This window comes from Chenopodium quinoa, unplaced genomic scaffold (assembly GCF_001683475.1).
Source record: "Chenopodium quinoa cultivar QQ74 unplaced genomic scaffold, ASM168347v1, whole genome shotgun sequence".
Taxonomy (NCBI): domain Eukaryota; kingdom Viridiplantae; phylum Streptophyta; class Magnoliopsida; order Caryophyllales; family Amaranthaceae; genus Chenopodium; species Chenopodium quinoa.
Window position 1 is genome coordinate 5141410 of NW_018742205.1, and position 72089 is coordinate 5213498.

The window sequence follows — 72089 nt, forward strand, 5'->3', positions numbered from 1 at the left end:
AGAGCCCCTAACATCAGCCCCATTCGATTAGTCATACTACTTCCTGAAGAGTCACACCAAGCCTGTTTTACAGCATTTTCTCATGAAGGTTCAAGCAGCCATGCGGTTTCAAACTTGAAACGATTTCTTCCCTCTTCTACGCTTCTTCTTTGCTCTTCGTTGCCGGACAATGATAGGAGAATGATCTGATTTAATTCTCACCAAATGTTCAACAAAAGTGTTAGGGAATAAAGAGAACCATACACTATTACCACAAAATCTATCAAGTCGTTCACGATTTATGGTCGAGACTGAAAGTCCCTTCTCCCAAGTATGCCATTGCCGTTTGTAGCCTAAATCACGCAGATCACAACTATCCAAAACCTCACGGAACCCACTGATAGAATGGCGTTCAGTACCTACTCCCCCTTCTTTCTCCTCCATGCTTAGTATTTCATTAAAATCACCCCTATTGGAAGCGGCCCATCAAGAGTCGAGCACAGGGAATGAATAAGGTGCCACGTCTTGTGTTTATCTGAACTATCCGGCCACCCATAAATACCAATAAAATACCAAGAGACATCTCCTTGAGATACTTTGCCACAAATATGATTCGCAGAATAAGAAACAAGATCAAAATCAATATTATTACTGTTCCAATAAAAACATAGGCCTCCAGACTTTCCAACACTACTAACACCAAAAGCACAATTAAAACCTAGAGAATTCTTTATAGACTCGGATCTAGAATTATTAGTTTTAGTTTCTGACAAAAAAACAAGAACAGGAGCAAAAGAAGCACACCATTTCCAGAGTGCGTGAACTGTTCGAGGGTTGCCAATTCCTCGACAGTTCCAACATAATACATTCATTGTTGTTCGAGGGGTTGGCTGAGACCAACACCCTCTACTCAATTTACCCCATCTCCGGCAAAATTTTTTAATAACACCAGGATCATTGAAGCTTTTACGCTTGACAAGTGACGGACTTTTAAGGCTATCCATCCACTTCCTCTCTTTTTCCCTTTCAGACAGCTTGACCTTGGCTTTTTTTTTCTAGGAGTAGCACGCAGCCAAGGTCCATATTGAAATACAGTAAGTTCTTCTGCTTCTTGATCTTGCTCCTTGAAATTGCAATCTCGGTCAGTGTGATCAAGTCTGCCACAGTAGAAGCAAAAGTCCGCGAGACGTTCATACTTCATATCAATCCATTTGGAAGAAGATGGTCCTGTAGCAAGGAGAACACCTCTCCGCAGAGGTTTTCTGATGTCAACCCAAATTTTCATTCGAACAAATTCTGTCCACCCTAGGGGATCATCATCATCAAATTCTAAAAAGCGACCCAAATACTCTCCGACATCATACATAATTGATACATTGCTAGTCGCTACCAATTATCGCAACCTCCTCCTCTGTTAGCTTCAACTTCTCCAAATCTTTCACCAAATCGTGTTTCATGGTCAATTAGAGACAAAAAATTGATTCGTTGGGTTCAATTCGATCGAAAGAGAAATCAATCGATAAAACTGACTGAAAAAACTAACTATTAAACCCTAGTGAAAGGACTTTCCCCAGACCCTAGAGCGAGGGACTTGTAGCCTTGTTGAAGGTGGTAAAAAAATGAAAATAATCAGAATAGTTTTACTTGTATATCTGAATTTGATGGTTATAATATGTGATTTTGTTATAAAAACAATAGTCATTTTATGCATGTCGTGTGACGTGTGCGCGTGAATTTCAAATATAATGTAAGTCAACATTAAAAAATCAATGTCACATAACTTTAAAAAAAATTAATATTATCATGTTTAAAGCAACTACTTTGTTCGTGACTGAAATTATTTTAGAAATAATTAAATCAGATCAAATCTTATTTTTTTTTATTTGCTTTTATTTATAATTCTTTATTTTTCGTAAATTAAACAATAATGAAATTGTCATATTTGGAAAAAGTATATTAGTACAAATTTAATGACATCTTATTTGAATTTTTTTGTATAGCAAATTCATGCAAAAATAAGGTCAAAATTTAGTCAAATTTGAAAACCAAATCTGATTTTTGGATCATTTGCTTTTATTTATAATATTAGATCTGAAATTTTTGGATCATATTATGTCAAATTAGATTGGATCAGGCCTTTCCTCAAAAAAAAAAAAAGATTGGATCAGGCCATATCAATTAGTAAAATCAAATTTTAAGGAAAAAACAAAAAAAAAAACACTTAATTACCATGATTCTTATGGGTGTTAGATCAAGAACGATTACAATAACCAATTTATACTTCGGATTATCTTTTACTTCTAATCTTATTATCTTTTACTTGAATGAGGTAAGCATATTCGGAGTTATATAGACTAATGCGTGGAGTATTTACAGTGTGTATACTAAAAATAAATTAATTTGTATTGCCCTTTTGGCTTATCCGCACTAAATTAAAAAAATATTGCTTAACCAGCGTTCAACTCTCAAGATTAGCATGCCAAAATTATTATGTAGTAGATGTGATAGTGTAACTCGGCCCAACTAACGGATACTCTAGTCCAACATGACCCGGCCGTTGATTATCAATCCTTTAGACTTGAGATCATTTTTTTTTTTTAAACAACTTGAGATCAAATTTTACTAAGCAGTACATCTCATAAATACTCCGTATCAAAGAAATATAATTGATTCTTTCTTCTATTGCTCGATAAGTTTTGCTTAAAATTTCTTCTTTATTAAGGCTTATTATATCATGCCCTTGGTAGAGAACTCCAATTCAAATTATTTAGTCAACTAAGTATGAACTTTATACTTAAATAATAAACATAAATTATATTGATTATTTGACTTAATGCCAAGGCAATGTATCGAATTGAATGGCAGCCAAGGCTAAGTCTTGGTAGAATAGTAGAAGATACCTGGAAATATCATATATATACTAGTAGTAAAAAACTAAATATAATATATTATGCTTCACATTGAAGGAAATTTCAACATCACTAATATAATAAGCAACCGTGTGAATATGTCTTGTAATTTCATGATTAGGTTGAGTAGTTCCATGTAAACTCGTAACATGAAGGAATATATCTACCAAATTAACTCCACATAAACTCGTCTAGAAAGTATTCACGTAATTAAATACACCGTTTACTAAATTAACAAGATGATTATTAAGGAAAGTATGTATACAATGGAAAAACAATAAATCGCATTCATCACCTTTCTGACTAACTAGTCCTTATTGATTGAGTCTCTAAATTTAGCAACGGAAAATAATCCGTTTCTAATTTTGCAACGGAAAAAAATCCGTTTCTAATTTAGAAATGGATTTTCAATTCCGTTTCAAATTTAGAGACGGATTTTTTAATTCCGTCTCTAATTTAGAAACGGATTTTTTAATTCCGTTTCTAAATTAATTTAGAGACGGATTTTTTAATTCCGTCTCTAATTTAGAAACGGATTGAATTCCGTCGCTAGAATTCCGTTTCTATATGGACAGTTTTTTGTAGTGAGTTTTAATCAGTAAAACTAATATTGGTTTGGTAAAAATACTTTCGGTTCAGTAAAAATAATTTAAGTTTAATAACATTAATAATTTCAAGTCAATAATAACATAGATATTTATTTACAAACAAAACTACAAAAAGTACACTATTATATGATATCGTATGTCTAAATATCTTACATTATCAAAAGGGATTATATGTCCATATTTAACATTCAAGCCAAAAGTTTATCCTAAAATTTTATCAACAATCTGGTTCGGCCAGACATTCTAATTTTTCTCCAAGTGTCACTCCATGTAGGTGACAAATAGGTATTATTGTGACACATATGATGCTAAGTGAGTGAAGTTTAGATAGATTTTTAAAGAAAAAAATGTTGTATAGAGTTTTATTATCAATATAATTCTGACATTTCATATATACAAAATAATCATAACTTTTAATAAATATCTTATTACTCGGTACTATTTCTATCATAAAGTTCGTTTTAAAAAGTTCTTCAGAATAAGATCATTTTATAATATTTTAATTTATGTACAAAAATAATAGAGAATCACTGAAAATAAGTTTATGTCTAAATATCCCGCATTATTAAAAGGAATTATATGACCATATTTAACATCCAATCCAAAAAATTTATCTTAAACTTTTATCAACCATCTGGGCATCGTCCGGGCACAAAACTAGTAACTAATATATAAAGCCGGTCTCGCAGCCAAGCCACGAGACATCGACACTTGACATTTCAGTTTTTTGCCAAGTGTCGCCCCACATATATGTATTATTGTGACACATATGATGCTAGGTAAGCGAATTTTGGATAGATTGTTTAAGATAAAAATGTTGTATAGAGTTTTAATATCGATATACTTCTAATAACTCATATATACAAAATTAATCATAACTTTTAATAAATATATATCTTATAACTCAGTTTTATTTCCTTCATAAAATTCGTTTTAAAAAGTTCTTTAAAATAAGATCCATTTATAATATATTTAAATTATTTTAAAAATAATAGAGAATTAGTAAAAAATAACTTTTAATCAGTAAAAATAATGGTAAAAATACTTTTAATTAAGTAAAAATAATTTACATTCAATAAAAATAATTTCAAGTCAAAATAACATATATATCAATTTACAAAAAGTACACTATTATATAAATAAACGATATGATATCGTATATATGTCTAAATATCCTGCATAAGGGTTTATATGACCATATTTAACATTCAAGCCAAAAAGCTTTTCCTAAAATTTTATTAACAATTTGGGCATCGCTCGGGCACAAAACTAGTCACTAATAAATAAAGCTGGTCTCGCAGCCAGGCCACGAGACAGCGACACTTGGCATTCTAGTTTTTCGCCAAGTGTCGCGCCACGTAGGCGACAAATAGATGTAATTGTGACACATATGATGCTAAGTAAGCGAATTTTGGATAGATTTTTTAAGATAAAAATGTTGTATAGAGTTTTTTTTATCGATTTACTTCAATTCTAATATTTCATATACACAAAATTAATCATAACTTTTAATAAATATCCTATAACACGATTCTAATTCCATCATAAAATTCGCTTTAAAAAATTCTTTAAAATAAGATCCATTTATAAAATATTTAATTTATTTAAAAAATAATAAAAAATCAGAAAAAATAGTTTTAGTTTGGTAAAAATACTTTCAGTTCAGTAAAAAAAATGTAAGGTCAATAAAAATAATTTCAAGTCAATAATAACATAGATATCTATTTACAAGCAAAACTACATAAAGTACACTATTATATAAATAAGAAATATGATATCTTATGTCTAAATATCTTGGATTATCAAAAGGAATAATATGATCATATATAACATTCAAGTCAAAAGGTTTATCCTAAAATTTTATTAATCATCTGTGCATCACCTGGGCACAAAAAATTAAATAGTAGCACACTAATAAATAACCTCCTACATTGAAATACGTATATTAGGCGACGTCAAACAAATACTATATCATAATTTTGATGAAAATCTAAATTTTAAAATTACAAATATTTTTGTATAAGGTGCATAATTCTTATTTATATTCATGTCTAATACTCTAATAACCATTTTTTTTAATGTAAAAATTATAAAAATAGGTTTTATATAAACCGTGCATCGCACGGGTTCTAACCTAGTCACTAATAAATATAGCCGGTCTCGCAGCCAGGCCACGAGACAGCGACACTTGGCATTCCAGTTTTTCGCCAAGTGTCACGCCACGTAGGCGACAAATATGTATTATTGTGACACAAATGTTGCTAAGTAAGCGATTCTTGGATAAATTTTTTTAAGATAAAAAATGTTGTATAGAGTTTTATTATCACTATACTTCTAATATTCATATATACAAAATTAATCATAACTTTTAATAAATATCGTATAACTCAGTTTTATTTCCATCATAAAATTCCTTTCAAAAAGTTGTTTAAAACAAGATCTATTTATAATATATTTAATTTAGTTAAAAAAATAATAGAAAATCAGTAAAAAAAATAAGTTTTAATAAAAAAAAACAATTTTGGTTTGGTAAAAATACTTTCAGTTCAGTAAAAATAATTTAAGTTCAATAACAATAATTTCAAGTTAATAATAACATTACAAACAAAGCTACAAAAATTAAACTATTATATAATATTGTATGTCTAAATATCTTGCATTTTCAAAAGGGATTATATGCCCATATTTAACATTTAAGCCAAAAGTTTATCCTAAAATTTTATCAACAATCAGGGCATCACCCCGGCACAAAACTAGTCACTAATAAATAAAGCCGGTCTCACAGCCAGGCCTCGAGACATCAACACTTAGCATTCAAGTTTTCCGCCAAGTGTCGCGCCACGTAGGCGATAAATAGATATTATTGTGGCACATTTGATGCTAAGTAAGCGAATTTTGGATAATTTTTTAAGATAAAAATGTTGTATAGAGTTTTATTATCGATATATATATATATATATATATATATATATATATATATATATATATATAATTAGGGAATGGATCATGTAAAAACAAGTCTAAAGGTGAAAACTAAAAACAGATAATCTAGACCATTGAATTTTAATCGACGGATGAGATTATATCTGCGTGATATCTGATAATCTTAAGCTGGGTTTTGTTTCTTGATATTTGATAATCCTTTCTCTCTCCTCTATTATTTACTCTATTTTTTTCTCTCTCCTCCTTCTCACGTTCTCCATCTCACTCTTTCTTTCTCCTTCTCCCAAAAAAGTGAATTACAAAACACAGAAGAATTTGCTTCAATTTCATCAAAATCGCCATTAGAATTTGTTTCAATCTTCATCAATTTCGTCGTTAGCTTCAAAAAAGTGAGTTTTTAGTTTATGATTTTGTTTAATTTGGTATATTCTATTGTTTTTTTTTTTGGAAATCAAACTGATTTTTCGATTAGATTTTCTTGAGTTTTGATTTGAACCAGTTTTGTGGTGTAGTTGTGAGCTGCATTTGTGTGATTTTGCTTGATTTTAGTAGATTAGGTTTTTTTGTGTAATTTTTGGTCGATTTTCTTTTGTCACGAATTCAATTGTGAGTTGTATGTAGCAGTAATTACGCTTTATTTGAGCTTTTTCATGCTTATTCGCGTTTCATAAGAGTGTAATTATGTCAAAATTTGACTTAATTTCTTTATATGGCATTCTTTGATCTACATTTGTGTATATTTTTGTATCTTAGAATTTGTACGAATCTGATGATTTTGTTGAAGAACGCTGATACGAGCTTGTAAAATATGTTTTTTAGAGCATTTTTCTCTCTTGCTTTCGTAAACTGCAGTTAATTATTGTTACTTTGATTTTCGCTCACTTAGGGTTTTGATTTTTAGCTTGATTTGCATCTTTGATTTAAGAACTTGGATAATTGCTGGTTTTTAAAATTCTAATCGATTTAAGATAATATTTATCAGGTTTTAGTTGTTAACCGCTTATGTTACTCGATTTTATTCTGATTCCGAATTCAAGTGCGAGTGTTAATCTGATTTTCTCTCTCATATGATTATGTTTCTAGCTTGTTTTGAATTGATATCATGTTTATAATTGGATTTATCTTTTGTATCAAAGTGTTTGTGAACACTAGTATTTTGCATATGGTTTTGTGTTCTGTTGAGTATAGGAGGAGGAGAGAGATTAGCAGGCCTAGGTTTGGGAAATTATGTTCAAATTCAACTTAATTTTTTTGTATGGTATTATTTGAGATTCATTTGTATATTTTTTTTCTTAATTTGTGTAAATTGGGTTTTTATGTGTGATTTTAGCTTGATTTTTGTTTGATTTTAGCTTGATTTGAGTAAAATTGGATAGTATTATTAATTAGTGATATTAGAGCACCAAAAATTCCTCGAAATCTTTATATTGCATAGAGTATAGGAGGAGAGAGATTAACAGACCTAGGTTTGGTAGATTATGTACTGTTAAAACATAGCTATTATGATGCCCTGTTACTTTAGGCAGTAATGAATAGACAAACTAAGCCTATAATTATTTTTGTGTGGGTTGACTAATTTTACTGATGAGATTAGTTGCTAGATATTGTATTACTGATTATATGAGGAAACTAAGAACAACTAATGTGTTGAAGTCCAATGTTGTCATAATACTCTTTCAAAGTTTTATTCAATGATGCTTGGTATACAATTGATGCTCAAACTACAAAATTGATCAGCTGGATCATTGCTAGACGGCAAAATAAATTGGTAGAGTTGTGTAAAATAGTTATTGTTTTACGTAGGACATCAAAATAAGTTATTGAAAAATTATAGCTTTCCTTGCATTAAAATTTGTATATCATTGTTGGTATGTAGTGCTAACACTTAATTTGCATTAAAATAGTTATAATTTTGCTATTTATGCATTAGATTTGATTTCTTGGTTTTGCAATTGATATTCTTTTGCTATTTGTTGCTACGATTGATGGTGTTTGCTTAGGCGGCTGCTCGTGGTGTGGTTCAGGAGTTGCATCTGCTCGAATTGGTGTTTGGTGAGCGGTGCTGCGGACGAGATTTGGTACGGTGGCGAGCTGCTGGTTATAGGGTGGTCCGACAGTAGCTGGTTGTGCGGCTGGAGGTGGAGCTACTTGAGTGATAGGCATACATATAAATGTGGTCAATGTTGTCAAAATTGATATAATTACCTTATTTTTATATATAGTGACTTTCGTTATTTTTATATATAGTGACCTTTGTATAAATGTGGTCAAAATTGATATAGTTACCTTATTTTTGTATATAGTGACCTTTATGTAAATGTGGTCAAAATTGATATAATTACCCTATTTTTGTATATAGTGACCTCTAACTAAATATTGTAAAAATTGATATAATTACCTTATTTCTATATATAGTGATCTCGATGTAAATGTCATCAAAATTATTATAAATTGATATAATTACCTTATTTTTGTATATAGTCACCTCTGGGTTGTTTCACACCATCAGATTATCTAGTGAACATTCAATGGCTAAGATTGCTTGTTTTTAGTTTTCACCATAAGCTCTGTTTTTAGCGGAACCTCCCCGTATATAATTAATCCTAACTTTTCATAAATATCCAATAACTGGGTCTATTTCCATCATAAAATTTATTTTAAAAAGTTTTTTAATACAAGATCCATTTATAATATATTTAATTTATTTAAAAAAATAATAGAGAATTAGTAAAAATAAGTCTTAATTAGAAAAAATTATTTAAGTTCAATAAATGTAACTTAAGTTCGGTAAAAACAATTTCAAGTCAATAATAAAATATGTATCTATTTACAAACAAAACTACAAAATGTAAACTATTATATAAATAAGCGATATGATAGCGTATGTCTAAATATTCTACGTTATAAAATAGATTATGTGATCGTATTTAACATTCAAGCAAAAAAAAATTTAAATTTATTTATCAACAATTCGGGCATCGCCCGGGCACAAAACTAGTTTCTTATATCAAATTATATTCTCTCTGTCTTTATTATTTTCATACATGGACTATTTTTATATTTTTAAACAATTTATCCAATAGAAACAACAATGATCAATATAGTATTGACTCATTTGGTAAGATATACCTCACATCTTAGAGATCTACCATATGAAGGTATTTAAGGTAAGAATTTTCTTACCATACCTTAGGGTTGAGATCTGGTTAAGATCTTTATTGTTTAATAATAATTAAAAAAAAAAAAACCAAATAATGCAATCATATACTTGTATCAGTTGTATGAGATTTTATTATCAATCACTATGGATTTAGATAGGGTCAACTTTTTACATCTCATTCTATGAATTTTATCAAACTTAAAGCGGATCAACTTTATGAGCCATACCTATCAAATTGAGATAATTTTTTCTTTCTTTCTTAATTTTTTTTTTTTTTTTTTTTTGGGCTCTAATAATAATAGTTAACAATAAAAAAAAAACGCTCGTAACTTTCCATGAAGTAAGTGGGCCGACCCATAACGGTCCTGCAAAACTAAAACGACAACAACGCGTAAAACCATTATAATCACGAATTCACGCCTCCGTTACTCGTATTTGTTTACCGTGTTAACCTAAACACTTCCAATTTTCTTCACTTTCCCTTTAATTTCAAACTATCCACTCTATTTGACGGCTCAACGTCCACCCATTCCACTCCCTCAAACTCCCCTATAAATACACACCCCCTCTCTCATCACCACACCACCCAATTCATTTAATTCCCATCAACACCCCCAAAAAACACACATAAATCAAGTTCGATAGCAATACTAGTGTATACCCGTGCTAATAAACAATGTCGTACCAAAAACAACCCGAACTAAACGGGGCATACTACGGCCCCTCAATTCCACCCCCGCCTCGCTCCTACAATCGACCAGGTAAGCGAGGCGGCCGAAGCTGCGGAGGCTGCTGCTGTCTCTTCGACTGCCTCTGCGGCTGCGTCATGAGTTGCATCTGGTCCATCATCTGCACCATCCTCGTCATCGTCGGAATCCTAATCTTCCTCTTCTGGCTCATTGTCCGCCCTCACGAAGTCAAATTCCACGCCTCAGATGCCAAACTAACCACCTTCAACTTTACCAGCAACGACAATCTCAATTACAATCTCGCTGTCAATTTCAGTGTTCGAAACCCAAATCGCCGAATCGGTGTTTACTACGACACCATTGAAGCCAATGCTATTTACGCTGGACAAAGATTCAGCACTGTTAATGGTCCAGTTTTTTACCAGGGTCATAAGAATACTACTGATCTTGGGCCTTTGAATTTTAAGGGGCAGCATATTGTTGTTCTTGGAAGTGGTGATAAATCTGATTATAATAAACAGAGCAATGAAGGGGTTTATGAAATTCAATTGAAGATGCATTTAAGGGTCAGATTTAAAGTTGGATTGTTTAAAACTGGTACTTGGAAGCCCAAGATTAAGTGTGATTTGAAGGTTCCTATTGAAGGTAAATCTGGGCAATTTGAGAGGACTAAATGCAGCTATGATCTTTGATTTCTATTTTTAACTTTGTTGATTTTGTGTTCTTAGATCTTGATTTTGGGATTATTTGATTTGTTTTAGGGATATTATGAATAAAAAAAATATAGTACTCCGTATATTTTATGGATATATAAACTTGATTTTCATGTATATAAAGTCGTAATTTTAATTACTGGTTTGATTAATTTTCTTGGGTGTTGAAATTTTGTTGCTTTAATTCATTGATGTTTTTAATTTTTTAATTATTATATCGTGAGTAACGGTCGGAATTCTTGTTCATAATTCATTAATTTCATGGTTTTGCTTTTTAGTGGGGCTAATTTGTCAGCTTTATTACGAAATTATGATTAGTGTTCAACAACCCGAGTAAATTTTTTAAATAAAGAGAGAATTAAGGGAGTAATTTAATCAAATTAAATTCTTTAAACAAAGAATTACGAGGAATAAACTATGTACTTTAATGGGTATCTTAATAATCAAGCAGAGGATATTGGTGATCTATATAGTTGACTTAATCAAAACGATGACTTAACCTTGAGAGAATGAATGGGACTAGGAAGTTTCTGTCTAGATTTATGAATTTTTAAATTAATCTTTTATTTTTATTTATTATTTTAATATAATTGCTTAATTTATGCTGTGTTTTTAATATGTGACAAATATCTTTGAATCATTCAATTTACTCAACCTTGGAGTAATCTTGTTTGGTTACGGCAACAGCGAGACAATTTCTCACTTAATGCTATATCATTGAGTCATTGGGTTAATGTTCAACCCACCCCCCCAAAATAAAACAAATAAATCTCCTAAATTTAGTAAATTGTGTTTCACACTAGAGTGATTGTTTTCTTAATTAGATCGATTCATACGTTCACACATGTAAACAATAAAGCGTGCGACGGTCGCTTGATGGTGAGATACTAAATGTTGAGGTTCAACCGTTCAAGAGCTCTCAAGCTATTGGAATCATGGAGACTGGAGAGTACCAAGCAAGGCTTGGCTTTTGAGTTTTATCAAGTGATGGGGTTTAAGATACCCATTAAAGGTTGATATCTTGTTAGGATTAGTAATGGAGTCATGGGGAGCTCTACAGGTCTAAAACTAATCTTGTTCTTGTGCTTAAATTAGCTCATCTAACTCGTGTGTATATATAGACTGCCACAGGCCCACAAGTCCACAACCCACATGTGTATAATTATTATACCTAGTACAAAATGTTCAAATACATTAATAAGTGGGCAATATGTCATATACGAAGTGCAAATAATGTTCAGCTAGGTTACATGGACACTTCATCCAAATGCCGTATTTGTATCGGACACCGTGTCAGACACCGACAATTGTGGGACACACGACGATACGTCTCGGACCGTATCCTACTATTATATGAGTTGTTCAACTTTTTGTAATAAGAAAATTTAAGTAAGGTAAGATAAATAAGGTAATTGTTAAATAAAATGAGTATCTTTCATATATAGTACGAGTATAAGAGGACGGAATGACAAATACATGGTTAAATTCTTTCTTTAAAATATATGATATGAATTTTAACATTCCGTACTCGTGTCCCTTATTTTGAGATAGACGTTTTCTCGTATCCTAATCATACCCGTATCCGTGTCAATACCCATTTAATAAGTAAGAAAAAATAAAAAAACATTACGACACCCTTCTTCATGTGGGGAATTTCTAATGTGCTACTCGATTATACGAATTCCTAAAGAGGTGAGAATTATACTTTATGCTACTCGAGATGTCTCTTAGTAGAGAAGATGAATGCTCTAACATTCAAAAGTTTGAGAAGATTATGAATGTATGCATCTAAATTGATGACTAAGAGGTTGTCGCCTTCAATCTGGATGTTCATGCCCACAATGCTCCAATGTTCTTTAAGATAACTCTGTTCATCTGAACCACCACCCCCCCTCCCCCCTTTACTAGATAACTCTGGTCGTTCCTAAAATTGGAGTACCAAATTATTATGAGAGTTATACTCCAATTTTAGGAATGACCTATTGACCACATAGAATTCTTAGAGCTATGTATAAGGAGTATTAAAATATTACTCGTAATATTAAGTTAAATTATACTTCGTATATGTTATACTGCGGATAGATAAAAAAAAAAAAAAAATTGTTTACATAATGCATAATTTCATAGTCAATGAAGATTTTGAAAAATTCAATAAACGTTAGGAAGGCCAAAAGACAATTGTCCATCTACTCCGTTATAGAGTAGAGCAAGGGAGCAAAACTTTCAAAAAATAATCTCGGGACTTAAGTAAATTTTTTCAACTCATCAGCTTTGGAAACTGTTAAGAATTAGAGAAGCACTTTAATGCGATGGCTTTTGAGTAACTATCTAATATCTACGCTTACTAGTACAAAGCGTTCATTTAAGCTTAAGTTTAGTTAGATTTCACAATTGATATCATAAAAATTTGGAGTATATTTATAACTTCTATTATAAGGTACACTCTCTCTGATCTTATTCTTCGTTGAATACTGGTACGTTGTTTGATTTTGATTTTCTATAATCTGTATATCTCTCTTATTATTCCGTCATATATATGTAACAAATAAGGAATTATTTGATGTGCTTTACGTTGTTCGATATGAACTTAAGGACTATAGAAGAAATTTTTAAGGTTACTTGTTGATATAATGATATATGAAATTCGGAGTGTTTGTTTGGTTGAGCTAGATACATAATTAAGTTGGATCTTCCGAGTATGAAATTCGGATCTATCTGTTATAGTGTGCCTTAATGTTTTACATTCTTCCTCGAGTATTCGAGTAATAATATATAGTGGTAGTATTGTAACAGGACAGTGGTAATTTTGCAAAATGTTACTTGATTTTGTAGCACTGCAAAAAAATCTCATTTACCTTATTAGATCTACTGTCTATGGTCGAATTTTAGTCACCCTGCAACAATTATTAGTACAAATGTACAATAATAATTTGCCTTATTAATTCTTTGTGCTTAATATGACTCCTTGTTGATTTAGCCAATTTCTTGTTGACATTTAGTCTTTCCATGAAAGTTGTTATTGTAAACAATCAAAAAACTCTATTGAAGGTTATATTTGATTCTTTCTACATTATGCTGTATTTTTCTTTTCTTGTTGGCTTGATTTCAGTATCAGGAAGAGTACTGCCAAGTGATGAGTCATCGAAGCACAGACTGTCGTAAACTTGTAATTAAATCGTATGATCAAGAAAAGACATTGGATAGAATTAGTGGCTTACCTGATGAAGTACTCAGTCACATCCTTTCATTTCTTCCTACAAAGTGTGCAGTTGGTACGAGCATATTATCAACTTGATGGAAGTATATTTTTTGGTCAACCACCAATCTTTATTTTGAAGACTCGTCTGCAATAGCTAGTAATGCAATAACTGAAGAGGAACGAAAAGCTCGAAAAGAAAGCTTTAAGAGGTTTGTATACCTTGTCTTGGCATTGCACCAAAAATCACCTATAGAAAAATTCAGTTTGAAGTGTCATCAGAACACCTATGAAAGTTCAGACCTCGATGTATGGATCAGTGCTGCAATACTGAAGGAAGTTCAACATTTCTATCTTAACCTTGGTCATGTACACTTTAAAAGAACGAGTTTTCAATATATCTTCTTCAAATCTAGAACATTGGTGGTATTGGAAATTAGTGGTATTTTCGAACTTGAAGTTCCAAACTCAGTATGGTCGCCTTGCCTCAAAGTTCTTCATCTCAATCGTATTAAATTTCCTAATGGAGATACTGTTGAAAGGTTTTTTTCCGGTTGCTCATCGCTATAAGTAGTAACACTCAATGGCTGTGTTTTTCAAGGAGGCGACGCTTGCATTTATTCTGCCACACTCCAAGACTTGACTATAATGCATATATATTCCGGTGAAAGGATCCTAATTGATGCTCCTTGTTTGACGAAAGTGTCATTTCATTACTTAGGTGTCTCTTTCTTTTGGAACAACTATCAGCCATGTCGTGTTAATATGATTGGATAGCTCAATTTTTGTTATACTTTGTATATACATTGCTTTAAGTTTAATACTAGCGTGTGGTCCAGGCATGTCCGAAATGTTGATTTAAGTATTTACTTTTTACGTAATATATAAAGAGTTCGAATTTCATAAAATAGACCTAAAAGTTTATAACCCGCAAAGTGAATATTTTTGCTGGTTGTATATGACTATTTTTTTTTATTTATTTTAATAAACTAGGGCAATTAATGTGCGCATTTACGATTTTACCTAGAGGGAGTTTTTTTGTTTTTTGTTTTTGTTTTTTTTTTTTTTTTTTTTTGTTACGCCCAGTTCACCCTTTGGGCTAATCCGGGTTTAGAGCTCAATTATTATGGGTGATTAGGTTTCATTCCCTCCCAATTGTTGTTACAGAGGATCGAACACACGATCCACCACTACTAGAAATAGGCAGATTTCTGACAGACAGTTTCCGACGGACACGTATTTATGTCGGAAAAATCAGAAATTCTGACGGATTTTTATTCCGTAGGAAATCCGTCGGAAAATTCCGTCGAAATATATGCGTTTTTAGACGGAATATTCCGTCGGAAAAGGTCATTTCCGACGGAAAAATATTATGTAGGAATTTTCCAACGGAAAATTCCGTCGAAATCTTATTTAAAAAAAAAAAAAAAAAAAACCCTAAAAAAACCCAACCCCCCCTCATTTCCGCCACTCTCTTTCCCCTTTCTCCTTCTCTTTCTCTCTCCTCTCCTCTTCTCTTCTCTTTCCTCTTCATCTTCTGGATTTCTCCTTCACTCCTCCTCCGATCTTCTTCTCCTTCATTCTCCCTCCTCTTTCTCTTTTCTTCTTTCTCGATCTTCTCTCTCTCCATCCTCCTCTTCTCTTTCTCCGTCCTCCTTTCCATCAACAACAACAACGACACTACATCGATCAACCACCACCGCCAATTCCAACAACCACCAACATCAACAACCAACAACAACGGCGCAACAACAACGGCGAGCCCCCCACTGAAGGTTTTTGTTTTGTAGATCTAGTTTTAATTTAGGTTAGATTGTATATATAGTTAATTTTTTATGTAATTGTAATGTTAATTTATAAATTTTATTAGATAATTGTATACTTATATATTTCCTTTAATTTTTGTTGTTTAATAATCGTTTTTTTTTATTTTTTTTAATTTTGAATGAAATTCTGATTAAATATGTAGATGTACTGGTTTTGATTTTTTTTTTTGTGGTATTTTTCGATTTTGGTGTGTTAATTTTCTTATTTTTGGGCTAATATTTGTTTTTTGGGGTTAATTTTCGGTTTTTTGAGTTTTTGGTGTGGTGGTGTCGGTGGTGGTGTGTGAAGGTGGGATAGGGGTTTAGGGTTGGTGTTGGTGGTGGTTTGGGAAGTGGGGGTTAATTAATTTTTGGTGGTATCGGTGGTGGGAAGTTGGGGTTATGGGTTTTAATTTGGTGGTGGATCTAGGTGGGTTACGGGGTCTTGGTGGTGGATCTGGGTGGGTTACGGGGTTTTGGTGGTGGTTCTGGCCAGGTCTGGGTGGGTTACGGGACTGGTGTGGTGGATCTGGGTGGGGTACGGTTTAGGGGTGGGGCTTTTTTTTTTTATTTTTTTTCAGCATTTACCGACAAACTTTTCAGGTGCCAGAAAACCGCTTCCGACGAAAAAATTTCATCGGATGTGCCGTCGGAAAAACTGTTCCGAAGGAAATTCCGCCGAAAAAGGTCGTTTTTCCGACAACACGTCTTCCGACAACCAGTTCTGACGGAATTTTTCCGTCGAAAATGAGCTGTTTTCTTGTAGTGCACCCTAATAACTTAACAAGTGCAACCCCAATCACCACTGTACCAATAGCCAATTGGTGGGAATTGAATATTGTCCTTTGCCTTTGCCAGATTACTTGGTACCCCATAGTTCGTAACAACAATAGTGGATATAGTCATATAGTTTTAAATTCCGGCCCAATGAGCTCAGGATCATGATATCACCAGCCCAGCTTCGAAGATATCAAATCCCAACTACGACATTTAGCATTGACTTGGAGAACAAAACATTCCTATAGAATTACAACTTAAAACCACTATAAATGTACATTTAGGATCTTTACGGAAAAAAAAAAAAATAAAAAAAAAAAAGAAAAAAAAATAAATAACAACAAACTTGACTTAGCACTATCATATATAAAAAAAGAACAAAAATAAGAAAATAAAACCTGGACTTGGACTTTTTTTCTTTTTTGGACAATCAAGGAAACAGGAAAAGAATTACATGCCCTTTCTTGCTGCAACTGCAAGTTTATGGGCTTCAAAGACTCTACTTCTACTTACTTTCCTGATTACAAAACTTTTGAAGGAAACAGCACATTGTTTTATTTCCTCCACAATTTGCTTGATCTCCCTTCTAGCTCTGTTGCTATCCGAGACTGCTTGGGCTTGAAACTTGATATACTTCACAAATTTGTAAATTGTAAGTTGCTAATTAATTAATGGAAAATTTGTCTGGAAAGGACATGTATGTAGGGATGAGCATAGGACGGGTACCCGTACCATTAACACTATTGGTTCGGGTACCCAATAACCAATAACACTAAAAATGATATTCATTACCCGAACCAATAAGTTCGGGTACCCGAACTTCGGGTACCCGGATTTTCAGTTCGGTTATCGGGTACCCAATATGATATCCAATAATAAAAATTTAGACTTTATAATATAGTTATTATGATATCATTCAACACTAATCAACAATAATACCCCGTGATCATGACCAAATTACTAATAATTACTAATCATTTAAATTATGAAGTGATTATGAAGTAAAGTAAGAGTTTAGATTTTGGATAAATATATTTAAATAGGAAAAAAAAGAAAAAATTGCTTATCGGAACGGATTGGGTAACCGTTAATTTTAATATGATACCCAATAACCGTACCCGATAACAAATTATCGGATCGGGTAACCGAACCGTTGTTGTTATCGAAACGGATACCCTAATTTTCGGTTCGGTTACGGTTCGGATTTTCGGATAATTTTGCTCAGCCCTACATGTATGTTCACTATTTTGTCTGAAAGGACCTTATATGTTTAAAGTGGTCTAAAAGAACCTTATAATTTTATTTTGTTGTTTGGGGGACCTTGAGGTCGGATTTTGGCAATAATTGACTTTTTTCTCCTACGTTGACCTCTCACGTGACCATAAAAAATGACCCTTTTTTTTTTTCCACGATTTCCCTCAAATTCCCTTATTTTGATTTGTGTCATTTGGGGAATTGGAGGTAAATCGTGGAAAAAAAAGAAAAGGGGTTCATTTTTTAAGGTCACGTGAGAGGTTAACCCTGGAGTATATAGTCAATTATTGCCGGATTTCGACCTCAAGGTCCCCCTAAACAACAAAATAAACTTATAAGGTCCTTCCAAACAAAATAGTGAACATATATGTCCCTTCTAGACAAATTTTCTTTAATTAATTAGTAATTGCCAATTGTTAGATTATGGACCACCCAAATGATGGGCAACTAACGAATAACTAGGCATAGTATAAGTGATTAATCCAACGCTTAATTTTGTTTGGACCTTCACATTATTCTCCTACTAACCTTATATTATAATTATACAATTATATAAAAATCAAAGAACCTTCCAATAATTATACATAATCCTGCCAATTCTGAAATACAATCGAGATCATATACAGTACATTATTTTGTTAATTAAGTTAGTATACAAGTAAACGCTAACCATATGAAAGCTATACTAAACCACATGGCTTCTATTGCGGGGTCCACCTTGGAAATTTCATAGTGAAAATATTCACCCTTTCTTCTCCATTACTCCCTCTTAATATGTATGGATGTGAATTTTTTTTTTTTTTTTCGTCCAAAAATCTGAATATATGAATGAAAATTGAAAGTGCATATTCTTTGAATTCCATTGTTTACGGGTCACTTCATAATCATTTTTATATTATATGTGACGTTTTGTGATCTACGTAAAGGTTAAATATATTACATAAAGTAAGGAGTTTTTAATGAATTAATATTTTTTTTTGAATGGTTTAATGAATTAATAATATGTTGCTTAATTTTCAAATATATATAAATATATATATATATATATATATATATATATATATATATATATATATATATATATATATATATATATATATATATATATATATATATATTTTATTGTATCTATTGCGTGATTTATTTTGATCAATTCATCAGATAGCAAATTAAAACTAACTTTATTACTTGTGTCTTACATAGTACGTCGTACAGTATTATTTGTAGGTGTTCAACAGAGCACTTAATTGATTGATACCCAAACCGATAAAGTGTACATAAACAAACTAATTTAAATAAATAGAATGGATAAAAAAAAAAGAGTTTAATTAGTTTGATTTAGCATCTTTTTTTTTTTTTTTTTTTTTTATGAAAGATTTTGCACCTTTCCTCTATATTTATCATTATGAGATTTTATCAAGAAAACTAAAATTAGGTGGAATTAAATTATTGTACCTCAAAATACTTACACGCACCGACTTTCTTTTTTCAATATATAACTCCTTTATCAATTACACTGTACTAGCTAGTAGCAATTTAACCAAAAGTCGATTTGTCTATCCTACTTGTACAAATTATCTCATGCTCTAGAAGAACTATTTCGAGCAATACTCATATTCCTAGTACATCTCTCAAATACACAATATTCGTGGTATACTAACATTACATGAGACCCTACCTTCCTTGGCATTGTAATGAACGTTTATCTCATCTCATTTTCTAATTTTGTCTTCAATTCCTCTACCATTTGTTTAGAGGTGGTGGATAGACGGTAAGCCATTAGTTTCCACTCGCTTTCATCATTCTTCTTTTTTCATTAATACAATTCAACATAACATTATATGCTAGTGCAATAATTCAAAAAGGCCAACATTAATATTTGAAATTAATGATACAAAACGTAACCAATTTGACTACTTTTTAATTTTGAAATAAGTTATTATTATTATCCCCCAAAAACAACCTAACACCTCCACTAAATTCCATGCACTACGTACTTTTTCTCTTTTTCACTCTTAGCCCTTTGATAAAAAATATTTATCCACTAATTATATATGAATAAGAAAAATAATACATTTTTTATAACTTCCATAATTTCCCATTTAATTGCAAATCAATCTAACTTTTTTTTTTTTTTTTTAACCTTATTCATGGTAAATAACAAAAATTTACAATTTTATGAGAGAAAATAAATAAAAAGAGAGAATATAATAATAACTAATAACAAGGAGAAATAATAATACTTCATGTGATGAATATAATAATTGTTCACACACTAACGCTACAACCTTGGATAAGCTGGTATTTGATGGCGGTACGCCCTACCATAATTCCGGTACCGGGATTATTCATCGGAATAACCGCCGGGCAGTTGACGTGGATGCGATAGGATCCACTAATGAAAGACCCAACTCTAAATCTTACCCGTCCATCCAATTTGATAATGAGTTGAACACTTCCCATTTCAAGCTCGTTATTGATTTGAGCTCCTATGTAGGGAGCAATTGGTACGGACTGACCTTGTAGAAAAGGTGACCATATATTCATCCCTCTTGTATCTTGATACGTAGACGGAATCGATGTTGGTAGACTGATTTGTTGATCATGGTACGTGGCGTAGGAGATCAACTTGTCGTAGTAGATTCCAATATTGTCATTCGGGTTTTTGGATTGTACGGTCACCTGAAAGATGGATGTGAGCTGTGCCGGGCTTGTTAGGTTAAAGTTGTAAAGGGTTGCATCTTGGAGGATAAAACTTGGCTTAGAGGGCTTAAGGACGGCCCATATGATAAGGACTATGAGGAGGACTACAAAGACGAAGATTAAAACTCCGGCGAATATTCGCTTTAGGAGGATCTTCTTCTTGTCCTTGTGGTGGCCGCAGTTTTTAACTGACATTGCGGTGGCTTAGCTTGATTGTTAGTGTATCGAACGTATCGATAGTTACGTTGTGGTGGACTAGTGGTGATGGTAAGGGAGGAGAGTTTTTCTAAGAAGCTAAGCAAAGTGATGAATACTATTTATTTTGTTAGGGAAAAAATAAAGTTCACATCAAAGCATAAATATAGATAGAGAGAGGTTTGGAGTTGATAATGAAGGCGAGTACGTACGTTGACGCATATAAATGCCGTGTAATGGCTGTTTTAATGACCCGAAGAAAACTTTATTTTACTATAACTAGTGTTAAATGGTGGACTTTCGTTTACTTCTTAATTATTAACTAATGATAATAATGGTAGGTAGGAACATGGGTAATATTATTTCATGTCACCATTAACATTTAGGATTGGTGTCATATTAGTAGGTTGCAACTATTGTACCATTATATATACGTAGTACTTGTACTATTTCTTAATTAATACTAATAATTTAAGGTGCTAATTGCATAAGATAAATCAATAATTTGAGTATATATCCTTTTTTTTTTTTGAAATATGCATCTACTACATATTTGATTATTTCCATGCATATATCTCAATGATTTTAACTTTTTTTCATTTGTTTTGATCTTTATATAAAAGTTTGAACACTTTGCTTCATGTTATTTTTGACAGATAGAGTTATCCATCTACTCTCTTAGCTTACATTACAATAATTACACTTTTCATATACTTTCCTCTAATTTATCTACATTATTCTTACTCCCCTCACATTTTCGTGCTATTTTTGGCAAATACAGTTTATCCTTTTATTCTCTTACATTATAATAATTACACATTTTAAGAGTGAGGATAGCTCAAGTGGTTAGAGCTTCCCTCCCGATTCCAGGAGATATTGGAATCGATTCTCACCCCCCACCCTTGTGGCTCTCTTAACTTTCACCATTTTTTTTCACCCAGTCAATAATATCTAGTCTCTTCCATATTCTAAATTTTGTCAAAATAGTAATCTCTATTTCTTTTTAATTTTCCATTCAACTTGAAATCTTAGCACTACTCATCATAAGATGAAAGAACATTCTAAGTTGATTTCAGTATATAAAACACAACATAATTATATTAGGTCTTTTTGCATTGACTTATTACAATTCAATGAGTAGTTTATCACGGTGTATGTACTCCGTTATATTCAACTCTTACATTTTTTTTAACTAATTATATATATACATGCAATCTAAAAATAATTATGATCAAAGTAATGCGTTGACAAACGTGTATCACCAAAATGGGCGGGTTGAACTATAAGATCAAAGGAAGCAAGAGTTAAGATCCAATGAGGATGGATGTAATATGTTTATTTAAGGAAAGAAGTGACAAAAAATGTGGTGTCAAAAATAATTTTCTTTGTCATGGGTTGGTAAAATAGTACTATAGTTATTTGGATCCGGGGAATATAAAACAAAGAATGTTACGAAATCAAGGTATTGTATGATTTGTATCTTCCATTTTGAATTATCTTTTTCAATGATTGATGGTTAACAAGTAACAACCGGCTTATGATAAGCAATAATAGTAGGTACCATTGTACCAATTTGTCACGTTCCACATACATAGCTCATGCTTAGTAATTGTACATAAAATGATTCTTAACTAAAGAAAATTAACATTAAAAAATTATATAGAGCAATCTTTGAATCCGAACTTCACTTTCTATACAAACTTACAAAGGCATAAAAATACTTATACAAAAATAACTGTAATAGTAATGATCAAATGAAGTTACGCATTGAAAAGTATAAGAGAATAAGTTATTGCGATTATTAAATAATGAATTCTCATAGGGGATTGGCTAAGGAGCCCTGGTGAAAAAGAAAATTACAAAAGTTTCCATTGGCTGGAAGAAGACGTTGACTCACAATCATATGAAAACAAATGTAGATAGCTAAGAAACATCATATCCACCACAATATGCCAATATGGAACCAACTTGCAAGACAAAGAAGGTTCCAACTTGAAAAGACCGACCTTGGTTATAGTTTTTCTACTCTTAGAATATGCTCTATACCAACTCTACCCCACAATTAAACTACTACCACATTTTATAGAGCTAAATCAATGCTAAATGATTGTTAATTTGTTGTACTGTAAAACAAGCTTTTTAAAATAAATACTACGTATAACGATTTTCTCAATTTCTAGATCACGATCGATCTTCAGATTCTTCACACACCTAAACACAAAAATAATTTATCGCCCTTTTTGAATTTTGGGTTGTCTATTAGTTCTTGACTTCTTGTTGTTTGATGTGGTAATTGGTACATATGGTTATCTTTCAAATTTTTTATAAATTTTGTTAGCTTATTTTAAGTGAAAATTCTACTAAACTATAAAAATTCAACCTTGCAATATATAAATAAATAGGCAACAGAATATACGAAAACAATATTTTTATTGATAATTTGTGGGTTATAACTCTATTGTTGGCTTATTCCATACTATATAAGGAGGAGATGAGGTCTTTGAGACTTATTCCATCCAAGCCTGGTTAAACCCTTAAAACGACCCAGTGTCGCAGAGTAGTAAACAAGATAGTTATAAATATTCTACGAGATTCTGAAAATAATATCTTATATTTTTATGATATTATCTCCTTATTTACGTACTTTATTTATCTCCTAACAATTAACAAAACTTTGGTGTCAAAAAGTAATCTTATACTTAATTTTCATTGGCCGATTTTTTATTTATTTTGTTGTTGGTAAAACTTATTAAAAATAAATTTTCCTTTCTACAACTTCATTATTTTTTCGAAATTTGATTTTCTAAATTTTTGAAAATCTCTTTTATATTCATAATTAATTATTCCACTATGTGGTGTTGCTATGCTGCAAAATTGTTTTGATCTTCAAATTTGAGGCTGACCCTCCGCATCTTTGATGGCTAACATTCCGAGTTTCTATAATTTTAGGTTCGTTATTTTATTGTATAATAACGATATTATTAGTGATTTTGCATTAAAATAAATACTTGGAGAAATGTTTTGTCTGAGCATTAAGTATTGTATAAAATTTGGATTTTTTTTTTATGCGTTTACTTGTTTGTAGAGAGGATTAAGGGGCCGTTTGGTTGGGGGTATTTAACAAAGGGAATGGGAATCAACGGGAATCATTCCATTTGTTGTTGTTTGTTAGGCCACTTTTCCATTCCCCTTTACCCCCTTTATTCCCCCAAATCCCTCTAAATTCATTCCCCACCCCCCTAGCCTTTTCCATTCCCTTTCCTTAGCCAGCATTACACCACCATGCCTACACCATCCACCACCCTTCTACCTACCCCCACCGCACAACCACCACCCAGCCACCTCACCGCTTTTCCCCCGGCCATCGCTGTGGTGGTGTTGGTGGTGGTGTTGTGGTGGGGTGATTCCCTTTATATTTTTAAAACAAACCACACACTACATGGAATGGATTTTCATTCCATTCTCTTTCATTCCCTTTGTTCATTCCATTCCGATTCCCCTGCGCGAACCAAACGGCCCCTAAGTATTTTATACTCGGATGCCACCTTACTAACCGGAATCGTTAGAAGATCTCGTGCCAATATTGCAAGCTCTGGAAATCTCACTACATTTTGTTGCCAATACTCTAGAATATCTAGCTCCATGTTCAAATCAAGTTCCGATTCCTCCAAATATGGCTCAAGTTGAGACTTTTTTGTTTGAGTCCTTGTAATTCTTGAACTACAGCTTTGATAATCATCAAAGAAGTTTTCATCTTCAATCCTACTACTTGTAGTAGAGGTCGCAACAATTGGGGAAGTTGAAAATGTTGACTTATATTCATTATACAAAGATCTTAACGTGTTCAACACTTTTTCAACTTTATACATAGCCTCATCTGAACTATATATCTTGTCAAAACAATACTCTACAAACTTTAACTTAAACCTTGAGTCAAGAATTGCTGCACAAGCTAGATATATGTTAAACTCGGACTAATATTTGTCAATTTTTTCCAACATAGGTAACACCATTTGAGCTAAAAATTCATGTGGACCTTTAGATGTCTCAAGTAAACGACGATGCACCATACATGCTCCCTTAAAATTAGGGATGTCAATGGGGCGGGGCGGGGCGGATGTTGGCCTACCCATCCCCATCCCCATCTAAAATTATCATCCCCATCCTCATCCCTATCCCCGCGGCGGGTCTAAAATTCATCCCCATCCCCGCCCCGGCAGGTACAATCCAAAACCATCCCCGCCCCAACCCCCACTTGGATATCCACCCCCACCTAATCCCCACCTAAGACCTGCCTCCCAAATACACCTAATCCTCAGGTTGTTTTTTTTGTTTATAATATAAGTGTATTACAAAGTATTATATTTACTATTTTATTTTACATAATTTTTTTTTATAAAATAGTATAAAAGTATATAATTTTGTTTTAAGAAAAATATGGATGTAGGGATGGGGCGGGTACGAAGTGGGGTAGGTGGGGATGAGGCGGGTACGAAGTGGGGCGGGTACAACCTAAAATCCACCCCGCCCCATCATCCATGGCAGGTATGGTTTTTATCCCCATCCCCGCCCCATCACCCGCCAAACCAAGACCCATCTCCGCCTCGTTGAGGCAGGGATGGGGCGGGTCTCCTATTTGATCCGCCCCACTGACATCCCTACTTAAAATACATGTTAGAATTTGGAGACTCATTGGCCGAGAACATACATGTAACATCATAAAAGAGTTTAAAAAACTTGTGAACAACACTCAATTTATCTCATTTATCCTCCAAAGGCACATTACTCTTGAAAGATGTATGTAATGACCCCAAATGAATAAACACATCTTTATAGTAAAGCACATTATCAAGCATCATATATGTAGAGTTCCAACGAACTTGCATGTCCATACGAAGTTTCCTCTTAGCCTCTAAATAAAAATGCTTTTGAGCGGTATCATAAAAATCCTTGCTTCTAGAAGATGATCTTATAACAAATTTTACCAAGTTTCTAATCCTATCTAATATGTTCTCAATACAAGATAGACCGGATTGGACAATAAGATTGATGATATGAGTACAACATCTAATATGAAAAAAACAACCACCACTAACCAACATTCCCCTTGATGTAAGACGATTTTTCATGTGCTTAACCATCACATCATTGTAACTTGAATTGTCAACCGTTAAGCTAAGCACTTTGTCATCTAAATGCCATTGATTAAGAAACATAAAAATCTCTTCGGAGATGCTTTGTCCATCAAAAGGGGGTGACAATGATGTGAACTTAATGATCCTTTTATGAAGTTTCCAATCATGATCAATAAAATGGGCGGTTATGCAAATGTAATGTTGCCAAGTGTGTGATGATTTCCAATTATCAGTTGTCAAACATATTCGTCCGGGTGCACTCCTCAATTTTTTTTTTTAATTTCTCTCTATAAGAGGCATACAAAGAAAAAAGGTCTCTAGTTAAAGTTGTTCGACTAAATGGTTTAAATTTAGAATTAAACTTTAACATCATCCGCCTAAAACCTTTTTCTTCCACGGTCGAAAAAGAATGAGAACCTTCAACAACATATAATAAAATCTCCTTTCTTAATTCACTCATATCAAAAACAAATTCTTCCTCATCATCAAACAAGTCCATTAGTTCGTTTTTTACACAATTCAAGCAAGTGACGTATTAAATGAGACGTGCCACTATTTTTGTGGGCAATTAACTCCACTTTACAATGCTTACAAATAACAATTCGCTCACCTTTAGCATTCTTTCTTCCGTCATTTCTTGCCAAAGTTTAGATTTCCTACTCCTTTTACGCTTACGAGCGGCATTAGATTCATCAACCTCATCATCTACCGGCATTGATGTTGTAGTTGCTTCACTTTCCATGGTTAAAAAAAAACCCGCAAAAGTAGGTAAATAATAAGGATTAGAATATCCCCCTGATGTTTAGTACTTATAATATCTAGGGCTGTTGTCAGAACAGATTCAATTACAGTTTCTTCATTTACTACAGGTCATATCAGTAGCAAAGACAATAACCAAAACCAAAGAAAATAGAAGCAAAACAACATAAATAAATTATATAGAAATAATTCATAAATTAACAAATTACATGAAATGACGAATCTAGCATTTTTTTATAGGTGGGTTCAAACAACATAAATAAATTATATAGAAATAATTCATAAATTAACAAATTACATGAAACTATATATAATAATGAAGTGTATTGATACGGAGTAGATTTTAGATTACTCATAATTTTTATATTATCTTTCTCAAATTAAATCAATCATCTTTTAAATATTTTAACAAATTGAGCCCTTGCGGACATAGCGATTGGGGTGAAATGCAAAGCTGTACAGAGAGTGTGATGTATCGAAGTATACGGTAGAAAAAGACATATTATGTGATTTTGATTGATTAGACTCAAAAATTAAATATGTTGTGGATAAAAGCTTAATTCCCAGGTTTGATTCATACTTAAACATTTTACAGCTTTTTTTTTCCTCTAATTTTTCTTGTTTTTGAACTTTATTTATTTTTTTTCATTTTTATTTATTGTTTGGAACAAAATCTCAAATTTTAGTTTTAGGATATACATTGTAATAATTTCATTAGTCTAATAAGGTTGTGTTTATAAGCAGAAATTAATCATATAATTTGCAAAAGAATACAATTAGAATGTAATGTCTTTTTAAATCCGTTGTAATGGATAATTGCAGTACATTGCAATTTGACAAAAGCTGACGAACGCTCCGAAAGCGTCGGATAAGCTAATTAAAAATAGAAATATTAAATTAATATGAACATTAATTACACCGATCAACGCGTAATTTTGACATACATTCCAAAATTAATACTTCTTTAGGAAATAATTTAAATGCTTATTTAATGCCCTAGGGGCATTTGTTAGCAAGATCCTTACAAGTTTTATGTTAGGTAATGAAGATTACGAAAAGTATTTAAATTTAGTATAACTGATAGGCCGTCGTCGAGCCTACCAAAGATAATAAATCCTATCTTGGTCTCACTAACTAATAGCAAGGGTAAGAAAGGGTCGAACCCAAGAGAGGCATTGAATCAACCACCAAGTACTACCGTTTAAATAAGTTAAATGAAGTCGAAATTGGGTTGGTTTTGAGTAACTTCTACTAATTCAATTCAACTAAAACTAAGAGGAGATTAACAATATTTAGAAGAATATAGGGCTCGGGTTATACCACTCAAATTCATCACAAATCACGATTAGCATGCAACAATCAAGGTAAGTTAAGGGGATAAATTAGGGGAAGTCATCTAAGGCACCCAACTACTCTCTCAAGCTAGAGGGATTACTTGAATCAAGAATACAACCTACTCTCGTGGTTACAAAGCATAAAACAAGTGTTAAAGCATAATCACGATGATATAAACATTCCCTTGACTGGAAATTCCTATTCTCATGGCATTTCAAGTCAATTAAGCATAAGGGAGCTAACTCAAGTTTATCTCTCGATCCTTCGTTGAGAAAGCTTGGATAAATAGTTCTAGCAATGGTCATATATAAGAACTAAGCAATTAAACCACTTAAGCTCAACTAATTAACATCCCACAACAACCAAATTAGCACATGCAACTATTTATTAGTGACTACATTGATGGTTTTACCCAAACCCTAGAAATTAGACTACTCACAATCCATGGAGATTAAAGCAATTAAAGATTTCAAGCAATTTATGAACAAGTTCAAACTAAGGATTAAGCTAATTAACAATCTAAACATGCAAGAACTAGCAAATAATTAACAACAAAGTAGAGAGAAATGGAAAAGATGAGTAAGAAATGGTTACTATGAAGCTTCAACGTGAGCAACAATGGTGGACTTTGTCTTCTACAATGATTGAAGTTGAATATTTCCAAGCTACAATTAAGAACTAACTAATGATTTTGAGAGTTTTGATGTTCTAAAATTGCTAAACTAAGATAAAGCGCTAAAAACCTTCATAGCCCGTACAAATGAGCTCAAGGGTGGTATTTATAAGACCTCCAAATAAAAAGGACGGAAAAAACGAGGAAAGAGTTCGACTGTAGGTCTGCACGGACGTGCGAGATTAAATTTGGCACGGGCGTGCAGAAGGGCCAAAAAGAGGGCAGTAGCTACTGCCAAGGTCTGCACGGACGTGCAGATTTTGGCACGGACGTGCCATCATCTTGTACGTCCGTGCAGAATGCTCTGCCTAGACAACTTAACTTTGGGAAGCTGTAACTTCTTCGTTTCTTGCCGGAAATGGACTTGTGACCAGTCGTTGGAAAGCTCTTGAGACGAACTTTAATCTCCAATTTGAATTACTTCAAAAGATTGAGTAGATCAAAAGTTATGGTCGGTTGAAGTTGACGCTTACGCAAATGACCTTTCAAGGTTCTCCAAAAACTTTTCATTTCCCTTTAAGGCATTCCTCCTTCTTCCTCCATGGCTCTATCAACCAAGCTTGCTCTTATCCTTGATCACTCATGCTTGATCACATCCATAGTGCTAATAATAGCTACATTACATCAAAAATACAAACAACCCGTGAAGCATGGATTGTACAATATTTGCATAAAAATAGGATAAAAAATGAACTTTGATGTCGATTAATAACAAAAACAAGGCTCAAAAGTACCCCAAAATCATGCCAAATAACAAGTTATCAATAACAAGTGTCAATTTTATAGCAGTTTGCAAATTTAAGAGTCAGGAGTACAATGCAATAATGACTTATGAATTACATGTATTTCAAAGTACCAAAAAGACACATCTTGAGTAAATATATGATCATAACAGTAAACACTACTCACAAGACAAATTGCTTGAGCAACTGACTTCAATGATATTAGTTTAAAGTCTTCACATTGGAAATCATGTTTTTTACCATCTAGATTCTAATGAGACTATCATTATTCGAAAATGAAGATCTAATCAAAGCTATAATAGGATGCAAGGAATCCAAAATAAATAAGAGGACCTTTCGCACATACACAAAGACACATTCTCATCACAAAACTTGACATGCTGCCGAGATACACTCAATTTCTAGTGTCCATGTCAAATCTAACATCAGTCCAGTCACAGACCCTCTCCAGTAATGACCCAACTCCTCGTCCTTTTGCTTGCAATAGACTTTTCTTCTTTCCTCTTCACCATAACGTTCAAAACTACTCCATTTACTTCTAGCGTCAAAGCGGTGGTGTGTTATCCTGAAAAACTCCATTACGACATCAAACAGAAACTCAGTCTTTTATCAATCATAAACCATTCATCATTCATCAACACACGTAGAATATATATCTTGATTCCTCATCCAAACACACACCAAGATTAGATGTTTTTCAGGTAACTTATTGAGCTGTCGATTCTTGCTTCTATTTGTGCCTATTATTTTTGGGATTGTTATACACCTCTCTCCAAGACCCTGATAAAACAGACTCTACATAGTGGAGGTGAAGCACACTCTCCTTAGAGAACCCATACTTTAATTAATAGGTAAGTTAAAAACCCAGTAAGCAATTTGGTTAGAGGAAATCTTGCTCTAAACACTTGTACAGGTCAAGAACAGGACCTATATTTGCTAGGACCAAACTTAGTCTTCTAAATAGAACATATAATTATACAAAGGGATGAGCAATGCTGTGATATAAAATGGGACTGTTATTTATAGTACGATAAGCACTATTAATATTAACTGCTTAACCACATAAATGGTGCAACTATCCTACTATAATGAGAACACTAAAGATAAACCATAGGGCACAAAATATTAAGCCGCCCAATAGATTTGTAGTAAAAAGTCAGTATCAGTTTGTCATATATTGTATCATGTGAGTTTCCATAAGTCTAACAAAATGTACGATGATAATATCAGTGCAGAAGACATATCACATCTTGGAAAAATTAAGACCATAACTTAATAACTTATTGCATTGTTTACCCCCTTAAACTTACAAAAACGAACATGATATACACCAATAGAAAACATCTTACCTCAGAAGTTACTTCCACAGAGGAGAAAGTTCAAAAGTTGCTTCAATGGAGGATTCAGAGTTTGTGCTTCAATGGAGAGAGAGAGAGAGAGAGAGGTGCATCATAAAAGGCCAACTTTAGGAGGATGAGGATGCATGGTGCAGAGGAAAACCCAGGGTGGTGCCACCTCTAGGTCAGAGTCATCTGCATCAAATTGCTGCAGCTGGAAAACCAAATAGCTTTTCCAAATTTCCTACCCCATGTGATCACACAATGGGCTTAGTGTGAGTGTGTGACTGCTTGGAACCCCAGGAGCTTTGCTAAAGTGAATAACACCCCCTCTGGCATACTTTGGCCCTATGAGAAGAATCTGCAAGCAAAACTAAACATTCACAAGTCATTCAAAACCCATTCAAGTGCCCACTCTATATTCAATAGCCATATAAGATAACACCACTCAACCCATATCAATTCAGCAATGTAAGTGTAGTAATAATGCAGGAGCCATTGCACTGCTTTAACCAACATGAAAAACTTAGATCACCAAAACTACAAAAATTCATAAGGGTTGACACTTACGCACTACTGAACTTAATTCTTGCAAGAGCTGGAGTACCAACATATTTGGGACAGCAAACAAGCTAGCAGTCTTGTGCTATTATAGCATGACTTGATATGGGGATAGTAATTTGACAAATTGGAGCATAATAAATGCTATGAAACTATGCTTCTTCTCACAACTATAAACTGATTTGATCTGCCTCACTATCATCAGAAATTCAGAACCAGAAATACATCAATTCCTTGCTTCCCTCAAAATCCCATACCTACTTCCTCTGTTTTTTTAAGTGTTACACTTTCCAAATACAACCGTGTTTTTTTTTTAAGTGTTACACTTCTTTTTTTTGGCAAAAAGCTATATTTTAATTTTATATATCTCTCTCCTCTAATGGTCCCCACCCAAACCCACTACTACTTTTTTATTATTATTTCTTTCCTCTCACATTCATTACTTTCCAATAAAATATAAACCCAACAATCTTTCTTTTACAATTTTTAATACTCCAACTACCCCACTTACCTCTTATTTAATTCAAGTCGATTAAATTGCCTAAACTATGTGCCGGTGAAAGTGTAACACTTACAAACACACGAAAAGTGTAACACTTACAAACACACGAAGAGAGTATAAAATTAGCTTCCCACTCCAAAACTTAAAATAAACTCAACATTATAGTCCAAATTAAGCTATAATTACGAAGTTAGGTCGTTTTCCTTCTCTTTTGTAAACTATTAGACAAGTGAAAGGTCATAGATAGTGATTTAAATATTCTCCTAATCTCATATCAAAGCATGCATGAGGGTTTCATGAGCTCATGTACATATCTTCCATGTATGAGACTTAGTTGGCAAGAGACAAGGCTAAGTTTTTTTTTTCTTTTCTGTTATGATCTGTAATAAGTAAAAATAAGGTGAACTAAACATTAGCCTAAGACCTTTTAAGACCCAAAATTAAGCGGAAAGTTTCTATAGACCTAATTTAGTGCTTTTCTTTTCAAGTATAATTAGATTTAAATAAGTAATATATTTAAGATCATGAAAAATATAGGTTACGTGCAGAAGTATGAAACAATATGCATTGCCTTAGCTATTTAATAATTGCATACCTTAGGAAGCATTTGTGGGGTTTCCAATTAATGTTCGTGCATGCACCAAACATTATTTAAATCCCATATGGAGCTCAATTTCTATAGGAAATCAAAGTCTTCCTTGATTAACAATCTTTAATTACCAGGCAGAGAGATGGCGTTTCCATATTAGTCTAGAAGACCGTGGCATACTTGTGGTCATGAAATCTGAAGTAGTACTGTTTTGGGGTATTGAGCTTTGCCACCTGTACACAACAAAAGGAAAGGTCAAGAACTAAGGAACTGATGGTAATTAGATCATTGCAACTATGTCAAATCAAATTATTATCTGCATGTGTACTTTAAATTTCAAGGCTTAATAAAACACATGATTTTTCATATTATCTACAAAATGAGGGGTGGAGCAAGCAGTATATGCACATTGAAAATAAGATCTACCTTACTTCTCCCCAACCCCCACCCACCTCCTTCCATCCTTTTTCCTACCTCAGTACCTCCTCTACATCCTTCTCCCACTTGTCTATGATTACTTATACTATGTTTGGATAGAGAGAAATGGAGGGAAAAGAAGAGAAAAAAAAAAAAAAAGAAAGGATGCATCATCCTTTGTTTGGATACCTAATGCAAGGAGAAAAGGGGAGGGAATTGGAAGGATCCATTTCCCTTCCCCTTTAATAAACCAAATCCCTCCATTTTTGGAGAGATTTGGAAGATCTTTTCCCTCCCTCAACTACCTTTCCCCTCCCTCTTTTTCATTTCCCTCCCTTTCCCTTCACTGTTATCCAAACATAGTGTTAAAGTCTTCATGCTTGTGTTTCTTACAAAAAATAGCTACTTAAAATTTCTCCTCTCCTATTTCATGCTCTTGCAAATTTTATTAAGTCAATTCCTATTCACATTTACCTCGATCTCTTTCCCCCTCTTCAACATTTTTCACAATAAGGCTCTCTCTCTCTCTCTCTCTCTCTCTCATTTTTCACCTTTGCATTCTTTCTAACTTGCTGTCTTTTCTCCATTCTTTCTAACTTGCTGCCTTTTCTCCATCCCATCCACTCTTCTCCTCCTCTTACCCCCTCTTTCTCATTCCTTTTTCTTTCATGGCTTTGATAATTTTTAAAAGGCCTTCTACTTGCTCCCTCCCCCCTCTGCCCTTTTGCCCCTTAATTTACCTCTCCTCTTGTCATTTATAATTATATGAAGTTAATGTCTCCCATTTTTTAATTGATCGTCTTAAGCCTTAAGAAGGTCCCTTAAAACAATTGCAGCATACAAACGCTTATGTACTTGGTGCTACTTCTAGAACACCTGCAAGTACATACAAACAGTAGAAACATTACGTAACTCCCTCACCTATGCTACTGTCTTCACTTGCACACATCATGCACATCGCTTACAGCACCTAACGAAGCACCTAGAGTAATTAAATGTTGTTATCCAGCAGGCTACATAACTTCTCAACAGGCCAACAGTATATGTCACTACTCACACCAGAGGACCTTTGTACAAACTGCACAAAACACCAAACACCCTCTCATTCACACAACCTAATACATACTCCCACGGATTACAAAACACCCTAGCACACATGCAGCCTCACATACACTCTCACACACTTGATGCATACAGTTTCATTTACGCCTAATATGCATAAGTCCTTATATAAATCAGCATTCTCTAACACAATATCACATCCACAATACACTTTCAGACACAAGTACAAATACTCATGCATAACTCATAGCAACCTGTACAGACCTATAAACATACACACCTACATAGCATAATTCCATCCATACAAATACACACTTTCTCCAACATACAATACCACCTCACACATGAAAGCACACATTAATCTCTTTCTACGCAAATAACTACAACAAAGTCACCAAAACCACCAATATTGCAATAAGAACGCCTCATTTAATAGGCCTATGAAAGTTGTAATCTTGTTGAATAGTAGTGGTCTTTCATACGATTAGTATTAATTTACATTTGCTACTTGTAGTTGTAGACATATCATGACGTCCTAGAACTAACAGTGGCAATAGCTGTAGTAGTATCACACAAGATTTGAAAGACTGCATCATTGCCTTAGTGACTCTTTGAAAGCCTATAATATCATACTAAGCAAGATGAGTGCCAACTACCAACTGCCCATCACAACCTAAATAAGGCCATTATCTGAAACTTTGATTTGATTGTATGTCTTCATTTGTACTCATAGTTCATATAAAAATGCATCTAACAAGATAACAAAATTTCAGTGGACTTTACTTCTCTAAATTTATCTATTGTACACTTTGCTCTAATATATGATTGAAATCATCTCAAAGGTAGTCAAGAAAGTATAATTTAACCATGTCTAAGGTACATACAAAGAAAAGGAGATGTGAACAAATCCCAGGATCTTCGACATAAGACAAGTAAACTATAATTCAAATTTCAAAGAGGCCAAGGATATGCATTTTGTAAAAATGTAATTAAAATTATAGGGATCTGCAAGCTTTTCCAGAACGCATTGACAGTAATGATAATCAAGCAAAAGAAGAATATTGGTAAATAGTCAACATACCCTCACTTGTTTCACATAAGGAACTGGAACTTTAAATTCGCCAACATCCATATCTCCAAGAAATCGAGATAGACAAAGGCCACCAGGCCAACACCTCAAAGGACCAATCTTTATAAGCATTGAATAACATGCTCCAATTAGTAACAAAATAGAAAGAAAAAAAAAGAAGTGAAGCTGAGGGAAAAATAATTAAAAATTATGCATAATGCATAAGATAAAATCTGGTGCACATTATGCTCCAGATTTTAGTACTTCATCCACTTCACTGGAATTTACTCTAAAGAAGAGGCATCCGGATAGGGGCCAATAAGCCCTAGGCATACATTCAGCATATATTAACTGCAAAGTCCAGCCAAAATGATTGAAACCAATGGGGTAGACCAAAAAATTGAATGTGCATTTTTTAAGGTCAGTTATAAAATGATGTCGCCCATCCATTTAATCATTTTGTCTTCCCAAGCTATACAGGATTATGAGCAGATGATATCCAGCACTTGTATCCCTTTATTACTGCAGATTTACATTAACTTTTTCATCTTTTCATTCAACAACCACAATTTAAAATGTAGATAAACAGTTTACAGGTAAAAGAAATAATTAAGTGGGTACCTAAGCACATTGATTCACAACTCAAGTTCAGAAGTATCCCTACCCTTCATTTTTTCCATAGAAACCTATTTTGGACAAAACCTAGACACTAACATCTTATATAATAAGAAATCCTGGACACTAACATCTTATATTCTAAGAGAGGAATATGTTTTCACCAAATCTCTCCAAAATTTTAATGGTATATAAGTATCAATCTATCTAAAACACTTCATATCATACTTTTCAAAATCTAAAATAACTATAGCAAAAAAAAAAAAAAAAAAAAAAAAAAAAAAAAAAAAAAGGGACAATGGCTCTGCCAAATTATTTTTTATGTTTATTTGGATTGTCATTATACCAACTACAAAGTGCATTAACACAAGCATACCCAAACAAACAAATAGAAAACTATTAATCTCAAATACATACATCAGAAATTTCAAAATAAGTCTTGAGTTTTTGACATATAAGGCCACAAGATGGATTACAGTGAGTAAAGATTCATTTACAAAACTATATCAATCCAAGCAAAAAGATGCAGTGAATAACGTGCAAAATCAAAAGAGAGAGAAGAATAGGTTTCCAAGAAAAAGAAAAAGAAAAAAAAAGTTACCTCTGTTCCACCACTAGTATTAAGCCGACCAACTTCACCTCCACAGGCTGTAACACGATCTCTCCTTATTAATAGTTAATTAAAATGTTAACCTCAACAGTAGCACACAATTAAGGTGACTAATAGAACTATGTTGTGCCTACAACTTACTCTTCCTCATTGCTCTCAAGCCTGTGATCAGCAGATAAACAAATTATCTCACCCTTACCAGATTCAAGTATACAACGTAGCAACAAACAGCTCCTGCTCCATAATATATTCCAATAACAAAGAGAATGCACCAATAAATTTGAAACTCTCTGTGCATCCCATATCTAGGTAAACAAAAGCCTCATGAAGGTGTTCTGATATCTACATATATTTCAACAAAAACCATCTGATGACTACTTAGCTAGCTAGCAATAGAAGGGAATAGTAATTTATAATTAAATTAATAAAACATTGACAATCCATTTGTCCCTGAAAAAAGGCCATAATGGCCCTCGATCTGTTTGGATTGTGCCAAAAATAACAATTCATCTCAATCTGTTCAACATTTGAAAATTCTTGTAAGATAAAACCCTAACAAATAATTTCAAGGAAGACTGCCCAGTGGCATAGAAGAGAAAAAACAAAAAATTTTATGGCATTTTGTTTTTGAAGAAAAATTTTAAGCAAAATTATGGTACTAATAATTTTAAGCAGTGTTATGCCACATGATTGGAAGAAAAGCACGTTAAAACCAATTTGTAAGAACAAAGGTTATGCTCAAGATGGCTCAAACTATCGAGGAATAAAGCTCATGAGTCACACCATGAAACTATGGGAGAGAGTGATAGACTTTAAATTGAGGACATGTACAAGGATCTCACATAACCAAAATGGGTTTATGACGGGGCGGTCTACCATGGAAGTTGTACATTTGATAAGGCAAATAATGGAGTATTATAGGGCGAGGGAAAAAGGTTCACATGATTATCATTAACTTGGAGAAGGCTTATAACAAGGTGCCAAGAGAAGTGCTTGGGTGGCCTGGTGGGCAATGACTAAGAAGGGTATTCCTCGAATAAATTCCAGGTTCCAAATTAATATATTATGCAGCAGTAAGTAGTTGTCTAACGAGTATTAAACCCCAATGCACATAATCAACTTGCAAAGACACCAAACCTTGTGAACAACCAATAATCAAACTATAATGTTAAGCCCCAAAACCTCTACAAACTGAATTTCCAAGCAACAACCTCAAATTATAATCAACACCCAAGAAGAGCATAACAAATAGAATATAAGCTGAAGGTCACAATGCACTAAACATTAAATAACTATGTAAACACATTATTGTACAATGTTAGGATTGCTGAGTTCTGATATACAAGCCATTCAAGTTCAGTTAAAAGCTGAAATCTGGTAAATCAATTTGTACAGGGTATTAGCTTGTGAAATAAACCAAAAACAAACATTTGATTAATCAAACAAGATAATGGTAAACTAATTGCAAATCCCAGATGCTCAAATCTGTAAAATTCTGTTGTTAGATTATATAAATATAAAACATAAATATTGGAGAAAAAAGTTATAGAGTAGGAAAATTTGACACTAGAGTAAGAATAATCACAAAAATGAATGAAACCTAGAAATAACCAGAAAAAAGAAGAAGATGGATAAATTGAGCTTGGTTACATCCAATAATTCATGTTTTTGTTGTCCCTCATCACTCTCCCTACTTAAAGTTTCAGGAAATCTCTTGCAACTTTAATCCCAAATCCAGATTTTCATAATTTCTCTCTTTCTTCAATTTGAGCCCCAAATTGAAGAAACGCCCAAACTTCAAATTCACCCACCTTTATTTTTCTTATACTTCACAAGAATGATGTACATGGAAATTATATACTGAACAAGAGGATTGAAAAGGTGGGACTGTTGTTCTCTTGCAAAACTTCCATTTCTAAATTATATATTTACAATTAAATAGATTAATTAATTATTAAACATCCTTCAATTTCACACTTTCATCAATTCAGATTGTGACATTGTTGTTCCCTTGCATGTGCCCCTCAAATTAATTTTTCCACCTTCCCTTACAATTATTTTGGACACTTTTAAATATTCTGTAAAGTTTCCAGCATTAATAATAACTGTAAAAGAAGCTGATTAAGTAATTGTACTATTCGAAGTCGAATAATGTCGTATAAACTAAAATTCGGTGCTGCAAACTTCTGGAAAATTTGTACAGAAATTACATAAAAAATAGATAAATAACTAAATAAAATAAAAAATAAAAACATACCCACACCATGACCCTCCGTCTCTTGTCGCTGACAACAGTCGCTTACCCGAGGCAGAGCAACCAAACGAATTGCCCATCAATTCAACATCATACCCACATCATACTTTAATGTAGCTTCTGCACTTTCGATTGTGACTTTGTCATTGGTGGCATCACGATTTGGGAGACCGAGATTAAAGTACTTCATATCAAGCTCCAAAAAAGGATATATAAGCTGCACAACATCGAAAAAAATTGTAATTAAACATCATTAAAAAGAAAAAAAAAAAAAAAAAAATCTATTCAATTAAAGTATCACTGAGGCACATTGTTTTGTGCCTACTTGATGTCTCAAAAAATTAAAAAAAAAAATATATAAATAAAATAAAACTATTCAATTACAGAGGAGTTCGTTCGTTATGGAGCATCCCTGAAATCTAGCGAATGGAATAACAATCTCTAACCTGGTCAGCGGATAAGATGATGAGTCAGCGCTCCAAGGAATATTTTCATTTTGTTTGACAAGCATATTATATACAAGTATAATTCACGACAAACATAAATAAAACATTCTAATTAGAATAGCGAAGCTTAATAACTACAAGTAGTATATAGTAAATCATCTCCTCTAAACACGCCCTAAACAAAAATTATGACAATGACAGAGCAAGGGCAGCTAACACATCTAAGCAGAACAGAGCCAGGTGATAGGCTTCCTAAATCCACTTCTAGCCTTCAATCACAGTAGGGAGATACTTGAGAAGAAAATCAACAGTATCAAGATGAACCACCAAGATCATCAACTTCCTATCAATCATCCTCCTCACCTCCGCAACCCTCTCTGGGGACTTGTTCACAAAATTTGCATTAAAAAATAGTTCTTTTGCAGCAGCTAAATCATCCTCATCCATGGAACTCAAGCTTCTTGAGATCCTCAGGTTCTAAAGCATTATCAGCAACGTCTAAATGGATCCGCCTGAGCCCCAACCATTTAATGTCAAGATCAACGCAAGCTAACTCCAATGGCATCTTCTCACTAGTCCATTTCACGTACAAGGATAGAAGCTTCAAAGACATGGGATCATAATCCACCAGTGCAAGGATTGGAATTTGGTTGCCCAGCTCCTTCTTAATGTGCCTCAGAAAAAAGCAAGTGGCAGTATCAACGGTGCCCCTCACCACGAGGCAGTTGTATTTACGATCGACATTGTTGGCAACCGAAACAAGAATGTCATCAGAATCAGTCAGCAAAACAAAATTTGGCTTACATTCAACGGGAACTGGAAGCGACATTGGACCGCACCAAGGAATAGACGTTACTGGATTTCCCTTGAAAACAGCAGTGCAACAGCCTGGAACTGTAGTGTTATATTCTGGTAAATTGCTGAATTCATAGTACTTATTAGGCATGGAAGAGCAAGAATTGACGATGAGTCCATCTTTGTTAACAGTAGTAGTATAAGGGCAAGTAACGACACGTCCATTTTGCGTGTAGAAAGTGAATTTTTCTTTGCCCTCAGAGTTAGAAGATTCAGATGTCTTCTTCTGTAAAGGGTCTTTCTTTTCTTTTGTTGCTTTTCCATGCAAAGGGGTTGGATATGATACAGATGACATTTTGGAATTTTCAAATACTCCTGCACAGGGGGGAAGGGTGGGACGGACCGACGGATACATACATGAGATAATTATAAGCACAAAAAAGGGAAACAAATATAAGCCATGGAAAGAACAGACCACAGAAGACAGGAATATCAACATTTTGGAAACATGACGGTGCACTATAAGCACGACACTAAGTCTCAAAAAGATGAGGACGCCTACAGCCACCTGGTTAATACTCACTCCTCTCAGTATTGATTTAATGATGTCCCCCTTAGGCTTTGGCTATATAATAATGCATCATATAAGAATTATCTACAAATGACCTTGTATAATAATGAACCATCAAACCCCCATAGCAATAAGCCTGTTAAAAAGTAGTAGGCAGCAGCACCATAGAAATAAAAATGATACAGGTTATATCTCATAGCTTCAAACTCCAAATGAAGATGTTAGCAGCAGGTGTTAGTATCATCAAGTACAATAACCAAGGCTTAAGTTCGTTATTACATGAACATATTATACACTAACAACCAAATTTTCGGAATATTTGATTCAATTATCAAATTAAGCACACAATCAATATATATTCTAAAAGGGCACAATTTTGAAAGCATACAGCGCGCCATATAGGAAAATAGTCAATTTTTTATTTTTAGAATCCTTATTTTTTTAATCTAACTAGGACACATTACAAACTGAAAAATGTATGCATATTGTATAGAATTCACCAAAACAATGAAGCTTAAGCACGGTCATTACATGAAAGTTAACATGCATAAGCAATCATTGGTCATAAACATGAAAGTTGAAAGAGATATATTGATACAAACCATACAATATGTGTAGTACTACAAATAGTATGTCAAAAATATCAAAGAAAGATCCATAAAGATCAAATCTTTTGGCTTAGAAAACAATCATACATTAGTTTATCAATTAAAGCTACAAAATTTTAATGACCCAAACTCCCAAAGCTGAATACTTCACCAATGAATTCAACTCATCCTCAGGTAACCTAATTTCTTTCCATCGTGTGTTTGAGCCAAAGATGTGAGCTTTGGGAGAAACCATATTCACTCAGTAACCATACAAATTGAAATCAATAAGAAACAACTAACACTAATAAAATCAAATGAACAACACTAAACAGAATATAGAATCGATGCTTCTATTGTAGAATTGACAATATTACTAATAATTAATTACTAATAACATATAAAAATTACAGAACATGCAACTATAAAACAAATCCTAATTCTTGAAATAACAAAGCTAATCAAGTTATATTATTGCAAAAAAAAAAAAAAAGAACAATAACAAATTAAAATCAGATTAATAAAGATCAAAATCAGACTAAACATATCAATTGTACCCAAAAAAAATAATAATATGAAGGAAATAAAAAAACGAAGAATTAATTAAAACAAAATACTTAATCACACATGAAATTAATATTCAGAAAAGATGGAAATTACCTAAATCGAATGAACACCAATAGAATGAGAGTACAGTAATTGCTTGGATAATTGAGAGAGATTAATGGAAGAAGAGAAGAGGCAAAACTTGAAAGCAAAAGGCCATATTAATGTGAGAGAGATTGAATGAAACTTGAAAGAGAGTAAACCCTAGATTTTATTATTGTTCAGATTTTCAAACCCTAAACTTACTGGCACAAACAATTTAATTAAATTAGATCAAAGATAAGACCCTAGATTGTAAAATTGATAAAGATCAAGCAAAAGAAGCACAGATTAACCTCGGAAATAAAATTAAGCAAAAGAGATCGAAATATATTCAGAAGAACAAATACTCAAAGTTTCCAACAATATTTCCAGAAAATTTAAACAATACAGAATAACATACAATATAATTTGAGAAATTAAACAAATTCTAGAAACCAACAAAATATCGAATATAAATTCCAGTCAAATAGAACATACATAATAACAAAACATTAAGCAATAGAGAGGAACATACGAGATTTGAGGATATTCGTGTTGAGAGGTCGAAGAGATTGATGTTCGTTTCGAAGAGAGAGAAACTGTGAAAGAGTCGAGGAAAAAACGGAGAGAGGACAAATTCAGCCGCCTCTTCACCTTCGTTTGCCTCATTCATTTCCTCTGATTAATTCTCCTCTTCAAATTGCCATCTTTTGACTTCTCCTTTTCCAATCTAACGTCTTTCTACCATTCTCCTTTTTGGATACAACAACAAACTACCATTATTGCCATATAAAAACTCCATAATATTCTAAGGTGCCTCTAGAAACCTGGTAATCTTCCTTCCTATTTGGTTTCTTGCTTTCTTCTTCAATTGTTATTTAGAAGTTGTTTATTTCCGTCATATTTGATTTCTTTTACTTTAGTAATGTTTGATTTTCAATCTAATTGGAAAATAGGCTAGACATATTATTAGATTTGTTATATAAATTTATTGAGATTTTTTTCTGTACGACTACTTACTTTTGAATTGTTCAATGACTTTCTAATTGGAATTTTCATGTAAATTTTGTAGCAATGGCTTTCAGAAATTAAGCATTCAAGGTGTTCGACTAAAGTCCTTGCTATCACCAAGTTAATAAGTCAGTTGGAAATCATTTCTATCCCTCAATGAATGGAGTAATATTTTACTATGGAGTACGTTGATTATGGATTGCTCTATTAGTTAAATAATTGATTGTTGATGCTCTTCTAAGGGAATTAATGGCTTTGTGTTATAACTCATAATCCAAACAAAAGAATTATGTGCGTGGCAGGGAATAATAAGTACTTGAATAGTTTTTGGCATTTTCAAATTCTGATTTTTAATGGTTTAGATGTTATCTGAATCGATTATACAGGATACAAGCATGTTCTTGGCACTGATGTTAGTGGCATTGAGAGGCAACTTCAATTGGCTTAGCATAATCATGAGTGTATCTACACTTCTAAAGGCAAATATTATTCAACTGATTTAGTTTACTTTGTCTGAATTCTATTGCACTATGAATTGTTATTCTACCGCAAAGTTCTACTCCATATTGATTTCAAAATCTAGATTGATATAATTACAAGGTCATGTTCTAGTTTTAGAAAGTACAGCAAATTGACTAACAAAAAAGGAAAATAAAATTTTAACTATACACACCAAGTACTTTTAGAGGGTATCAGATTCACGGCCGATAAGGAAGAGACACGAAGTGAGCATAAAAAGATATGTTCTTTCATGACGGGGCATTAAAATACTCCATCGATAATCAACTAAAGATAAGTGTCAGAAAAAAAAAATGAACAACTTTTCAACAAGATTGGCATAGAATTTGACACTAGTGATCTGATTGGGTCCTATTACCACTCCAGGAGTTAGAAAATAGCTTTTTTCCAGTTGACACTTCATCTGTTTAATGTCCATAGTTGACTTTATGCTATATAAGAAGGGTATTGTCCTATATAACTCAAAAGTCTGGTAATAGGTATTCTTCAATTGAAATAGGCAGAAAAGCAGAGTCCTAGTATTGTTTTGACAGAGAGTAGTTTTAGTCTGCACTCCTTCTCTATATGTTTGCTACTTCACTATATGAATCATTCTCGTACTAATATATGTCTTATGCACTACCTCTTCTAAGGCAATGACTTGGAAGACTTGCTTAACTTGCATTAACCCCCTCTTATTATTAGTACTTTGATCATAGTTGGATAATGAATCAAAACAGTTATGGAGTATACAAATTTATAGTCTTTCTACGATTTCTTTTGTACTTTGATGATATATTCTTTCGATAGTTTCTTTTTATAATTGGCAATAAAGAAGAATAAGGAAATAGAGACTCATCATTATTCAAGTTCCAGTCTATTGATTATCCCATTACAATTAGAACTACACTCTAATCAATCAACCTCATTTAGAGAGAAAAAAAAAAGTTGGAATAATCAGACTTGGGATCTTTACATTGAAAATAATTAGGGCTTTTTGCATAATCAATCAATTTTGTTTTACATTAATTGACTTCAATGATAACCCTAAAATTCGCAATTGGCAGCCAGATTAAAATCAATTCAATCAATCCACAATTCTCAATGGAAACCAGATTAAAATCAATTCGCAACTCAATCAATTTACAATTCAAAAATTCAATCAATAATCAGATTAAAATCAATTCGCAATTCAATCAATAGTCAGATTAAAATAAATTCGCAATGGAAACCAGATTACAAAAAAAAAAAAAAAATTGGACAAAAAATTCAATGATAACCCTAAAATTCGCAACTAACCTGAGAGGAGATGTGGTGGCGCAGGGGCGGCAGATGAAGACGACGGCAACAGGTTCGTTCTGAAGTTCTGAACTTGGTTCTGAAATTCGCAATGGAAGCCTTTGTTATTTATTTTTTTATTTAAGGAAGAAGAGTATATACTGCGATTATGAAAATAAGGAGTGATAGTTCTTGTTATTTGGCGGCAAAAACTTATTATACTAAGGGTTTTTTTTTTATTTCTTTATTAAAAAATTAATGGTAGCGATTACCGTGTTAGTTGCAATAATGGTCGCAATTTTTTTAAAAAAGATGGTTTCAAATTATAGACCCTAGCAACTACAATTTAGTCGCAAAAAATTATAAGAGCGTTGCAGATTAGCAACCGCATAGCAACTACTACAAAATTGATTGCAAAATTTGCGACTACTCGTCTTTCTTAGTCGCAAAAATAATTTGTGTGACCGATTATTATGTTAGTCGTAAAAATCAGTTGCTAATTAGCGACCGCATAGCAACAACAGTAAAATCGGTTGCAAAATTTGCAAAAACTCGTCTTTTTCAGTCGCAAAAAACTAATTTTTGCAACTGATTATTATGGTAGTCGCAAAAATCAGTTACTAATTCCCCTTTTTCTTGTAGTGTAAGGTCTTGCTCACTTCACCTTAAAAAAAATATTTAGTAAAAAGAATTTTAGTTTAGTAAAAATAAGTTCAGTTCAGTAAAAATAAGTTTAGTTCAGTAAAAATAATTTCAGTTAAGTAAAATAAGTTGTGGATTGCTAAACATCGCCCGCAAATCTCCACATAAAGCCCACAAATTTTCGTTGAATTGACACTTTTGCCGTTAATATATATATATATATATATATATATATATATATATATATATATATATATATATATATATATATATATATATATAACCTCACACACTCTCATCACCCATCTTCTTTCTATAACAAGGAATTGGCGGCAGCGGAGGCGGAGGAAGGCGGTCACGGTGGCAACGTATTTTTTTGTTAAAAAATTAAAAAAAAAAAAAACCTTGAAGAGGGCAGGGCGCCTAGCCAAGACGTCGTGGCCACGGTGGCGGCGCCCAAGCCAAACGCCAGCCCCACTGCGGCGGCGGCTGTGCGGGACGTCATGGCCACGGTTGTGGCGTCTTGCGAGGGCGCCGCCGTCGTGGGGCTGGCGTTGACCTGGGCGCCGCCACCCTTTTTTCTATTTTTTAATTTTTTTGTTTATGTTTTTTTTTCCAGTTTTCAGTATAAAAAATTTATTTTTTTTCAGATTTTTTTTGTTTATGTTTATATTTTTTTTTTCATTTTATTGTATATTTATTTGTTTATTTTTATATTATTTTCAAATTTGTTGTATTTTTTTATGTTTATATTTACTTTTCAATTATTTGTATGTTTTTTTTGTTTTTTTTTTTTAATTTTTTTTTCATGTTTATATTTTTTTTTATGTTTTGGTAATTTTTTTATTTTTATTTTGTATTTTTTTTGTTTTTATTTATTTTGCAGTGTTTTGTTAATTTTTTTTTATGTCAATTTGTTAGTATTATTTTTGTTTATTTGATATTTTTTTTGGTTCGTTATTTTTTTTTTAATTTTTTTTATGTTTATATATATTTTAATTTTTTTTATGGAGTTAGGTATCGCATTTTCGACCTGGTGCGGGGAAGACTATGGAAGTTATTAGAAGTAGAAACTATTCAATGGAGAGCTCGGGGCCCAGACACGTTAGATCGGGTGGTATTTCGGCCTCGACTCGCAAAGAACGAGTTCACCATCCCGAGGATGATGATGGTGAGGAGGAGGAGGAGGATGTGGACGATATATATGATGATTACGGTCCATTCAGTCAAAGGCTTGATGATATGTATGAGACGCATAGGGTAGATGTGCATAAGGGTAGAGATGGTAGGTTTGTTAGTAGATCGGGAATCTACGTCCACTGTGTCTGCGGTAAGCAGAAAACGGTCGAGGACCTTGCGCAGTGTGGGCGTCAAAGAGGGATTACTGATCTGTTGGCAGTTTATTTATAGAACATTTTGTACATTATCATAGTAGTTTGTAAAATCTGACATTATCGTTTAAGTTTGTAACATTTGACATTATCATTTTAAGTTCTTAAAATTTGACATTATCTTTTTAGTTTGTAACGCGCGAATACTAATTAGTATGCATGCAAGATATAAATTTAGTCAAAATTAGAATACAAAAAATAAATTACTGGAATAAAAATAGCAATACAAATACAAGGTTACATAGAAAAGGTATACGCATGACAAACTAAAAGGCAGCTAGATTGTTCCATTGACGTATCCGGTCACGATACAGCACATCACTACTACAAACCTTTACTTTCTAGACGTCGTTGGCTCGACGCTGTCTATGAGGCGTTAGTGGAAAAATATATTTCCGCTTTTTATCGACGCTTTTTTAAGTCGAAGTAGTTTCTCGACATGGAAAAGCGTCGAAACGCCGGAAAGGAATGATTGGGGGGTCGTAGGCTTACATCAAAAGGATGGGACCCATGACTTCAAAAAAGCGGTGTATGAAATTTTAAAACATAAAAAATAAAAAAAAAATCAGAAACCGCCCCTGCTACCCATACACGTAATAGAAACCCTCTCTCTCTCTTCTCTTTCTCTAGCTTTCAAATCTGAAAAATTCATACTTTAAAACTAATTGTTCATCACGATCTTGTATTCTTATACTGTTATACAATCGTAGTTATCTTTTGAAGCCGCCTGAAATTTACCGAATTTGGGTCAAAGTCGTGTTAAATTTCTTCCGCTGCTTGTTAATTTCTTCAATTTATGGTAATATCGTTCTTTTTCTAATCAATTTCCTTGCTTTTGTGCTTGAATATCATTCAGATATACTTGGTTTTATTGATTTGTTGTGAAATAACATTGAATTATTATTTATTGTGTAGTAGTAGAAAGCCATTATATTTAAATCTAGGGTTTAACTGTATGGCATGTTGCGTGCATGGGGTTTATTGAGCGTTTTAATTGATTTACGTGCGTTTTAATTATTTTGGGTTTTAGTCTAATTGATTGACAATCTCAAATGTTGCAGAATTTCATTTAATTTGGTTTTGTTTTATTACTCAGATCATCCCTTTTCGTTTTCTCGGCTGGGTTTTGCGCTATGAACTCAATAAATCATACCATGTCGCCGTCTAGAGTCCTTAAGAGATTTATGACTTGCTACTACTAAACAAAAACCAGATCTAATTGCAACCTGTTTTTCCCAATCAATCGCTTGTTGAACATCTTCGGAGGGACCATCATGTACAAAAATCCCACTATAATAATTTCTGTCTCCACCATAATCCTGGAACAATGCCATATTATTTTTAAATACATATATTTATATAAATATTAAATTAATACATTTAACAAAAAATTAACACATAAGTAATTTCTAAAACTTTTATTTGTAAATTTCATTTCTATATTTAACGCATAATACATTTAATTTCTAAATTTACACATAATTAACACAAAATTAACACATAATCATGTATAAAAGTATTATACACATACAAAATTAAAACATAATTTTTTTTTTGAAATTATTAACACATATTTAATTTACACATACAAAATTAAACATAATTTTATTAGCACATATTTAAAACATAATTTCAAATTAAAACAATTTTTTTTTTGGAACTTATTAACACATATTTAATTTCAAATTTATCAAAGTTAAAAAACCACAAAAAAAAAAAAAAAAAAAAACAAAAACCAAAAAAACAAAAACTTTAAATAAAATTATAAAAAAAAAATTATGAAAAGTAGAAGTGGTGTCTGGCCGGGATGCCACCACCGTGGCGGTGGCGTCTAGCCGGGACGCCGCAACCGTGGCGGTGGCGCCTGGCCAGGACGCCGCCACCATGGTAGTGGCGTCCCGGCCTGACGCCACTGCCACGGTAACGGCGTTCCGGCCAGACGCCACCGCACGGTGGCGGCGTCCCGGCCAGACGCCACCCCTACTTTTCGTAATTTTTCCCCAATTACCTTGCTTTTCGGCGACAATGACGGCTCTCCGGTGTCTCTCGGCGATCCACTCTTGCTCCACATTTTTCGTGAGTGATAATTACGTTTTCGGTAAAAATTAGAAAAAGGGCAAAAGAGTCAAAGTAAAATTGTGGGCTTATGTAGAGATTTGTGGGCGATGTTTAACAAATCCCAAATAAGTTCAGTTCAGTAATATTCAATATCTTTAAAGAAGAAATATAAAACCAGTCAAAATAATTTCAGCTCAACAAAAAACAATTTTAGCTTAGTTAAATTAATTTCAGTTCAACAAAAATAATTTCAATTCAGTAAAAATAATTTAATTTCAGCAAAAATAATTTCAGTTAAGTAAAAATAGTTTTAGTTTAGCAAAAATAAGATTAAGTGAACGGGGCCTAAGAAGTACTTTCTTCGTTCTAATTTAGGTGCAAAATTTGACCAAAAATGTGAGTAATGAAAATAAGTGAAAATAAGGGGGGGTTTGATTAGAACAATGGAAATAAAGTGGAAATGAATTGAAACAAATAAAAGGGGGGAAAAGAATCATGTAACTATTACCTTTTCATTTGTTTGGTTTAACTATGGAAATGAATCAATTTGTGTTTGAGGAGGTTAGGGTATTTGTTACATTAGGTTTTAGAGTGGTAACAAATGAGTGGAATCCCTTATCCTTAGGTAAAGGTAATGGTTACCAAATCTCTTAACCAAACAATGGATAAAGGTAATGGTTTAACCGAATCCGTTTTCAACCTAAAAAATACACTAATCAAACATGCTCTAAGAGAGAGGGTTGTGGATGATGCATTTAATTACCTTGTTAAGAAAATCAACTTCCTTCACCCGTGCTTTGTAAACATTTTCAAGGAGTTCTTTGAAGGAAGGATTAAGAGTATATCTTATCAAACCACACACCGTTAGCTGAAACTACAATTGGTCCATCGCCATTGACATTTGATCTTGAAACCGACACCCATTTAGAGGCAACTGCATTCGCTTCTTCTAATTTTTGATAATCAAGTAGGCCAAGTAGTTGCTCCAATGTTTTGTCTTTGGCGCCAGAAACCAAGGTGTTGAGAACAATGCAAATGGACAAGGGAGAGCAAACCATGTTGTCATTTGACTTAATGTCCAGAACTCTTTTTGCTCCATCCAAACTAAAGTTCATGTTTATATGTTTGTGGCTCGGTGTTTTTTAAGGGTTTTTTTTAGAGAGGGAGAGAGGAAGAGGCGAGAGAAAAAGAAGATTTCATGTTCACTTCACCTTAAATAAAATAATATTAAGTACACATAATTTCAGTTCAGTAAAAATAAGTTTAATTCAGTAAAAATAATTTCAGGTCAGTAAAAATAAGTTCATTTCAGTAAAAATAATTTCAACTCAGTAAAAATAAGTTCAGTTAAGTAAATTTCAATAACTATAAAAAAGAAATATAATAGAAAATCAGTAAAAATAATTTCAGTTCAGCAAAAATAATTTTAGTTCAGTAAAATTAATTTCAGTTCAGCAAAAATAATTTTAGTTCAGTAAAATTAATACAGTTCAGCAAAAATGATTTCAATTCAGTACAATTAATATAAGTTCTGTAAAAATAATTTAAGCAAAAATAATTTCAGTTCAATAAAAAAAATTTCAGTTCGATCTTCCAACCCTATTATCAGCATAACCTATACATTAATTTATTTATTTACCCTGGAATTTAATTAATTTAGGCAAATACAGAATAACAGCTACAAATAATATTTCCTGTTTCGTACCAATATTTTAGAATGATAAAATAAAGTTTGCAGCTAATAGATAATTATATATCCAATTAATAATAATAATAATAATAATAATAATAATAATAATAATAATAATAATAATAATAATAATAATAATAATAAAAAGATTTTCTCATTAATTAAATGGAAATTAAATCTAATATAGTATATTTTTTTTTTTTTTTTTTTTTTTTGGAACTACTACAAGGAGTTTCCCAAGGCTCGATCCCGAGACCTTGGTTAAGGAGCAAGAGGCCCTTAACCACTCATGCTAACCTCAGTTGGTTGCATGCAAGTCAAATTAATCAGATAACTGCAACATTATATAAATGAATCATAAATCAGAATCGAATATATAGTAAAACTTCCATGGAAAGAATTAAGATGCTGGCACAACATTGAATGCTAAATCAGCTATGTATATTGATAGAATGAACCTTGATATGATAGGCAGAACATATATGTATACCTCTAATTGATATTCGTAAACATTTGACAAAATTTCCCTAATATATGTACTGTACTTAATATTTGATTTGATTTGGTCTTACTGTATCAGTTGATCAAGCTAAAGTCTACAAATCAGTACTCAGCACTGTGCCAACAGAAACAACAGCACTAGAGAAATCATCCTGAATCATGAAGAGAAAGGGATTATCAGCCACAAATTTCTGCTCTGACGGTGTTGTTGCTGGAAAACGATGTGCAGGGCCATTAAGAGTTGTGTAAGTCACAACGGAAAAAGATGTACCCCTCGCATTAGTTCCGAAAGAGGAGAGTCAATAAACCTCATGAGCTCATTCTTGCCTGCCTGAAATGGTAATGTCAAGCCTAAATGTTGCATTTTACTTGACAATGACATCTCACTTTCAATGTTGAAAGTTGGGAATGAAAAATCTGAGATTTCCTTTTTATGTCTATTGACCTTCTTCTGGAAAACTTTTGTGCCCATATTCATTTCTTCTAAGAATTGTGAGAGGCTTATCTTTCTTCTTCCAACAAGAGATCTCCCATTGGAAAGGTCAGTTTTCTCTGATGGAACAAGGATGTAAATTGAGAAGCTTCGAGGATCTTGTCCTGCTATCTTTTTGCCTCCTTTTATTGGCATTCTAAGAACCTCAGAACCCTCAAATTCTCCACAATAATACAGTGAACGTTGCGCTCCTGAAGGATCCATTAATGTTTCATCTAAATTCTCCAACTCAAAGTGTAAGGCATTCGCCAAAATCACAATCGTGTCATTGTAGTACAAGGTTTCTGGCAGAATAGTTTCGATCATCCCTTCAGTTTTTGTCCTGCTCCATGAGTTGACTTCTTCCTTCACTTCTTCAGCCTTCAAAACACAGGCGCAGTAACATTAATCAGGAATTCAGCATTCCATATGAGTGCAATTCATACATTTACAATATAATTTACTAGAATCAAGTATTAAGATGAGTAAATGTGTGCATTGGAGACTGAAACAGAAAGTTTGGTATGCGTACATTGTACAACAAATCAACACTCTTAACGTCAGCATCATGGACATTTTCAAGCAGCTCCTTATATGACTGAATTAGTGGACATTGTTGGTCAACCCAAACGCTGTTACTGAACGAGATACTTGGCCCATCTCCTCCCTTGAATGGCCTTACAACATCAAGGAGCTTCATGGAAGACTTGTTCAATCCTTCTCTTTCAAACAAAGCAAATTAACAAATTGATCACGGGTTAGTCCTTTGGATCCTGGAATAAGCATGTTTAAAACAGCACTTGTCGAGACAGGAGAGCAGAAAAGGTTCTCTTGAGGTGTCTTATTTGAGCCATCTAGCAAGATGTGCCTTGCTACATTGAAACTGAAATATTTTTTGCACTTCTTGTTCGAATCTTTAGGAGATATGCTAGGCAAGTCGACAGTGAAGTTGCGTTTGCTATGTTTGGTGTAATTGCGCTCCTGCTGCTGCCCAACTGAACGCATAGCAAATGTCCCCTGCAGTATTTGGTAACATGATAAACATCTAGAATCTAGAAAAGCCATATATAGACAATGCAACAAGTTTATGCAACGAGATTAGAGCCCTGCCCATTAGCCATATAGCCGATGCATTCGTCAGCGATTGAAATTAAAGCCATTTCTACCACCATTCATCCATAGAAACAGATAAGATTAATAATTCTCATGACCGAATTATATGGTTATGTCAGAAACGGCGTCATGGCCTTAGATTACACCAACTACTCAACTAGTATCATCCATAGAAACAGATAAGATTAATAATTTTTTTTTTTTTTTTTGTCATTCTAGAAACAAAAGAATTGAAATGGCATATTGTAACTATAGTACTGGATTAATTTATGGTAAACCACTTATGCTCATTAACCATGAACTTAGAGCTCAGTCAAATATGTTTCTCCTATAATCTGTTATGATCGAATGATTCGAATCAATCTACACAGAATATTATTGGGTATGTGTCATTTGAAATTTAAGCACAATTCTTCCAACAATATATACGTATCAACGTATGACTAATCTACTATGTATGTTACTCGAACTCGTATACCCATATTTAACACGTGTATAAGTCCAAGTGTTTGACTCAACTAATTTTTGAAGATTTTTCTAGATTTTAGCACAAATGAGTGTCCAAATGTTTTACCACTGTCCAAGTGTCTAGTGTCCGACACGGATACACTCGGGGCAAAATGAATAGTCTAAGTAACATGGTGTACGAGTATATGACATCCTACTATTCATGGAGAAAAGCTATAGTCCTATCTAGTAATTTCTAAATATAGATAAATAACTATCAAGTGACTACCTTAATATACACTTTCTATAGTTCTTAGGACTAGATAGTAAGGTAAAAAATCTGCAATAGATATTGCCTAGAATGCAATTATGCGAATTGTAAGATCTTTGATGGAATAGAGCAGATACTCCACATAATATACAGCATCTTAGCTAAAAAAACAACAATTCCAAGTCACATTATGTAATCACTTTTAATTTATTAATACCAAGTTCATCCGAAAGAAGCAACAAATTCCCATAATTCAAGATTGCATATAAAATTCAAGAGGACTCAACGTACACTCTGCTTTTCATAGTTTCATCATGCATTATAAAACCCAGAAAATTGATTACATTACTAATAAAATTCATACTAAAAATTACAAGTGCATGCAAAAAATTTTATCCAAATTAATGATTCTTATCAATACATTATGAAAGAAATAACGCTCAAAGTCTGACCTCGAAACAAGAATGTAACAAATATCATTAGATTATAAAGTAGAAAGAAAGACTTACATAAAACTTGGCATTGTAATTATTTCTGAAAATGTTGCTTGAATTTCGGAGAAGAGATAAAAGAGGAGAAGTGCTCAAAACTCTTGCAAAAGACAGAATCATTCTTGAGGAATTAGTTGGAGAAAGTGCTAATTGCTGCATAATTATGTTTAATTCGCTTAATTATTTTGTGTTTTTTTTCCTAGTTTGTGAATTAAGTTCTTCAATACTATGCGTCTTTATTTCAAGGTTTTCTTCTTCCCCAATCCACTTTGTGTTCCTATATTTTTTGCTCTCTCTCTTCTTCTGTTTCGGTGGAAATTTTTTAATTTTTAATTTTTAATTTTTAATTTTCAATTTATCACGAGTTATTGTAGTTTAACATCATTTATTTGGATGTTTTTGGGTCCACTTAGGGTGCGGTTGAAATATTTTTGAATTTGCTGAACGAAACTGAACTGAACTGAATTGAACTAATAAATATATCCTTTTTTGATATTCAATTTTCATTTGAAGTTTTACATTGTATTTTACAGCACTTTTTTCACTTTAATTTTCATTCACTTGAAGTTTTACATCGTATTTCACAGCACTTTTTTTACTTTAATTTTCACTTAGTTGCTCTAAATATTCATTTTTTTATTTTTTATTTTTAGAACTCTAATTCTCTAAATAGTCATTTACTTGCATTTATATTTTCGTTGTTACTCAAAATAATTTTTTTTTACAAAAGTAGCGCATTTTATCTATGTTCTACATTTTTATTTTGAGACGATACATTACAAGAGAGCCTAATTAAATCATAATTGCACAGGCCTCCGTAATAGTTGGGACGGCCCTGCTTCGTATTGGATTCCTCCTATTTAACATACATTACTATGGTAATACTTACAGAAAACTCTAAATAAATTTCTCATTATCAGAGTACAATGCTTAAAAGTAATACTATAATACTTAAAACCATGGCTAATCCAAAAAGAAATTTAAGCACTCAACCTCTGATCTCTTTGAATTTTCTCAAAGAAATTCATCATTTACTTCTGTAGAGGGTTAACCAATGTGCCAACAAAGAGTATAGCACCTGAAAAATCTTCCCTAATCATGAACATAAAGGGATGGTCTGCCACGAAGTTTATTGGACGTGGCGGTGGAGGACGATACGGTGCCGCTTGAGGGCACACACCATGGACCCTAGTGAAAGCCACAACTTTGGTTCCTTCTTCATAAGTCTCCACGCGACACTTTTGAACGATCTTTGAGACATAAAGCCCTTGTTCTTTATTCGGAAGGTTGATAAATCCTGTAAGATTGTTAGATTATGTAAATAATCTAGTATGTAATTAGTTTGTAAATTACTAGTTTAGCCTTAACCCTAACCTAGCTTACGCTTGTATTATATACTGTTTCATGATCAATGAGAAAGGCACGGCAAATATTCTCTCATGGTATCACGAGTCTAGGTTTTTCAATCCAAAACCCTACCTCTCTTCCGCTCATCTAATCTTCTTCTTCTTTTCTTCTCTAATGGCTGATTCTAGTAAGCTACATCCGACCACACTTGTTAGCAACATCAAGACATGTATTCCGGTTACTCTGAATTACAAGGGAACTCAATACAACCTTTGGAGAACTCTCTTTCAACTTCACTGCCGCGCAAATATGGTAATTGATATTATCATTCCTCCACTGGTTGATCCCTCTGCTAAGAAACCCGAACCTTCTGCTGCTGAATTGGCTTTCTCGCAACGTCTTGATGACCTTGTCCGTCAATGGATATATGGGACAATATCCATTGATTTGCTCAACACCATTGCCGACCCCGATGACAAAGCGGTCGACGCTTGGAAACGTTTGGAGAATTTCTTTCTAAATAACAAGGCTGCTCGTGCTATGACCCTTGATGCACAATTCACAAACACCAAGCTTGAACAGTTTGATGGTGTTAAACCGTAATGCTCATATCTGAAAACTCTTGCGGATAATCTGAGGAACGTTGGAGATACGGTCTCTGATCATCGAATGGCTCTGCAATTATTGAAGGGTCTCACCGATGACTACAAATCCTTTCGATCCTCTGTTTGACACCTCGATCCGCTGCCTTCCTTTGAGGCATTGCGCTCCATGCTTGAATTGGAAGAGCAGAGCAATGCATCTGATATTCCAGATTCCGGTGAGGAAGCTCTCCTCTCTCAAACCTCGCAACCAGCGTCGTTTCCGCAACAGGGGAGGGGTATTTCCGCGACTGACTCTGCTCGTGGAGGTGCGCCACCTGCTCGCGGTGGTCGGAAAATTAAAGGGAAGGGTGGTAAGAAGAGCAGCGCCGGCTCCGGTGGGCGGGACAACCAGTCCCAGCAGTCAGCACCGCAAGCTCAGCCCTCAGCGCAGCATTCTCACTCGGGGCAGCAGGGGTGGATGTATCCCCCCTCCTTGGGCTTATTGGTCTCAGCCACCATGGGCCACTCCCCCATGTCCGTACCCTTCACAGGGTCAAGGCCCAATGCAGTGGGATGGGAGGCCTCAATCACAGCAGCTCGGTCTTCTCGGTGCTCGTCCACAGCAGGCATATTTCATGTCTTCTCCTCCTCCTTCTTCCTCAGGATATGTGCCAACCAACATCGAGCAAGCTATGCATACAATGTCTCTTGCCGACCCGAATTACTACATGGATACCGGTGCTACTTCACATATGACAAACTCTCAAGGTAACTTGTCGTCATATTTTCATTTGAGCAAAAATAATAATAATAATATTATTGTTGGTGATGGTAGCAAAGTTCCAATTCATGGTTATGGTCACAAATCCTTAAACCGAAACACACTTCAACTCAAAAATGTCCTACACGTGCCTAAACTTGTCAAAAATCTAATTTCTGTTAGAAAATTCACTATTGATAATCATGTGTCAATTGAATTTGATCCGTTTGGGTTTTCTGTGAAGGATTTGCAGACGGGGAGCAAAATAGTGAGATGTAATAGCCATGGCGATCTTTATCCCTTCTTCAATGATCGTCAAGTCATTTCCAATTCTATTCCGTCAGCTTTTGCAGTTGTTTCTCGTAGTGTGTGGCATTCCCGTTTAGGTCATCCGGGAAATGCAATTCTTAGCTCTTTACGTAGTAGTAAACTCATAAATTGTAATAAGGCTACAAATCACGTTTGTCATTCTTGTCCTTTGGGAAAATTAATGAAATTGCAATTTTATGATTCTATGTCTTTTACTACTATGCCCTTTGATATTGTTCATAGTGATTTATGGACTTCTCCCATTGTTAGCTCTCTTGGTCACAAATTTTATGTTCTATTCCTTGACAATTACACGAATTTTCTTTGGACTTTTCCTATCTCATCCAAATCCCAAGTTCACAACTTGTTTCTTAGTGTACGAACATATATTAAGACTCAATTTGAAAAAGAAATAAAAGCTTTTCAATGTGACAATGGCACGGAATTTACCAACACTCCATTTCAAAAATTTTGTGAACAACATGGCATGACCTTTCGCTTCTCTTGTCCATATTCTTCTCCTCAAAATGGCAAAGCCGAAAGAAAAATCAAAACGATCAACAATGTTGTTCGTACTCTTCTTAGTCATGCCTCCATGCCTCCTACCTTTTGGCATCATGCTTTAGAAATGGCCACATACCTTCATAACATCATTCCTACCAAACTCCTAGGCTATAAATCTCCGACTCAAATTCTATATCAAAAACATCCCGCTTATTCTCATCTTAGGGTGTTTGGTTGTCTTTGTTACCCTCTATTTCCTTCCACTAAAATTCACAAGCTTTAATCTCGTTCTACTCCTTGTGTTTTTATTGGTTATCCGTCTAATCATAGGGGCTACAAGTGTTTTGATATCTCGAGTCGTAAAATTATAATAGCTAGGCATGTTTGGTTTGATGAGTCGGGTTTCCCATTTTCTAAAATTCATACCCCAAATGAACATACTTATGATTTTTTGGGTGATGCCTTAGGTCCCCTTCCTCTCCCTATCTTGCGGCAGCATCAGGAGCAGCCTGCTGCTACCTCACCCACACGGGATCCAGCAGGCGCTGGAGTGGGGAGGGTACAGCAAACTGCTGCGTCTGCTCAGCCCGCACAGCCCCCTGCCCCACACAGCGCGGTGAGCGAGGTAGTGCAGCAGCAGCACGAACCCTCATCACCATGTTCTCCCACTGCTGCCTCACCCTTATCACCCCCTTCTCCTCTTGCTGCCACCCCTGTGTCACCACGGCAGCTTGCTGCCACCTCTTCCCCATCATCACAGCCGCATCTTTCCCCTCCTACTCATGTTCCCGCACCATCCCCAATGCCCACGCACTCCATGGCTACTCGTAGCAAGCATGGAATTGTGAAACCAAATCCCAAATACCAAGACCACACACATCATACTACCACCTCCATATCACCCATTCCAAAGAACCCGGTTACCGCTCTTCGTGACCATAATTGGAAAATTACTATGCAGGAAGAATATGATGCTCTTATTGAAAATGGTACTTGGAAATTGGTTCCGCGACCACCGAATGTGAACATAATTCGGTCATTGTGGATTTTTCGGCATAAGACTAAGTCTGATGGGTCTTTTGAGAGGCATAAGGCTCGCCTTGTTGGTGATGGTAAAACTCAAAGGGAAGGCATTGATTGTGATGAGACTTTTAGCCCGGTTGTTAAACCGGCTACTATTCGGGTGGTTCTTAGCATTGCTTTGGCTAAGTCTTGGCAAATTCATCAATTGGACGTCAAAAATGCTTTCTTACATGGTAATTTGAATGAAACGGTTTACATGTATCAACCTATGGGATTCAGAGATCCTAATAAACCTGATCATGTCTGCTTATTAGACAAGTCACTTTATGGTCTCAAACAGGCACCCCGTGCGTGGTACAAACAGTTTGCAGATTTTGTGGCTACTATTGGCTTTTCTAATAGCAAATATGATACCTCTTTGTTCATCTATCGCCATGGTAATGATACTGCTTATCTACTTCTATATGTTGATGATATTGTGCTTACTGCTTCATCGGAATCTCTCCGCCGACATATTATTTCTCGGCTCAGCTCTGAATTTGCAATGAAGGATTTGGGTCCTCTGAGTTATTTTTTTGGGTATTGCTGTTACTAGAGGTAAAAGTGGTCTATTTTTATCTCAAAAGAAGTATGCGCAGGAAATTTTGGAAAAAGCAGGAATGGCAAATTGCAAGCCTTCAGCTACTCCTGTTGACACCAAAGGCAAATTGAGTACTCAGGAGGGTGCTTTGTATGACGATCCTACTTCTTATCGGCGCCTCTATGGTGCTTTGCAGTACTTGACATTCACCCGACCAGATATCTCTTATGCAGTTCAACAAGTTTGCTTATTTATGCACTCGCCCCGTGTTGAGCACATGAATGCGTTGAAATGCATTCTACGATACATTAAGGGTACGACAGATTTTGGTTTACAACTGCATAAATCTCCTATTTCTACCCTTGTGTCATACACGGATGCAGATTGGGGCGGGTGTCCGGATACTCGTCGTTCCACATCGGGGTATTGTGTATACCTTGGTGACAATCTGATTTCTTGGTCTTCAAACGCCAACCCACTTTGTCTAAGTCTAGTTGTGAATCAGAGTACAGAGGGGTTGCCAATGTGGTCTCAGAATCCTGCTGGATTCGCAATTTGTTGCTCGAGCTATTTCTTCCTATTTCGAAAGCAACATTGGTTTATTGTGACAATGTTAGTGCGATTTATCTCTCTAGTAATCCGGTTCAGCATCAGCGCACTAAACACATTGAGATGGACATTCACTTTGTTCGTGAGAAAGTTCAAAGGGGCGAAGTACGTGTCCTACATGTGCCTTCCCGATACCAGATTGCAGATATCTTCACCAAAGGTCTGCCTAAGGTTTTATTTGATGATTTTCGGGACAGTCTAAGCGTTCATGGTCCTCCCGCTTTGGCTGCGGGGGAGTGTTAGATTATGTATATAATCTAGTATGTAATTAGTTTGTAAATTACTAGTTTAGCCTTAACCCTAACCTAGCTTACGCTTGTATTATATACTGTTTCATGATCAATGAGAAAGGCACGGCAAATATTCTCTCAAAGATCCTCACCATGCTTATTAAATGGCATTGTCAATCCTAAAGCTTTCATAGGCCCCAAGAGTCAAATTTAGGAACTGAAAGTTTGTCAATGCGTGTCTTCTTGAGCTCGATTTTGTCCTTAAACATGCTCGCATCCATCTTGATGTTTTCCATGAGAGTTGGCAACCCATCCTTAGCTTTCGGCAAGAAGATGTACATAGAAAATCTCCTTGCCTTTTTGCCATCGTTGTATAGCATCCTTAGCACCTGACATCCCTCGAAGATTCCATAGTCGAAGTATGACACATTTTTTGTTCATGAAGGGAACTTTTACTTTCTTTCCATTAATATATTGAATGGAATTTTCAATGATTGAAAGCTATGTTGGTTCAAGAAGAGGGAAGATTAAAGAAATATGAAAGGAACAAGCAATCCATCTTATAGGACATGATGTTTACAAGAACAAGATGAAGGATAAGACTTTTATAAAAGGTCATAAAACTCAAATCCAAAAGGAAAAGAAGTGTTTCTTATGTAAGAAATCTGGACACTTCAAGAAACAATAGCTTGGCTCAAGAAGAAAAGATATGCATTATAGTTGTTTTTGCTTTGAATCGAAACTTATACAAGTGCGTAAAAGTACTTAGTCGTTAGATTCTGGTACTACCACTCGTGTGTCTCCTATTGAACAGGGATTCCGTTCGATCCATCCCATAAGACATAACAGTAATAAGGATTGAAAATCCTTTCCACATTATTCTCCTTGATTCTAGGCACTATCCTCTCAATCATGTATTCTATATTTTATACTCTCCCTAATTATAGGGATTCTGTATATATTTTTCTATGTACTTGTGCTGCCTGCTCTTTTGTAATACAAGAAAAACAATATTCTCTCTCTCTCTCTCTCTTCTCTCTATATGGTATCAGATTCTTGGTCCTAAATAACACCATCCTCTTCTTCGCTGCTTCTTTCCACCATGGCTCTTCTCAACAACGGCTCTCCCTCCTATCAATTGTCCAATGCCAACAATCCTGCAAAACCATTCATCATTCTCAATATGCACAATGTTATCAAACTAACTGCCCACTACTATCTCTCTTGGAAACTCCAAGGTGAGGCATTATTAGGGGGTCACGATATTCTTTCATTCGTGGATAAGAGTCATCCATGTCCACTTGCAACCATCGTCGTTGACGGAAATGAAGAGCCCAACCCACTGCATACTTTTTGGGTTCGTCAAGACCGCATCCTCTTCGGAGCTCTTATGGGGACCATCTCTCCCAATCTAGTTCCTCTTTTCTCTCAAGCCAAAACCTCGGCTTAACTATGGAATAAACTCCATAACACCTATGCTCTCCCCTCTCGTAGTCACATTAAGCAACTCAAGGATAAATTTCATCGCACTGTTAAAGGCGGTTCCTCCATTACTGATTACATGCATTCCTTGAAGGAATGTGCCGATCATTTGGCTGCACTAGGGAAGCCTATTGAAGATGAGGATTTAATTGACAAAATCCTCACCGGTCTTGATGATTCTTATAACTCTGTTGAAAGTATAACTGGCTTCTACAAGAGGGGGGGTTGATTGTAGAGTAGGTGAAGTTTACAACTTTTTGCGGAATTTAACTAAGTAAAACAGTAAAGAGAGATGATGTAGGCTTTTGTAAATTTCCACTATGTAAATAAACTCTTTTACAAGTGAAGATTCAAACCCGTAACAAGTTCCACAAGATTGGAACTTGTTCCCAACTCTCATAGAAACTTCGACTATGAAGTTTCCTTAACCTCACTAATACAAAACTCACAATCCCAAACCCCAAGTACTTGATTACAAATTGCAATTACAAATACCTAGTACACCCAAGAATATAAGAAAAGATAAGAACTCTCTTTACGTTATTTAGTATACTGGAATATAGAAGCTTAAGAGGTGTATTTTGCAATGAATAGCTTCGTGGTTTATATAGAGAAATTTGATCCTCAACTCCCACCTTGACCACTAACCTGTCAACATCCACTAACTAGTAGTGGAGAATCGTGACAATAGTCAGGGTAGTGGAAGTTTCTCAAACTTCTCCTTATCCCACGTAAATAACTGTTTCACTAAAATAATGCTTCACAAAACCGTTGCCTTGAGATAATCAAGCAATTTTAAAAACAATTATTTGACTCCTTCAAATTTATCTGTTAAAAAGATTTTCTTTAAATATATTTTATTCTGAAAAAGATATTAAAAATATTTATCTATTTTAAAACTTAAGATAATCAACTAAAGTTAATTATCTTTATTCGAAAAACTTACTTAGATAATATTTAATATCTTTCCCAAAAATAAATCTATTTATTTAAAAACAGTTTTATATAAATCTTTAAAACAATTTTATTCCAGTAGTATTATTTATAACGTAAGTCATCGAGTTCCTTACTAACTTATATTTTGAGTGTTTACATTTAACACTAGATCGTAAGATTTTGCATGAGGCCTTTTGATGCTACTCCGCATCCTTTGTATCAAGTTCCTACTCCGAAACGAACTGTGCTTGAACCCTTTATTCACCAAAGACTTAAAAACTCTTGTTAGTCAAGTTTGTCAGTTTGTCCATCAAAACCAAAAAGGTCAACATCTGTCATTGATTCTATTAATGCCCGTGACTCCACCATTTCCTTTGAAGAGCTACATGAGAAACTCATTACCAAAGAGCTCTCTATTCAACAATCTTAACGCCATGACTCTTCCCTTCAAGCCACTGCTTTTGCTGCATCCTCAAAATTCTCCAATCGTCCTCCTCCTCGGCAAAACACTCAAGGTATCCTTCCTACTCCCAAACAACCACGCCCCTTTCTTGGTAAATGTTAATGGTGTAGATAACAAGGTCATGTGGTTGCGCAATGTCCTTTGTTCATTTAACAGTTTCCTAATCTACTCCCCCCTCTCGTTATACTTCCTCTCAAAAACCTTAGACCATCCACACACCTCAAGCTCACAACACTCAACTATCCAATCCATCTTCCTCCGGTCAATGGCTTCTTGACTGTGGGGCTTCTCATTATGTCACTACCGATCTCAATAACTTATCCCTCCATGCCCCGTATGATGGTACCAAAGAGTTGATCATTGGAGATGGTAAGGGTCTCAAAATATCTCACTTTGGTTCTTGTTCTATCTCTTCTCTTACATTAAATAATGTTCTATTTGTTCCATCCATGTCTAAAAATATCATTTCTATCTCTCAATTATGTCTTGACAATAATATCTCTATAACCTTCACTTCTTCTTCTTTTCTTGTGAAGGATCTTTCAACGGGGAATCTTCTGTTCCAAGGGAAAACTAGTAATGGCATCTAAGAATTTCCTTTCGTTCCTCCTACTACCTACACGAGCACAATGAGTTCTCTTACATGGCACCATCACTTAGGCCATCCCTCTCGGAATGTGTTTAGGCAAATTGTCTCTGAAAATAAAATAAATGTCCCTAATATCTCTATTTTAGATTGTAACTTGTGTGCTTGTAATAAATGTCATAAACTCCCATTTGCTACATCTTCTATTGTCTCTAAAGCTCCCCTTGAATATGTTTATATTGATCTTTGGACCTCTCCTGTTTATTCCCATGATGGTTTTAAGTAATATCTCATTTTTATAGATCACTATACTAAATATATATGGCTATACAATCTCAAGCAAAAATCGGACACAAAACAAATATTCATCCGGTATAAATCTCTTGTTGAAAAATACTTCCAACTTCTTCTCAAGGTCTTATACTCCGATAATGGGGGTGAATACTTAACTCTTCAAAACTGTCTTACTATTGACGACATTTCTCATCTTACAACCCCACCTCACACCCCTCAACACAATGGCTATTCCGAGCGTCGTCATAGACATATTGTTGAAACCTTCCTTTCTCTTCTTGCTCATGCTAGTATTCCTCTCGAATATTGGTCAAATAATGTTGCCTCTACTATGGCTTATCTAAATAAACAGGCTTCCCACTCTTACTCTTAAAAATGTCTCACCCTATTACAAATTGTTTGGTCACCATCCTAATTATCTCAAACTTCGGTGTTTCGGGTCTCTTTGCTATCCTTGGCTAAAACCCTACTCATCTCATAAACTTGACCCAAAGTCCACTCCTTGTGTTTTTATTGGCTACTCCCCATCACAAAGTGCATATTACTGTCTTGATCTAAATTCTAAAAAGGTATACGTCTCACGCCATGTACACTTCAATGAACAAGTATTTCCTTTTGCTTCACTCCACCCACCCACCCACCTATTCCCCTACTAATTTGGCTGATTAGTGGGCTCCATTATCCATTTCTACTTTATCTCCTCCTTTACCTTCCATTACTCATTCATCTCATGATGATCACACTTTATGCTCCTCAAGTCAGACACAACACACTACTCCTGCAAACTCCTCTTCTCCACCCACCCATACGGCATCTTCTTCGCATGATCATACTTCCTCCACTTCCTTGCCTCAATCCTCTCCCACATCTCACTCTCCTCCCTCATCACCGTCCTATGATTCCCCCTCCCCACAAATTGTCACAAGACTTCAACATGGCATACGCAAGCCCATAAACAAACTCAACCTAAATGCAGAAGTCCATGCTTCCACCATTCCCAAAACAATTACTCAAGCCTTAAAAAGCCCTATATGGAGGAAAGTAATGGATGAAGAAATTGTTGCTCTCCAGAAAAATGGCACCTGGTCTCTAGTTCCCTTCTCTCCTTCTCAAAATGTTGTTAGTTGTAAGTGGGTTTTCCGTATTAAACATGATAAGGAAGGTAACATCACCCGACATAAAGCCCGATATGTTTCTCGTGGCTTTGCTTAGCGTGATGGAATAGACTATGGCGAAACCTTCAGTCCCGTGATTAAACCCACTACCATCTGTCTTGTTCTCACTCTTGCTGTAACTCACGGTTGGCCATTGCGTCAACTTGACATCAATAACGCCTTTCTCCAAGGTACAAGATGTTTACACTATTCAACCCCCTGGCTATGTCGACCCTCTTCATCCTACTCATGTATGCAAACTCCACAAGGCCCTTTATGGTTTAAAACAAGCTCTCCGAGCTTGGTATAATGAACTTCGTAGCCATCTTCTCTTTCTTGGGTTTAAAAATGTCGTGTCTGACTCCTCTTTGTTTACTTTTTTTGAGCATGGAATTACTATCCTCTTGCTTGTTTATGTTGATGATATCATCATCACTAGCAATAATTCGGTTGCCTTGGAGTCATTCATCACAAAGCTGGCGTCTCGGTTCTTCCTAAAAGACTTAGGAGCACTCTCTTATTTCTTAGGGGTGGAGGTCATGCCTCACTCCAAAGGGATTTTCCTCAGTCAAACTAGGTACATAAATTATATTTTATGTAAGGCTAATATGGAGGATGCTAAACCAGTGGCTACTCCTCTTGCTACTCACCCTCCTCTTTCTTTGAAGGCAGTCCTCTTCTTGACCCGTTTGAGTATCGCTCCTTGGATGGAAGTCTTCAATATTTAAGCCTCACTCGTCCAGACGTGGCCTTTTCTGTCAATAATTAGCTCAATACATGCAAAGACCCATGGACGTCCACATGAAAAGCCTTCCCCATCTCCTTTGTTATCTCAATGGTACATCACACATGGGTCTTGTTATACACAAAGATTCTCCTCTTAATCTTCATGCATACTCTGATGCGGATTGGGCTCGTGACAAAGATGATTACATCTCCACCACAGCTTATATTGTGTACTTAGGTAGGAAACCAATTTTCTGGACATCTAGAAAGCAGACACTACTAGAAATAGGCCGGATTCCAATGGAATCATTGCGACGGACTGAAATTCCCTCGGAAAATTCGAATTTTCCGACGGAAATTGGATATGTCGGAAAATTCGAATTTTCCGACGGAAATTGGATATGTCGGAAAATTACGCTGGAAAATGTTAGTTCCGACGGAAAATCCCTCGGAAATATTACGACGGATTTTTTTTCCCTCAGAATTTACTGCTTCCGACGGAAATTTCCCTCAAACTCCGTCGGAACATATTAATTTCCTACGGATTTTAAATCCGTAGGAAAATTCCCCCTTCCCCTTTCATTTCTCTTTTCTCTCTCCTCTTTCTGCCTCTTTCCTCTTTCTCTTTCCTCTCCTCTTTCCTCTTCTCTTCCTCTTTGATTTCCTCTCCTCCTTCATTCTATCTTCTTCTCTTTCTTCGCTGCTCTTTTCTCTTTCTCACTCTCGCACCGTCAACAACAACTACAAACCGCTATAATCGACAACAACTTCGACAATTGATGGTTAAAACGAAGGTTTTCAAGTCAAATTCGACCATGAAAACTCTAGATCTAGAGTTTTCATGGTCGAATTTGGCCTCGTAAACTCATTTTCGAGGTTTTGTGTGGTCGAATTAAGGTACGTATCTTTTTTTTTTTAATTAATTTGTTGTATTTTCGGTTTTTTGTTGTTGTTTTTTTCGGTTTTTTTTTTCATTAATTTGTTGTTAGATATTTGATGTTTTTCGATTGTTTTTTTTCGAATTTTTTGATGTTTTATTGGGTGGGTTTCGGTGCTGGGTATGGGTGGTGAATTTAGGTGGGTTTCGATGCTGGGTGTGGGTGGTGGTTTTAGGTAGGTTTCGGTGCTTGGTGTGGGTGGTGGTTTAAGGTGGGTTTCAGTGCTGGGTGTGGGTGGTGGGTTTCGGTGGTGGTTGGGGAGGGCGGGGAATGGTGGTTTCTGTGGTGGTTTGTAGATGGTGGTGTGGGGAGGCGTGGGTGGGCTCAGTGGTAGCTAGTGGTGTAGGGAGGCGTAGGTGGGTCTAGGTAAGGAGGATCTGGGCTAGGTGTGGGGAGGATCTGGGTCTGGGTTCAGTGGTGGAGGTAGCGCTGGGTGGTCTGGGCTTAGGGTTAGAGTTAGAGGGTGGTGGAGTGGTGGTGAGCAGGGCTATTTTTTTATTGACTTTTCCGTCGGAATTTACTTTTTCCGACGGAATACTTCTTCCGACGGAAAATTCCGTCGGAATATAACTCATACCGACGGAAAATTCCATCTGAACATTGCGTCGGACTTTTCAAATAAGTCAAACTTGACTCCGACAGAACAAAATTCGTCGGAATGGACCTTTTCAACGGAATATCGCCAAATTCCTACAACATGTAATGTGACGGTGCCTTCCGACAGAATTTCAGGGTTTCTGACGGATTTTTGCCGTCGTTGATTAGCTGTTTTCTAGTAGTGAGAAAACACGAGCTCGGTCTTCAACAGAGGCTGAATACCGAGCTGTTGCAGCAGCCACTGCCGAACTCCTCTGGGTTCAAAACCTTCTATTCGAGCTGCGCTAGTCACTCTCCACCATGCCTGTTGTATATTGTGATAATGCAGGTGCTACATACATCAGCGCGAATCCTGTTTTCCATTCTAGAATGAAGCTCCTTGCGTTAGACTACACTTTGTTAGGGAAAATGTTCAAGCTGGGAAACTTCGTGTCTCATACATTTTCACTAATGATCAACTAGCCGACGCCCTTACGAAGCCTTTGTCACGTACTATATTCTCCCAGTTAACTCCCAAAATCGGGCTATCTAGTCTGCAGCCCATTTTGAGGGGGCGTAATAAGGATTGAAAATCCTTTTCACATTATTCTCCTTGAATCTAGGCACTATCCTCTCAATCATGTATTCTATATTTTATACTCTCCCTAATTATAGGGATTCTTGTATATATTTAGCTATGTACTTGTGCTTCCTGCTCTTCTGTAATACAAGAAAAACAATATTCTCTCTCTTTCTTCTCTCTATAAACTGAGCAGTATTTGTTCATGGAAAGAAGGATGAACTATGAAGACACGAATAAAAAGAATTGGGACATATGTATTGATTTTAAACACTGGATGTTGTTAAGATCTTGAAGGATGTCTTTCTGTTCCAAATTGTGCTAACAATCTTGTATCTATTAGTAGTAATTTGGATAATTTAGGATTTTAAATTAAATTTGGACATGGTGGATTTTCATTGTACAAGAATAATTAAGTATATGGTAGTGGTACTTTGATTGATTCACTTTGCAGGTTCAATCTTGATACTAAATTTTTAGAAATCCTTGTTTTATATAGAAAGTCAAGGCATTAAGCGAGCGTAGTGCATCGAATGAAATTTCTTCTTTCTCATGGCATCAAAGATTAGGTCATTTCTAAAGAAATGTTTTTTGAGTTGATGAAAATTGAAATTCTTCCTCAATTGATGATCTTAGTGATTTAGATATGTGTATTAATTGCATCAAAGGAAAGCAAACTAAGCACGCACATAGTAAGGCAGTTCCTAAGACACCTTATGAGTCGTGGACATGAAGGAAACCTAGCTTAAGGCGTATAGTTGTTTGAGGATGCCCAACTGAAATAAGGTTATATAATCCTGATGAAAAGAAACTCGATCACAGGACAATTAGTGGTTTTTCCATTGGATATCCTGAAGAGTCAAAAGGGTATTATTTTATTATTCTAACCATAGTACGAGGATAGTTGAGAAGGGTAATGCTAGGTTCATTGAAAATTATCATACTGGTTCACCTGATGTTTCTCCTAAAGTTGTTGTACCAATTGTTCCATCACAACCAAATGAAAAAATGCAACATAATGATGTCCACAAAAATGAAAAGGTAGTAGATGAACCATTCACAATTCAAGAAGAGAACTATGAACTGCAAGAACCAATAAGACAATTAGTAAGGGAAAGAAGACCGGCCATTTCAGATGATTACGTAGTTTATACAATTAAGAGATGATTACCATTCGAAAATACCTACACAAGTACATAGAGTTCAAGACGCCTTAAGATAGTTTCCAACAGGGGAAACAAGCTTGTAAAACAATTGTCAACTTTGACAACGAGATTAATATGCTAAATCAGAGTATAGTTGAAATGGAATACACGGTCAATGAGAATTAAAAGCTATGTCCTTGAGTCAAATGCTTGAAGAAGAAGAGTTGCTGCAACAATTACATGCAGGTCCGTTTCCACTTTTATACCTTGCCAATCAGGGAGTCCTTCAGAGGGTCTTCAGCCCATTCTTCCACCTTGATGAAACCCTGCCAGACTTTCACCACACCACCAACGAACATAATGAAGCTCCCTAGTATGCCTAACCATATGAATGAAGTTCTACCCTGCACAAAGTATACAAGACCAAAATATTAGTCCCAACCATATGAGTTCATTTTAAAATAGACTAGCATGCATATAATGTTCTCTAACATCATTTACAATATCAAAAGAAAAGGCAAAAAGCTGATTTATAGGTGATAAATCTGTTTCAATGGCTTACTAATTGTAATAGAGTTGATTGAGAAGTAGGGTCGAATTCACAGGGAAACAAGTCTTTCTATTCCTAAATAATTAATATAATCTAAACTATTAAGTAACAAGTTATTTTTTGTGAGAATTAAACTAAGGAAAATAAATAAACTAAAGCAAATTAAACTAGGGAGAAATCAATAAATCAAAGCCTAGGGTATAGGTTCACCAATAAATAATATTTCAGGGTAAAACACAACAATCAATTATCAATGCATCAATTAATCAGATTATAAAGGGCTTTCGCTACATATTACAATCACAAAATTAATCTACCGATATTAAATCGCATCTCTCGAATCTTGACTTAACCATTTATAAATTAACCTGCCTATTGAAACTAAGCCTAAACATCAATTCTCATCTGTCGAATCTCGAATCAATATCACAAACTCATACAATTAAACCTGGCCAAATCTAATTGCATAGCATTAAATCAATCAATAAGAAATCAATCAAGCATTGAAAATCAACAATAATAAATTACCCCTTCATATTATTTATCGATCCCCACAAACTCTAGAAATAAAACTGCTCACACATATTTAAATCTAAACTAAGCAAAGCAATAAAACAAGACATGATTAATCAAAGCAATTAAATTACTGAAAATAAAAGGGAAAGAAATCGTTACCAAAGTAAACAGAAATATGAAATTGCATAAACCAAAAGTATTAAGAGAACAAGAGTATTAATCAAAAGCTTAAAACTAAAATATGGAATTTTAACTAATGGAAAGACGTAATCGTTTCTCGCTTAACAAAAGCGTATAAATACTTAAACTAGAAATCCTAAATTAAAACAAAGTAAAAAACGTCATTAGGCTTCTTAGAAACACGCGCCCGGTCGGGCGCCATCTCGCCCGGCTGGGCCCGCCTTCGGGTGTCCGACTCCTCTTCTCGCGCCTAGTTGGGCGCGTGTCCTGGTGGAGAGTTACTCCTTTTCTTGCTGCCTCACCTGGCCAGGCGTGTGCCTCAGGTCGAGGGCTTCCCCCGGTCGGGCGAGCATTCGGCATCATGGAACTTCTTCGATTGAGCTCTTTCGTGGCCCAATTTGGATTTCCTCTTTGGGTCCTTATAACTCGATCCAATGCCTCGGTCTCTTCTTCTTCACCGAGCCATCACCAGTTTGATTGCTCCAATGCGGTCTTGGGCTTCGGAATGTGGTTATAAGAATATGATCTTACTCCAATGCTCGTAGTAGCTCAAATAAGTCCGAGAAAAAGCTCCAAATCTACAACTTCCTATAAAATAATACCAAACATACGAAAACACTAGAAAACGCATATTAGTAATAAAAGTAGCTTCGTAGAGCAAAAAATACTTCTAAATATGACCAAGGGACGAGAGTAAATCACTATATAAAATTGGCATATCACTACCCCCAAAAAATCCCAAAAAACCCCTCCCCCACCGTATAAAGCCCCCTAACCGCCCCTCCCCCACCTTCGAAACATTAGCGATTGGTGGGTAGCTGAGGGGCCGTTTGGGGGCTTTATGTGGCAGGGGAGAGGAATTTTTGGGGGGTAGGAATCTGGGTTTCAGTGTGGGGGTGGTAGTTTATTAGGGGCGACGCAGGGGGTATAGGAAGCGCTGGCGCGGAGAGGTGGGGTGGGTCTAGGCACGGTAGGGATCGGGGTCGGAGAGCTTGGTAGGAAGGGTGATTGGGCTAGTGGGGGAAGGGGTGGTGGGTTTTTTAGTTATTAATTTTTTTAATTTATTTTTTTTACCTATTATACACTGAAGTGTTAGATAAATTATTATAACAAGTTAGATGATCGGTTGAGACCATTAGAAGAAAACTCGTTCGCATTATATTATTAAAAAATAATCCTAAGTTGGGATTATTTTGCGCAAATGAGCCAAAGTTCAAATTATTTTGGACAATTTTTCCTTATTTTTATTCTTGTTTTGTATAAGAATTTAAAAATAAAAAAAATTATAAGTTTTGGATTTAATGACAGTCCGGAGTTGAAGAATTACAACGAAGTTCATTGCCAATCATACTCCCTATAATCATCCCATTATATGAGGGCAAAAAGTGAACCTTGATTCCCTTACAAGTAGTTACCACTTCACAATTGGAAAATCCCCAATCATGAAGTAAGCTCCAATAATGACCTTGAATAATTACATCAAATTTCAAATCTTTTTGGAATAACAAAGCGATTATTGAGTCAGCCGCTAACTTGGTAGCATTACTGACAAATTATTTATGAGAGAATAGTTTTAATTGTATTGATGATCTTGGCTAATATTTATAGCCTACATAAGATAACCTACACAATATAAACTCTATCATATAAACTTCCATATCACTAAGATATATTATTATCCTAAATATAATATCATAAGATATATATGGAAAATATATCACAATAATATATTTTCCTATATTCCCAACAATTACTCATCTCTATTTGCAATTTCTTCTTGCTATGCATCTCTTGGTAAAACGGCTCGATTTTCGTGGTAGAAAGTGTCTCTCCGTAATATTGTATTGACACTATGAGAGTCTTGAAAAAATATGGCTTCTTCTTCTGTTATATTTTCTTTTTTGACAATAAGTTGTTCTTCTTCCGCAAATAAGGAGAGGCTTAGGCTGAAATTGTAACTGTTATAATTGGTATTTATATTCATATTTTTGAATACTTCAACCTTAAGAGAATCAGCCTGAAACTCGAAGGGACTTTGCCATGTTTATCAGAATGTGTAGAGAATATAAAGCCCAAATAACATAAAAGAAGTGTAGGTACTACTATGAAATTCCTAGCTTATAGTTTTGTTACTCATGGGTATGTGTCAAGATCAGGGCTCCCTCTCATGACATATACGCGTTCCCCATCAGTGAAAAACATCGCATTATTTTCCAAAATGTCATTATGAGAAACAAAAGTGTTTCTCATATTGAGGAATTGGGGCTCCCTCTGTAAAAACTCCAAGGACGACAGCAACCCAGCATTGTCGAATATTTTGAAACACGCTGGTGGTGCTAACACTATAAGCTACATACGTGTTTTAGTTGTTGTTTTTGGTGTCATTGCTGATCAAACATTCACTTTCACTTTTAGGGTTTTCACTTTGGTTTTTCATAGTAGAGAAGAAGGCTATCCTAGGGATTTCAGATCACCGAAAGATATGATGAGCGTTGAGTGTTTTGGTATAGATGAGATGGATTATGAGCTTTGAGAT

At 34.5% G+C, this 72089-nt stretch overlaps 4 protein-coding genes and 1 pseudogene across 13 annotated transcripts; 2 read left to right on the forward strand and 3 right to left on the reverse strand.

Moving 5' to 3' along the window:
* The first annotated feature begins 10093 nt into the window (after positions 1-10093).
* LOC110730324 (NDR1/HIN1-like protein 3) lies at positions 10094-11171 on the forward strand. The gene has a single exon (XM_021910126.1). It carries the CDS (start codon positions 10276-10278, stop codon positions 10978-10980), a length of 705 nt encoding a protein of 234 aa, XP_021765818.1. The 5' UTR covers positions 10094-10275; the 3' UTR covers positions 10981-11171.
* An 8884-nt stretch (positions 11172-20055) lies between these two features.
* LOC110730335 (NDR1/HIN1-like protein 1) lies at positions 20056-21223 on the reverse strand. The gene has a single exon (XM_021910138.1). It carries the CDS (start codon positions 20929-20931, stop codon positions 20302-20304), a length of 630 nt encoding a protein of 209 aa, XP_021765830.1. The 5' UTR covers positions 20932-21223; the 3' UTR covers positions 20056-20301.
* Positions 21224-29591: 8368 nt separating this feature from the next.
* Positions 29592-44823, reverse strand: LOC110730344. Of its 10 annotated transcripts, none has more exons than XR_002513044.1 (7): positions 44427-44823; positions 42154-42370; positions 38596-40208; positions 35126-36500; positions 32572-32798; positions 30926-31286; positions 29592-30141 (listed from the first exon to the last, which is right to left on the reverse strand). XR_002513044.1 is itself a non-coding variant. In XM_021910150.1 (6 exons), exons 3-6 carry the CDS (start codon positions 38670-38672, stop codon positions 29940-29942), a joined length of 372 nt encoding a protein of 123 aa, XP_021765842.1. In that variant the 5' UTR covers positions 38673-38809; positions 42154-42370; positions 44427-44823; the 3' UTR covers positions 29592-29939. The 10 variants fall into 10 exon arrangements, 3 of the variants coding, with proteins under 3 accessions (XP_021765842.1, XP_021765839.1, XP_021765838.1); XR_002513035.1 differs by having other exon boundaries at positions 35126-36393; positions 36480-40208; XR_002513041.1 differs by having other exon boundaries at positions 35126-35233; positions 36330-40208.
* Positions 44824-50782: 5959 nt separating this feature from the next.
* Positions 50783-52224, reverse strand: LOC110732425 (annotated as a pseudogene).
* A 6443-nt stretch (positions 52225-58667) lies between these two features.
* Positions 58668-59440, forward strand: LOC110732434 (uncharacterized mitochondrial protein AtMg00810-like). Its single transcript, XM_021912381.1, has 2 exons — positions 58668-59011; positions 59101-59440. The coding sequence occupies exons 1-2, from the start codon at positions 58668-58670 to the stop codon at positions 59438-59440; spliced, it is 684 nt and encodes a 227-aa protein (XP_021768073.1).
* Positions 59441-72089: the final 12649 nt, after the last annotated feature.

Coding starts and splice junctions, on each gene's coding strand:
- LOC110730335 (XM_021910138.1), bottom strand. CDS start 20,931: ATGTCAGTTAAAAACTGCGGCCACCACAAGGACAAGAAGAAGATCCTC.
- LOC110732434 (XM_021912381.1), top strand. CDS start 58,668: ATGGCAAATTGCAAGCCTTCAGCTACTCCTGTTGACACCAAAGGCAAA. Junction 59,012..59,100: donor ACTCGTCGTTCCACATCGGG/GTATTGTGTATA, acceptor ATCAGAGTACAG/AGGGGTTGCCAATGTGGTCT.
- LOC110730324 (XM_021910126.1), top strand. CDS start 10,276: ATGTCGTACCAAAAACAACCCGAACTAAACGGGGCATACTACGGCCCC.
- LOC110730344 (XM_021910146.1), bottom strand. CDS start 40,188: ATGTCATCTGTATCATATCCAACCCCTTTGCATGGAAAAGCAACAAAA.